This window comes from Thalassophryne amazonica, chromosome 7 (genome assembly GCF_902500255.1).
Source record: "Thalassophryne amazonica chromosome 7, fThaAma1.1, whole genome shotgun sequence".
In the NCBI taxonomy this organism is placed as follows: domain Eukaryota; kingdom Metazoa; phylum Chordata; class Actinopteri; order Batrachoidiformes; family Batrachoididae; genus Thalassophryne; species Thalassophryne amazonica.
In genome coordinates, this window is record NC_047109.1 from 51,380,055 (window position 1) to 51,442,040 (window position 61,986).

At 44.7% G+C, this 61,986-nt stretch overlaps 2 protein-coding genes across 3 annotated transcripts in view; both read left to right on the plus strand.

Moving 5' to 3' along the window:
• Positions 1-13,300, plus strand: part of vsig10l (V-set and immunoglobulin domain containing 10 like) — a 24,346-nt gene extending 11,046 nt beyond the window's left edge. The window contains exons 7-12 of the mRNA XM_034174139.1: positions 4,118-4,210; positions 11,674-11,898; positions 11,986-12,105; positions 12,190-12,230; positions 12,430-12,513; positions 12,878-13,300. Coding sequence (XP_034030030.1) covers positions 4,118-4,210; positions 11,674-11,898; positions 11,986-12,105; positions 12,190-12,230; positions 12,430-12,513; positions 12,878-12,952 — 638 coding nt within the window. The 3' untranslated portion in view covers positions 12,953-13,300. The remainder of the gene's footprint in view (positions 1-4,117; positions 4,211-11,673; positions 11,899-11,985; positions 12,106-12,189; positions 12,231-12,429; positions 12,514-12,877) is intronic.
• A 23,838-nt stretch (positions 13,301-37,138) lies between these two features.
• Positions 37,139-60,306, plus strand: lim2.5 (lens intrinsic membrane protein 2.5). Of its 2 annotated transcripts, XM_034173532.1 has the most exons (5): positions 37,139-37,356; positions 42,408-42,619; positions 54,803-54,952; positions 55,165-55,299; positions 60,188-60,306. In XM_034173532.1, the coding sequence occupies exons 2-5, from the start codon at positions 42,442-42,444 to the stop codon at positions 60,247-60,249; spliced, it is 525 nt and encodes a 174-aa protein (XP_034029423.1). In that variant the 5' UTR covers positions 37,139-37,356; positions 42,408-42,441; the 3' UTR covers positions 60,250-60,306. The 2 variants fall into 2 exon arrangements, with proteins under 2 accessions (XP_034029423.1, XP_034029422.1); XM_034173531.1 differs by lacking the exon at positions 37,139-37,356 and having other exon boundaries at positions 42,325-42,619.
• Positions 60,307-61,986: the final 1,680 nt, after the last annotated feature.

Here is a 61,986-nt window from a genome sequence, read left to right on the forward strand (position 1 = left end):
CCTTCAGTTAATTCAAAATGCTGCAGCTAGAGTACTGACGGGGACTAGAAGGAGAGAGCATATTTCACCCATATTGGCCTCTCTTCATTGGCTTCCTGTTAATTCTAGAATAGAATTTAAAATTCTTCTTCTTACTTTTAAGGTTTTGAATAATCAGCTCCCATCTTATCTTAGGGACCTCATAGTACCATATCACCCCAATAGAGCGCTTCGCTCTCAGACTGCAGGCTTACTTGTAGTTCCTAGGGTTTTTAAGAGTAGAATGGGAGGCAGAGCCTTCAGCTTTCAGGCTCCTCTCCTGTGGAACCAGCTCCCAATTCGGATCAGGGAGACAGACACCCTCTCTACTTTTAAGATTAGGCTTAAAACTTTCCTTTTTGCTAAAGCTTATAGTTAGGGCTGGATCAGGTGACCCTGAACCATCCCTTAGTTATGCTGCTATAGACTTAGACTGCTGGGGGGTTCCCATGATGCACTGACTGTTTGTTTCTCTTTTTGCTCTGTATGCACCACTCTGCATTTAATCATTAGTGATTGATCTCTGCTGTCTTCCACAGCATGTCTTTTTCCTGATTCTCTCCCTCAGCCCCAACCAGTCCTAGCAGAAGACTGCCCCTCCCTGAGCCTGGTTCTGCTGGAGGTTTCTTCCTGTTAAAAGGGAGTTTTTCCTTCCCACTGTCGCCAAATGCTTGCTCACAGGGGGTCGTTTTGACCGTTGGGGTTTTTCTGTGATTATTGTATGGCTTTTGCCTTGCAATATAAAGTGCCTTGGGGCAACTGTTGTTGTGATTTGGCGCTATATAAATAAAATTGATTTGATTTGATTTAGTCTTGAAGGAATAATGTCAACTAAGGATTCTATGACCAGGGGCAGGTGCAACGTTTGCCTCAGCAACCAGGAACTAAGGAAGAAGACACAGGGTGAGTGAAAGGCACTCGTAACGCTGTCCTCAAAAACAGGCATAGATCAACACAGGCTTAACACAGGTTGCTTCAGGGGTCGGGAAATAAAGTTCTCCTCTTAAGAAATAAAGTTCACTGTTCAGCCATGGGGTGGTGATCAGGCCTGGTCCTCCTAGTATCTTTCTGAATCATGGAACAAGGCTCTGAAAGCTGGCGAGGCAAAAACAAGGAAAGCAAAGCAACAAACAGCAAACGAACAACAAGTCTCTGGCCAGGCTTTGAGAGCTAAAGCTGGGCAGACACTGTACGATAGTTTGAATCATTGTACTCAGCTCCAGCTCAAACTGTACGACAAAACCGCAGGGTGTAAAAGTTCAGAGAGCACGATTTATGTTCTCACACTATATGGCCCGATGCTCTGATGCAATCTGACTACTTAGATTGTACGTTCGAAAACCACGTCGGACTTGTGTTTCCGGAAGCAAAACGTAAACAGAAGCTTTTTTTTTCAAACTTTATTTACATTTCTTATTTTTACAAAAACTCTCGATGGGAGACATCAAATTTTTAACAACAACAACAAAAACAATACAAGACTTTACATGAGTTGAAGAATAGGTGGGGAAGAAACAGAAGCTGCTCTCCCAAAGAGGTGATCACTGTTCATGCTCTCTCCAATTCCGCATCGGTGTTTGCACATACGCAGTGCGAGAGGTTGGGATAAATCAGCTCATAGATGCTCATAGCGCTGCTTCAACTGCGCGATACCCTCACGAGGGCCGACCAGAATATCAAACGGGTTTGCTTTTCATCCAACCATACGATTGCCGATCGGGAGGTGGTCGTGAGAGGTTAAATGCAGCGCGTTACTCCATGTATGCTACACGATACAGGATGCACGATTAAGCTGAAACTCAGCGCCATCCAAAAAATTCTCGCATAAGTGAAAAATCAGCTCAAAAAGGGCCACAACTTGCACAGTGTAAACCCAGCTTTAGAGAAGCATCTGGATCTCATGGAAAGTCATCCAAGAATCCTTCAACTACTGAACAGAAAGTCAGGGTTTAAATAGTTTATCAACAATCAATCACTGTCTGATCCAGGTGTGGAAAATAACAGAGGGCGCCACTTGGTGGAGAAACTAACACATGACACAGGTTAAAAAACAGTTAAAACCAAGAACCAGGGGAAAGCCTGACAGATCACATGGATGGTACACTGCAGTGCTGCGTACCAGACGATGATGGAGGAGGAGATGATGGACTCAATGATGGCAGTGTAGAAGTTCACCATCATTGTTTATGGCAGGTTAAACTTCCTCAGCTGCTGCAAAATATGAAGAGCTCGCACTAGAAAACTATAAGCCTTTTGTCAGAAGAGAATAGCTCTTCTGGAATTCATCAGTCATTTCATCGTCTCATCGTCTTGATTCATTTAGCATTTTGCTGATGTTTTGCTGCCATCCACAGAAGAAATGGTGTGAAAGAATTCCACATGAGCATGGAAGAAAAAACTGTTTAGCTGTTGCTGACCCATTTGCACACAAGCAGTCCTCAAAGATGGTGTTGTCATGGGATTACAAAGTCTGGTGGCCACACCCTCTGTTTTTGATGTCAAAAACAGTGGCAGGTTTAATCGCGATTTTGGCTTTCTTTTACAGAATGTCTGAGGTGGTACGCAAAGGTCTTTCTAACGACCCCATTCATCTTAAAACATTACAAATCAAGCCTCTGGTTTTTACTAAGATGATTGCTTCATATGTGAGATACGGTGTTTTCAGATCTTTTTTTTTTTGAGGAAGGAATGAAACAGCATGCACAGTGTAGCCTTACAGGGAGTTACAAAAATCCACCCTGCAAATACCACTTTGTAAATGTTTGAACATTCATGGTTCAATAATGTCAGAAGCCATATGACCAGTTATGTGAATTGTTTTCTAATATACCCGATTATATCAACAGTCACCAGTGTTAGAAGTTTCCCGGTTTGTTTGCTTAACACAGATGCCACGGATGAATCTTAGGTTAATGTTATGAGTACCACTGTTGGGTAAATAGTCCTAATATAAATTTGAAAATATCACCAGCAGTATAACTTTAGACATTAATAACTACACTTTACAATTGGAACGTTGGGCAGAATTTCGTTTGAGTTCATTTGGAGCTCAAAGATGGCTGCTCTGTTCACTCTGAATCATTTCTGCCAAAACAAACTTGTGGAAATTTGTATTTTTCATATATGACACAATCGTAAAAGGAAAGTCGAGCATTCACAGACTGATTTGACTGTGGTGTTAATAAAAAGTGACCTTTCAACTTATGTCTTGAGAATGATACAAAGAGGTGTATGGGTTTAAAATGTGGGTCCTTATCTTGACCATCTATGTGGCACGGCCTATGATGGTGCACTGGTGCAAGTACATATGAGGTGTGTCCAACTCTACTTTGCTATTTAGGGCAAAGGCCACAGTCTGTTGCCTGGCATTGCAACCTATGTTGTTTTTCACAAAGTGTTTGATTCAGGGTGATTTCATTCGAAAGCAGAGGTGGGCCTGCAGGGTCAAGATGGTGTAGGTACCAGTAACCTCAGCAGGTGATTTCACAGATGATCAGGACATTGAGTGGAGGAGCTTCATCAGCAAAACCACCTGTCTAAGTGATCATTTGCAACAAAAACCTTCACCATTGTGGCTCTTTGTGTCACACTGTTGCCCAACCCTTTTCTAAAGCATCAAGATTTTGTAATTACAAATGAAAGGGAATCAAGGTTCAGGAGGTCATTTAACTTAATAAGCTGTCAACTGAAACCACCTGTTTTTGGAGTGTTGTTCATGTCGATTGGTGAAAATGCCAAGTGGGCGTGGTGACTACAACGGCATTTCTATTACAAGGAAACCAAACCTGAAATGGTCTTTTACTGGATTATTGTTTTACATTGTTTTAAATTTTTGCTTACATATAGGTTACAAATTCTTCTTGCACCCCTGCTGTTCCAGATGCATTAGGGATTAATCGTGGCACATTCAAATGCCGATGAATGTGTTGCCTTCACTTTCTAATTTGAAGTAGTAGCATTACACAAGACACAATGGTGCCTCAGAGAGCTCAGTAATACCTGATATTGCTCTTTACCCTGCAAACAAAGCTCCACAGTCTTCATGTATACCCACCCCCATCTCTTGATCTCTCCTCTCACAGTCCTACTCTCTCTTCAGGCCCATCGATCTCAGATTCCAGTTTGTTCTCTAATCCAGATGGAACCGTCATCACATTGACCTGGGAGGTCCCACCTACCTCAGTTGTTACAGGTAAAGCAGTGATTAATTTTGGCAAGAAAACTAAATTTGTACTGATTTCTTTCAATGGGAATATCATTTTAGCATCATGCAACAAACCCAGTCTGTTGGGAAAGTGTAGGTACACGGACCCACAACAGGGGGCGCAAATGAACGGACAATGGAGTAGGTCAAATAACAACACTTTACTGTTGTGAATGCGCACAACAAATACAACAGCTTACAACAATGGTCAAAAAGTCAATTCACAAAGATGTCATGTGGGCAGGCTCGAAGATAGGAGACGTCTGTCCAAAGCAGAACCGGAACCACACGATTTCCTCCGCCACCAGACCCCGGGAATACTGGAGCCGCCAAGTCCCGAACTCCCAGGTGGCCACTGCCTCCGCGTGTCGGACCTGGTACTGCTGGCGAGGAACAACAAACAATTAAATGTGGGCGCGTTTGCACCCAGCAATCCACACGGCAGGAAAACTACCTCCACCTCTCGTTGAAAAAGAAACAGATTATCTGCTGTCCAAACACACACAAGCAATAGATATTCCTGTCACAGTCAGCTGAGAACGTTACCTTACAGGTAGAAACGATATCTCGGCAAAGAGGTGGAGACGTCGTCCTGCTGATGTACTCCTGCCGATCAGATGATTGGTAACAGCTGTTGCAGGTGATGCGTGACAGCTGTCACCCTGGCTGCTCCTGTGAGGCGGCTGCGCCCTCTGGTGCCTGGAGCCCGCACTCCAGACAGGGCGCCCTCTGGTGGTGGGCCAGCAGTACCTCCTCTTCTGGCGGCCCACACAACAGGACCCCCCCCTCAACGGGTGCCTCCTGGCGCCCGACCAGGCTTGTCCGGGTGGCGGCGGTAGAAATCGGCCAGGAGGGCCGGGTCCAGGATGAAGCTCCTCTTCACCCAGGAGCGTTCTTCAGGTCCGTACCCCTCCCAGTCCAAATACTGGAAGCCCCGGCCCATCTTACAGACATCTAAGAGCCGGCGCACAGTCCAAGCCGGCTCGCCATCGATGATCCGGGCAGGAGGTGGTGCCGGACCGGGAGTACAGAGGGGTGAGGTGTGATGGGGCTTGATCCGGGACACATGAAAAACGGGATGGATCTGCAGTGAGGCCGGAAGCTGAAGCCTCACTGCGGCTGGACTGATGACCTTGATGATTTTGAACGGACCGATATACCGGTCCTGCAGTTTAGGGGAGTCCACTTGAAGGGGTATGTCCTTGGTAGACAACCACACTGCCTGCCCTGGCCGGTACGTAGGGGCCGGGGTCCGCCGACGGTCTGCATGGGCCTTCGTCCTCATCCGGGCCCTCAGCAAGGCAGAACGGGCGGCACGCCACACCCGACGGCACTTCCGTAGGTGGGCCTGGACCGAGGGCACACCGACCTCTCCCTCAACCACCGGAAACAAAGGAGGTTGGTACCCCAGACATATCTCGAAAGGGGAGAGGCCGGTGGCTGACGACACCTGGCTGTTATGGGCATACTCGATCCAGGCCAGATGGGTACTCCAGGCCGCCGGGTGCGCGGCTGTCACGCAACGCAGGGCCTGCTCCATCTCCTGATTGGCCCGTTCTGCTTGCCCGTTGGTCTGGGGATGATACCCGGATGAGAGACTCACAGTGGCCCCAGTTCCCGGCAGAAGCTCCTCCAGACGTGCGAGGAGAACTGGGGACCGCGATCGGAGACGATGTCTGTTGGGATCCCATGCAGCCGGACGACGTGGTGAACCAGGAGGTCCGCTGTCTCCTGGGCCGTCGGGAGCTTCGGGAGGGCCACGAAGTGGGCCGCCTTGGAGAATCGGTCCACTATCGTGAGAATGGTGGTGTTGCCCTGGGACGGCGGGAGGCCCGTGACAAAATCCAGGCCGATGTGGGACCAGGGGCGATGGGGCACGGGCAGCGGCTGGAGCAGTCCCGAAGCCCTGCGATGGTCAGCCTTGCCCCTGGCGCAGGTGGTGCAGGCCTGGATATAATCCCGGACGTCGGCCTCTAGGGACGCCCACCAGAAGCGCTGCCGGACAACTGCCACGGTTCTTCGCACCCCTGGATGACAGGAGAGCTTAGAGCCGTGACAGAAGTCCAGGACTGCAGCCCTAGCTTCTGGTGGGACATAGAGTCTGTTCTTCGGCCCAGTTCCGGGGTCCGGGCTTCGTGCCAGGGCCTCCCGGACGGTTCTCTCTACGTCCCAGGTGAGGGTGGCCACGATAGTGGACTCCGGGATGATGGGTTCCGGTGGATCCGACAACTCCGTTTTGACTTCATCTTCATGTACCCGGGACAAGGCATCCGATCTCTGGTTCTTGGTCCCGGGACGGTAGGTGATCCGGAAGTCAAAACGGCCGAAGAACAGTGACCAGCGGGCTTGCCTGGGGTTCAGCCGCTTGGCGGTCCTGATATACTCCAGGTTCCGGTGGTCAGTGAAAACCGTGAATGGCACGGACGTTCCCTCCAACAGATGTCTCCACTCTTCAAGAGCCTCTTTCACCGCAAGGAGTTCTCGATTGCCGACGTCATAATTCCGTTCGGCCGGGGTCAACCTGCGGGAAAAGTAGGCACACGGGTGAAGGACCTTATCGGTCTTCCCGCTCTGGGAAAGCACAGCTCCTATCCCTGAGTCCGAGGCGTCCACTTCAACCACTAACTGGCGACTAGGATCGGGCTGCACCAGAACGGGTGCAGACGAGAAGCGCCATTTCAACTCCTTGAACGCGGCATCGCAATGATCCGACCAGGTGAAGGGGACTTTTGGTGAGGTCAGGGCTGTCAGGGGGCTAACTACCTGACTGTAGCCCTTAATGAACCTCCTGTAGAAATTAGCAAAGCCGAGGAACTGTTGCAGCTTCCTACGGCTAGTGGGTTGGGGCCAGTCTCTCACCGCCGCAACCTTGGCCGGATCAGGAGCGACGGAGTTGGGGGAGATGATAAACCCCAGGAAGGACAAAGATGTGCGGTGGAATTCACACTTCTCGCCCTTAACAAACAGCTGGTTCTCCAACAACCGCTGCAGGACCTGACGTACATGCCGGACATGAGTATCAGGATCCGGAGAAAAGATGAGTATATCGTCTAGATATACGAAGACGAATCGGTGCAGGAAATCCCGCAAGACATCATTAACCAAAGCTTGGAACGTCGCGGGGGCGTTTGTGAGGCCGAACGGCATGACCAGGTACTCAAAGTGACCTAAGGGGGTGTTAAATGCTGTCTTCCACTCGTCTCCCTTCCGGATCCGAACCAGGTGATACGCATTTCTAAGATCTAGCTTAGTGAATATTCGGGCTCCATGCAGGGGCGTGAACACTGAATCGAGTAGGGGCAACGGGTATCGATTACGAACCGTGATTTCGTTCAGTCCCCTATAATCAATGCATGGACGAAGTCCGCCGTCTTTTTTACCCACAAAAAAGAAACCTGCACCCATCAGGGAGGTGGAATTCCGGATCAACCCGGCAGCTAATGAGTCCCAGATGTAGGTCTCCATTGATTCGCGCTCAGGTCGTGAGAGGTTGTACAGCCTACTGGACGGGAACTCAACGCCTGGAACCAAATCAATGGCACAATCGTACGGACGGTGGGGGGGAAGGGTGAGCGCCAGATCCTTACTGAACACATCTACAAGGTCATGGTACTCCACCGGCACCGTCCCCAGATTGGGCGGGACTCTGACCTCCTCCTTAGCCTGGGAACCGGGAGGAACCGAGGAACCTAAACATACCCGATGGCAGGTCTCGCTCCACTGAACCACTACCCCGGACGGCCAATCGATCCGGGGATTGTGTTTTAACATCCAGGGGAACCCTAAAATCACACGGGAGGTAGTAGGAGTCACAAAAAACTCGATCTCCTCCCGGTGATTTCCTGACACCACCAGAGTTACTGGTGGTGTCTTATGTGTGATTGGTGGGAGTAGGGAGCCATCTAGTGCCCGCACCTGCACAGGCGAGGTAAGCGACACCAGAGGGAGTCCTATCTCCCTGGCCCATCTGCTGTCTAACAGATTCCCTTCAGAGCCCGTGTCCACCAGTGCTGGGGCCTTCAGGGTTAAATCCTCATAAAGGATTGTCACTGGGAGTCGTGTGGCAATATGGGTATGTCCCACGTGAATGTTTTGGCCCACCCCTAACCCAGTATCTAGGGGCGGGCGTTGGTGTTTTAACCGCTCGGCGCAGTCCCTTACTTGATGCTCTATTGAGCCACAAACAAAGCACGCTCCACGGGCCAGCCTCCTCTGTCTATCTGGTGCCCTAAATTTGGCCCTGCTCGTGTCCGTAGCTTCATCAGCAGGGGGAGCTGTCACCACACGGAGCGTAGAGGCCGTGGAGCGTGGGGAGGGCGGAACTCGGTCGGAACCGGAAGGGAGAGGGACGGCGCGTGCCCCGCCACGCCCTTCGTCTCGTTCCCGACGGCGTTCTTCTAACCGATTGTCTAATCGTATAACGAGATCAATAAGCCCGTCTAAATCCCGCGGTTCGTCCTTGGCCACCAGGAGCTCCTTCAGGACCAACGACAGTCCGTTTACGAAGGTGGCGCAGAGGGCAGTGTTATTCCAGCCGGACCTCGCAGCCGCAATGCGGAAGTCGACTGCATAAACAGCTGCGCTCCGGCGCCCCTGTCTCATTGACAGCAGCACGGCTGAAGCGGTCTTTCCTCTATTTGGGTGATCGAACACTGTTCTGAACTCCCTCACAAACCCATCATATGTCAGAAGAAGCCGTGAATTTTGCTCCCAGAGCGCTGTAGCCCAAGCGCGTGCCTTGCCGCGAAGCAGATTAATTACATAAGCTATCTTACTAGCATCAGTCGCGTACATGACGGGACGTTGTGCGAAGACGAGCGAACACTGCATAAGAAAGTCCGCGCACGTCTCCACACAACCCCCGTACAGCTCTGGAGGGCTTATGTATGCTTCAGGGGAAGGTGGGAGGGGTCGTTGAACGACCTGTGGAACGTCACTGTTGCGCACAGGATCGACAGGAGGGAGAGCCGCAGCAGCGCCCTGAGGGCGCACCTCCACCTGCGCGGCGAGAGCCTCCACCCTGCGGTTAAGGAGGACGTTCTGCTCGGTCATTAGATCCAACCGAGCCGTAAAAGCGGTGAGGATTCGCTGCAACTCACCGACCATTCCTCCTGCAGACGCCTGTGCACCCTGCTCTTCCATTGGCCGTTCAACAGCCGGTTGACGCCCCTCGGGGTCCATGACGTTGGCCGAGATATCCTGTTGGGAAAGTGTAGGTACACGGACCCACAACAGGGGGCGCAAATGAACGGACAATGGAGTAGGTCAAATAACAACACTTTACTGTTGTGAATGCGCACAACAAATACAACAGCTTACAACAATGGTCAAAAAGTCAATTCACAAAGATGTCGTGTGGGCAGGCTCGAAGATAGGAGACGTCTGTCCAAAGCAGAACTGGAACCACACGATTTCCTCCGCCACCAGACCCCGGGAATACTGGAGCCGCCAAGTCCCGAACTCTCAGGTGGCCACTGCCTCCGCGTGTCGGACCTGGTACTGCTGGCGAGGAACAACAAACAATTAAATGTGGGCGCGTTTGCACCCAGCAATCCACACGGCAGGAAAACTACCTCCACCTCTCGTTGAAAAAAGAAACAGATTATCTGCTGTCCAAACACACACAAGCAATAGATATTCCTGTCACAGTCAGCTGAGAACGTTACCTTACAGGTAGAAACGATATCTCGGCAAAGAGGTGGAGACGTCGTCCTGCTGATGTACTCCTGCCGATCAGATGATTGGTAACAGCTGTTGCAGGTGATGCGTGACAGCTGTCACCCTGGCTGCTCCTGTGAGGCGGCTGCGCCCTCTGGTGCCTGGAGCCTGCACTCCAGACAGGGCGCCCTCTGGTGGTAGGCCAGCAGTACCTCCTCTTCTGGCGGCCCACACAACACAGTCTTCTTCTTTTGAATTTGTACATCTCAGCGAAAGCACCCAGGTAGTGTTAAACATCACTAAACACAGAGGATAGGGGTGTAAATAGAGTGATGTGTGAAACATTTAGTGGAGCCAGGCAATGTTGTGGGAAAAGATGGAACAGCTGTGGAAGGAAAATGTCAGTTTTGATGATCTCTTTTTGTTTACTGAAAACAGTCACAGTTTATAAACTTGGAGTATTCTTCAACCTGAAATCAATGACGTACAGCATCATAACCTTCTGCATGGTTACCTTTGTGGCGAGGAATACAATAGTCTAATCCAGGATCTAAAGTTAGAACCAAAACTAAATTTCTCCAAAATAGAACACAGATAATTCCATTCCACCCTGTCAAATGCCTTTTCGGTATCCAATGAAATTATAGCCTTTGTGGAAGTAGAAGAGTTATATAGCAGAAGCAGTTATATACTACATTGAACACCCGCCTCAGGTTAGAGAAGGATTGCATCCCCTGAATATAGCCTGTTTGGCCCATTGAAATAATAGATGGGAGTGCGTTTTCCAATCGTCATGCCGGTAATTTAGATAATATTTTAAAGTCTGCATTAAGTTAGACTTATTGGTCGGTATGAACTGCAGAGTACTGGATATTTACCCTTTTTTAACAGCAAGTATATACAGGCCTGGAACAAAGTTTGTGGAAGGGAACCACAATCAAAAGATTCTGTAAAAACCTCTAATAATAGTGGTGCTATGTCTTCCAAAAATACTGTTTTGTAATGACATCACTGCTGCACTTACGTTCAGCTATTGTAATTGGTTTCTCCAATTCTTGATGGTTGCCTTTGGACTTTTTTTGTGGTACCATAATATCTGAGTTGGTTGACCTTTAGGGTTAGGATATGATATACTTTAAAAGTATAAAGGCCCCTTGCTTGATGATATGTATAGAATATGATCTAAAGCACACAACTCAAGTGCATTTGGGGTGTTTCCAACTGTGCTTTACTATTTAAATGGGGCATAATCTGTGGTCATAGCAAGGTGCAGTGTGTAAAGGGGTTGCATTTAGTCTCTTAATTAATCATGGCTGTATTTTGGGTGCAGCATGAACCACACAATCAGCTTGTTGTTATTACCTTCAAGTCGTGCACTTGAATCTGGTGCATTCTTATTTAGATAGTGGACTCGGGTGACATGTGAGAGGTTTTCTGGTGTGGGATCAGTTCTGCACAAGCACGCAAAATCCACCACAGGTCCATGATTTGTAGCAGCTGAGTGCCTCTTTCCTGCAACACCTCCTCCCACTCCATCTCCTTTATATCTCAGACATTTGAAGCATCATATTGTGTGGCATTATGTATGGCCAAATCTGATAAACCCCAGAACAAAGAGTAGCCCAATGTAAGAATGGTTTTGTTGAGAATGTTGGACTGATGTAATCATGATGATTTTTTTTTTTTTTAATCAACCTTTAAAAGTCCTTTAGAGTGGAGCAAGGGGTGTGTGTGAGGGGTGGGGGGATCAAATACAATGAAATTCCATAATAATTGCTTGTGCTTTTACAAAGGTTTTGACATCCAAATGAAGGGACCGAAACTCCTGAGTGAGGAACGTAATGACAACCCAACAAAACGCAGTTCAGATGGGTTTCGCTCCATCCAGCAGAGACCCGGCTCTGATCGGAGCACAGACATATTTACCCTTGATCCCAAATCAACATACATGTTTAGAATTTTCCCAAGAGCTGGTGTGATTGAAGGAGAACCGTCAAGAATTCAAAGAACTGGTCCAGGTACGGTCAGGTATTTCCTATGTGTGTTTTATTTCACAGGATAGTACAGGGGATAAATTGTTGGATCTTCTCTGACTGTGTAATTAGGTGAAGGACTGAACGGTCCAGCCATTCCTGGTATTGCAGCTGGAATTCCCTGCAGCCTTCTATTCCTGCTCCTGCTCTGTGGCACCATCTTCCTCTGTGCTTCTGCCTCTAAAAAAAAGTGTAAGCAACATAATAATTTGTTTCTTAACATTAACATTACTCCAGAGTTAATATTTTGGATTTCTTTTTAAATTTGTGTTGTAGATCGACAGACACAATATCCAAGGTCCAGACCAGTTGAGAAGGTTGGAATATTTTTTTCTGACTTTTGGAGTATTTTCAAGAAGTCTTTGCTAACTAATGACTAGTTACATCTGATAAGATACTAACTAGTTCAGTGTAACATAACAGTATACATATGGTGCACAAACATCCATCAACTGTAATTCTTTTGCAGTTCAGAAAATAGATTTTTCTTTTTTTTTTTTGTGCTTTCTTTCACAGACATCAACACAGACTGATATAACTCCTCATAAATTACTGTCAGGAGGTCTGAACTCTATTCCAGATTACAACAGATTACATCAGGTAACTGTTAAATACATAAATCATTATTACCAGATTACTGGTAGGATAGGTTCTCTCTCATCAAGATGTACCAGATGCTCATTTATTTTGATTTCAGTTTCCACGTAGCATAGTGATGCCAAAAATCAAAAAATAAATCAGAAATAATGTGAAATAAATCATGAGCCTGGTGAGGTATGTTAAAATTAAACACATTCTGTCTTTCAAATTTCAAAAATATATGTATGTTGTATTTAAAATTTAGGCAAACCTGATAAGCTTCAGAGTTGATGAATACTTTTTCGTCTACTGTGTGGCTGTATTACTGGATGGTTATTTTTGTCATAGATATTGAAGATCTCAAACACCTTGTGTTTTCTTACAGACTCCATCGGAAAGATCGATGCCTCTTCCTATGTTTGTCCCTCCACCACCCGTCAGAGTTGCCACACGTGTATAATTACTATATGACACACTTTCATGTATATATCAGTGTATCATATTTTTAATGATAGCCTCAGTCATGCCAGATACCAACTTCATCTGTTCAAACTGTAGGCGAGACTACCGTTCCAGAATAGGCCTGCACAGTCACAACAAAAAGTGTAGGGTCCATAGAGAACCAACAAATTCAGTGACTGAACCCATCGTCTTTTAGGATGGAGGGACGCCGATGATGATATTTTTAATATTCTTCTTGTCACGGTATCTGATTTCAGTGGATACCTGTGCCATTCTCATCATGTGTAATCTCTAATTATTACATCTGCATCCATTCATACAAATATTGATTGATAAATAATGAATCAAAGTTCATGATTTGTTTGTGGTGTTTTGGTCTAAACCAGTGGTTCCAAAACTGTTTTCTTATGTCTCAGAAAGGCTAAGCCTCCACACATCCCAACATGCATAGAATAAAAAAAAACTAACATCAGTTAGAACTTCATGCCACCCCCCCTCATTTTTTTCTCTTGTTGGTTCGTCCAGAAAAACATTATCTAAACATTATCTCTTAATTTGTACTAATGGTACAGTAAGCGCATTATTATGATTTTATTTTAATGTGTACTTCTACTTTTGATTACCTCAGAGCTGAGAAAACTTTGCACACCTGTTGTGTTCTTGGGCATAACTGAGGGGTGCTCGGACCTCAGTTTGGGAACCATTATAGCTACATTATAAATGTTTTTGTCTTTCAGTGTGAGGGTCTTATAAACTCACAGGTTTTGCCTGAAGGCGCAGGAGAGACTGGTTAAGATTACATACCATGAAGTCCATCTAGTATATTTTTATCTTCAACCTCTTCCTCCAATTAAGGGTCATGGGGGGCTAGAGCCTATCCCAGCAGTCATAGGGCATGAGGCAGGGTACACTCTGGACAGGACGCCAGTCTGTCACAGGGCCACATATAGACAAACAAACACATTTACACCCGCACACACAGCTATGGACAATTTAACATTTCCAGTTCTCACAGTGCTGCGTTTACATAATCAATCAATCAATCAATCAATTTTTTTATATAGCGCCAAATCACAACAAACAGTTGCCCCAAGGCGCTTTATATTGTAAGGCAAGCCCATACAATAATTATGTAAAACCCCAACGGTCAAAACGACCCCCTGTGAGCAAGCACTTGGCTACAGTGGGAAGGAAAAACTCCCTTTTAACAGGAAGAAACCTCCAGCAGAACCAGGCTCAGGGAGGGGCAGTCTTCTGCTGGGACTGGTTGGGGCTGAGGGAGAGAACCAAGAAAAAGACATGCTGTGGAGGGGAGCAGAGATCGATCACTAATGATTAAATGCAGAGTGGTGCATACAGAGCAAAAAGAGAAAGAAACAGTGCATCATGGGAACCCCCCAGCAGTCTACGTCTATAGCAGCATAACTAAGGGATGGTTCAGGGTCACCTGATCCAGCCCTAACTATAAGCTTTAGCAAAAAGGAAAGTTTTAAGCCTAATCTTAAAAGTAGAGAGGGTGTCTGTCTCCCTGATCTGAATTGGGAGCTGGTTCCACAGGAGAGGAGCCTGAAAGCTGAAGGCTCTGCCTCCCATTCTACTCTTACAAACCCTAGGAACTACAAGTAAGCCTGCAGTCTGAGAGCGAAGCGCTCTATTGGGGTGATATGGTACTACGAGGTCCCTAAGATAAGATGGGACCTGATTATTCAAAACCTTATAAGTAAGAAGAAGAATTTTAAATTCTATTCTAGAATTAACAGGAAGCCAATGAAGAGAGGCCAATATGGGTGAGATATGCTCTCTCCTTCTAGTCCCCGTCAGTACTCTAGCTGCAGCATTTTGAATTAACTGAAGGCTTTTTAGGGAACTTTTAGGACAACCTGATAATAATGAATTACAATAGTCCAGCCTAGAGGAAATAAATGCATGAATTAGTTTTTCAGCATCACTCTGAGACAAGACCTTTCTGATTTTAGAGATATTGCGTAAATGCAAAAAAGCAGTCCTACATATTTGTTTAATATGCGCTTTGAATGACATATCCTGATCAAAAATGACTCCAAGATTTCTCACAGTATTACTAGAGGTCAGGGTAATGCCATCCAGAGTAAGGATCTGGTTAGACACCATGTTTCTAAGATTTGTGGGGCCAAGTACAATAACTTCAGTTTTATCTGAGTTTAAAAGCAGGAAATTAGAGGTCATCCATGTCTTTATGTCTGTAAGACAATCCTGCAGTTTAGCTAATTGGTGTGTGTCCTCTGGCTTCATGGATAGATAAAGCTGGGTATCATCTGCGTAACAATGAAAATTTAAGCAATACCGTCTAATAATACTGCCTAAGGGAAGCATGTATAAAGTAAATAAAATTGGTCCTAGCACAGAACCTTGTGGAACTCCATAATTAACTTTAGTCTGTGAAGAAGATTCCCCATTTACATGAACAAATTGTAATCTATTAGACAAATACGATTCAAACCACCGCAGCGCAGTGCCTTTAATACCTATGGCATGCTCTAATCTCTGTAATAAAATTTTATGGTCAACAGTATCAAAAGCAGCACTGAGGTCTAACAGAACAAGCACAGAGATGAGTCCACTGTCCGAGGCCATAAGAAGATCATTTGTAACCTTCACTAATGCTGTTTCTGTACTATGATGAATTCTAAAACCTGACTGAAACTCTTCAAATAGACCATTCCTCTGCAGATGATCAGTTAGCTGTTTTACAACTACCCTTTCAAGAATTTTTGAGAGAAAAGGAAGGTTGGAGATTGGCCTATAATTAGCTAAGATAGCTGGGTCAAGTGATAGCTTTTTAAGTAATGGTTTAATTACTGCCACCTTAAAAGCCTGTGGTACATAGCCAACTAACAAAGATAGATTGATCATATTTAAGATCGAAGCATTAAATAATGGTAGGGCTTCCTTGAGCAGCCTGGTAGGAATGGGGTCTAATAAACATGTTGATGGTTTGGATGAAGTAACTAATGAGAATAACTCAGACAGAACAATCGGAGAGAAAGAGTCTAACCAAATACCGGCATCACTGAAAGCAGCCAAAGATAACGATACGTCTTTGGGATGGTTATGAGTAATTTTTTCTCTAATAGTTAAAATTTTGTTAGCAAAGAAAGTCATGAAGTCATTACTAGTTAAAGTTAATGGAATACTCAGCTCAATAGAGCTCTGACTCTTTGTCAGCCTGGCTACAGTGCTGAAAAGAAACCTGGGGTTGTTCTTATTTTCTTCAATTAGTGATGAGTAGAAAGATGTCCTAGCTTTACGGAGGGCTTTTTTATAGAGCAACAGACTCTTTTTCCAGGCTAAGTGAAGATCTTCTAAATTAGTGAGACGCCATTTCCTCTCCAACTTACGGGTTATCTGCTTTAAGCTACGAGTTTGTGAGTTATACCACGGAGTCAGACACTTCTGATTTAAAGCTCTCTTTTTCAGAGGAGCTACAGCATCCAAAGTTGTCTTCAATGAGGATGTAAAACTATTGACGAGATACTCTATCTCCCTTACAGAGTTTAGGTAGCTACTCTGCACTGTGTTGGTATATGGCATTAGAGAACATAAAGAAGGAATCATATCCTTAAACCTAGTTACAGCGCTTTCTGAAAGACTTCTAGTGTAATGAAACTTATTCCCCACTGCTGGGTAGTCCATCAGAGTAAATGTAAATGTTATTAAGAAATGATCAGACAGAAGGGAGTTTTCAGGGAATACTGTTAAGTCTTCTATTTCCATACCATAAGTCAGAACAAGATCTAAGATATGATTAAAGTGGTGGGTGGACTCATTTACTTTTTGAGCAAAGCCAATAGAGTCTAATAATAGATTAAATGCAGTGTTGAGGCTGTCATTCTCAGCATCTGTGTGGATGTTAAAATCGCCCACTATAATTATCTTATCTGAGCTAAGCACTAAGTCAGACAAAAGGTCTGAAAATTCACAGAGAAACTCACAGTAACGACCAGGTGGACGATAGATAATAACAAATAAAACTGGTTTTTGGGACTTCCAATTTGGATGGACAAGACTAAGAGACAAGCTTTCAAATGAATTAAAGCTCTGTCTGGGTTTTGGATTAATTAATAAGCTGGAATGGAAGATTGCTGCTAATCCTCCACCCCGGCCCGTGCTACGAGCATTCTGACAGTTAGTGTGACTCGGGGGTGTTGACTCATTTAAACTAACATATTCATCCTGCTGTAACCAGGTTTCTGTTAGGCAGAATAAATCAATATGTTGATCAATTATTATATCATTTACCAACAGGGACTTAGAAGAGAGAGACCTAATGTTTAATAGACCACATTTAACTGTTTTAGTCTGTGGTGCAGTTGAAGGTGCTATATTATTTTTTCTTTTTGAATTTTTATGCTTAAATAGATTTTTGCTGGTTATTGGTAGTCTGGGAGCAGGCACCGTCTCTACGGGGATGGGGTAATGAGGGGATGGCAGGGGGAGAGAAGCTGCAGAGAGGTGTGTAAGACTACAACTCTGCTTCCTGGTCCCAACCCTGGATAGTCACGGTTTGGAGGATTTAAGAAAATTGGCCAGATTTCTAGAAATGAGAGCTGCTCCATCCAAAGTGGGATGGATGCCATCTCTCCTAACAAGACCAGGTTTTCCCCAGAAGCTTTGCCAATTATCTATGAAGCCCACCTCATTTTTTGGACACCACTCAGACAGCCAGCAATTCAAGGAGAACATGCGGCTAAACATGTCACTCCCGGTCCGATTGGGGAGGGGCCCAGAGAAAACTACAGAGTCCGACATTGTTTTTGCAAAGTTACACACCGATTTAATGTTAATTTTAGTGACCTCCGATTGGCGTAACCGGATGTCATTACTGCCGACGTGAATTACAATCTTACCAAATTTACGCTTAGCCTTAGCCAGCAGTTTCAAATTTCCTTCAATGTCGCGTGCTCTGGCCCCCGGAAGACAATTGACTATGGTTGCTGGTGTCGCTAACTTCACATTTCTCAAAACAGAGTCGCCAATAACCAGAGTTTGATCCTCGGCGGGTGTGTCGTCGAGTGGGAAAAAATGGTTAGAGATGTGAACGGGTTGGCGGTGTACACGGGGCTTCTGTTTAGGGCTACGCTTCCTCCTCACAGTCACCCAGTCAGCCTGCTTTCCCGGCTGCACGGGGTCTGCCAGGGGGGAACTAACGGCGGCTAAGCTACCTTGGTCCGCACCGACTACAGGGGCCTGGCTAGCTGTAGAATTTTCCAAGGTGCGGAGCCGAGTCTCCAATTCGCCCAGCCTGGCCTCCAAAGCTACGAATAAGCTACACTTATTACAAGTACCATTACTGCTAAAGGAGGCCGAGGAATAACTAAACATTTCACACCCAGAGCAGAAAAGTGCGGGAGAGACAGGAGAAGCCGCCATGCTAAATCGGCTAAGAGCTAGTAGCTACGCTAAGCGAGCGGATTCCTAAAAACACGCAAAGTGAATAATGTGTAAATAATTTAGAGGTGATTCAGCAGAAGGAGTGCTTTAGTTAAGGCACGTAAAGATTACACTGGGAAACAAATCGTAATCTAGATAACTAGATCAATCTAACTGCGCAGATTAAACAGCTAACAGATACAGAAAAACACCGCTGTGCTCCGGAACAGGAAGTGATACAATACCGCAGTGAGAGCCAACCACCAGTAGAGGCCAAGTCACGAATACCACAAAGTATACATTCTTGGCCACTGATCACAAATGTGATGAATAGAGGCAGAGGCGTCAGGTGTCCTCAGGAACTGCTGAAACCTGTTACCACGCATTATGATTAATGGCACGTATTGCTGGCGAATTATCAGGAACCATTACGCACGGTCAAGAATAATGTTCCGCGCTATTGCGCATTACAGTGCATTGTTCCGTTCTGTCACATTGTGAATGAAGCGAAATGTCTCCACACACACACTCATATTCATCCTACCATCAGCTGCTGAACAATTCAGATCGCTCCAGTTTGCTCCTCAAAATCTAGATTAATCTACAGCAGAAGAACTTTGTGATTGCATGATTAGTTGGGCTCTGTGCCATGGAGTGGCGCAGAGAGGAGGAGGAGATGGAGAGAGCCAGATGTGTGGCTTCACGTGGCTCTCTTCTTACTCATTTTCCCAAACATCAGGCGCAGCAGCAGCAGGTGGAACACCTACAGGAGCGCGCTGATGAGCATTGGAACAAAACTTTTAGCTGACTTGGCATCACTGTCCTTCTTCAGCATACTACAGCAATAAAACTGAATGCAGTGCAGCAGGGTTTATTTGTGCACACATCAGAGAAGAACGCTGTCATGCTCTATTAAGGATCATCACTAATCAAGACAGATCAACACGCTCAGTTGCGACCTCCATGACATGAGGCGAAATGAGGGTGGGGTGTGACATTCGTGGAAGATTTTTTGACAGCCGAAAACATGCTTCATGAAAATCACAAATATCATGCACCAACATGCACTACGGGGTCTGTCCGAAAAGTAACGGACCTTTTTATTTTTTCAAAAACTATATGGATTTGAATCACGTGTGATTGCATCAGCCAAGCTTGAACCTTTGAGCGCATGCGTGAGTTTTTTCACGCCTGTCGGTTGCGTCATTCGCCTGTGGGCAGGCTTTGAGTGAGCACTGGTCCAGCCCCCTCGTCGGATTTTCATTGTCAGGGAAATGGCTGAGAGACTGCCGCTTTGATCCATGAAAATTTTTTCAGAAACTGTGTGAGACAGCCAGGTGGAAACCATTCGGAAAATTCAGATGGCTTTCAGTGAAGATTCTATCGGCGTCACACAGATTAAGGAGAATTACAACCGGATTAAAGACGGCGGAGAGCGCGCTGCGCTTCGAGCGGCCATCGACAGGCTGAAACGACCAGATCATTTCCAAATTGAAGGCTGTGTTGATCCGGGACGTCGTGTGACTACCAGAGAAATTACTGAAGAGTTGGACATCAGCACTTTTGCGGCACATTCCACTGTTACAGGAGATTTTGTAATGAAAGACGTGCAGAGGAATTCGCGCGTCAGGACGGAGCCGCTCATGGCGCGCAACAAAAAACACCATGTTGTGGCATGCCCAGCTGTTACACAATTTCTCTGATACTCACTCGACTGAAAAGCCACCGAAAGCCGTCTGAATCTTCCGAATGGTTTCCAACACGGAGGTGTTTTTTGTTGCGCGCCACGACGCGCGAATTCCTCCGCACGTCTTTCATTACAAAATCTCCTGTAACAGTGGAATGTGCTGCAAAAGTGCTGATATCCACATTTTCTGCGATTTCTCTGGTAGTCACACGACGTCCTGGATCAACACAGCCTTCACTTTGGAAATGATCTGGTCGTTTCAGCCTGTCGATGGCCGCTCGAAGCGCAGCGCGCTCTCCGCCGCTATGTGCCGTCTTTAATCCGGTTGTAATCCTCCGTAATCTGTGTGACGCTGATAGAATCTTCACCGAAAGCCATCTGAATTTTCCAAATGGTTTCCACCTGGCTGTCTCACAGAGTTTCTGAAAAAATTTTCATGGAGCAAAGCGGCAGTCACTCAGCCATTTCCCTGACAATGAAAATCCGACGAGGGGGCTGGACCAGTGCTCACTCAAAGCCTGCCCACAGGCGAATGACGCAACCGACAGGCGTGAAAAAACTCACGCATGCGCATGAAGGTTCAAGCTTGGCTGATGCAAGCGCACATGATTCAAATCCATATGGTTTTTGAAAAAAATAAAAAGGTCCGTTACTTTTCGGACAGACCTCGTATTAAGAAACCTATTCAGATGTGTTAAGTCACGTTAAGAATGTCAGGAATGTGCCAAGAATGACGCAAATATGACATTCGTAGCGCGTCTTGCCTATGTGTAAACGCAGTATAATGTGCATGTCTTTGGATGTGGGATGAAGCCGGAGCACCCGGAGGGAACCCACACAAACATGGGGAGAACACGCAAACTCCACACAGAAAGACCACAGGTGGGAATCAATCCCATGACCTACTTGCTGTGAGGCAACAGTGCTAACCACTAAGCCACCATGCTGCCCAGCATAACAGTTGAATGTAAATAAGCCAACGCTGAAACCACAGTCCCCCACCACAGGCTAATTTTCTTACTGCTTCAGAATTTACAGTGATACACTGTGTATGTATGTGCTGCTTTATTTTACTGTTTGGTGATCTACTATGTACAGCACTGAGTATATTTTCTACCTGAAAGTGCTATATAAATAAGTTCTTATTAGTTTGTGCTGCATCTTGTCTGATTACTGCTTTCTGCAGCCACCACGAAGCAGGGCTGGACTGGGGAAATTTTTCAGGCCAGGCATTTTTAACCAAGACCAGGCCACCACCAGGTATCGAAGGGGAAAAAAAAAATTAAGCCTGCTGTGACAGTGTGTGTTTTTTTTTTTTTTGGTCCCTTAACCGATCAATGTGCACCAGGAGACACATTTTAACACTATAAGAAGCATTATGAAAAGTTCTCCCGAAATACAGTTATCATAGGCTTATCAAAAGTACGATCTATTGACAGTAGGTCACATTACTTTTTAGACATAATAAGCCGTCATTTCATTCAGCCTTGTTACTTAAATTTAGAAATAGAAATTACATAAAAACATTTGTTATAGAAATACTGTAGGCTATACTATAAATAATATATCATTACTTGTGTGATACAATTCATCATATAAAGCAAGAAATGACTGGATGACTGAACCAATGACTGGATACAAAGGTTGAACTTTTGAAACTGCAATACACAAAAAGGCCACAAGATGGAGTTGTCTATCTCACTACAAGCTACAAGTAACATCAAGGATTTCTTTTATTACCAATTTGTGTTACTAATCAACTTAGAGAATGACTCTCAATTTAAAGTAAAATGTTAGGTATGTGAAATTATGCCAGGACTTGGGAAAATACATTTCGGACAGGGACGCTGTTATACCACGCCACCGCACCACAGACTGTGCAAAACAGCATACTTCGTATGACCGACGCACGACCGTCACACAAATAGAATAAAGAAACAACCTGGCGGCGACAGCATGGTAGCTAGCCATGCACACCATTTGCACAGGATACATTGCTAGACTAGGTTACGTGACTGGCAGAGTTAGCACGAACGAAAATAATATCCAACCTTAATTCATATCTGAGTGACCCAGTTAGACAGCACTTTACTTCGGACCGGAAGATCAGAATGTCTCTCTCACACACAGATGTCTGATTTATGAACAAGTTAGGTTGCTGTTCATCCATTAATAGCTGAAGTTAACCACCTTGTCAAAATTATTATTATTTTAAGTAGTATTAGTAGTTGTAGTAAAAAAGGCTTCAAAACTGTACCTTTTAATCTAGGGGTGTTGTGAGGGGGGGACATCCTTGCCCCACGCCCCCATTCCATCTGGATTCGCCCCTGCTTTGGCGTTTGAGCACAAAGAATGGATAACATTTATTTATGCAGAAAACATGACCAGATTTACAGGTAAGAAAGTTTTATTGTGTTTTCACATCATGTGGTCCTCAGAAAGAGAGTTTAGGTGCATTTGAGAGGAAAATAGTGTTAGTTGTTGACGCGTCGCGGAGGATCAGCTGTTTTAACGTGCAGATACGGAGCGGCTCAGCTCTAAATAAAGGAGGAAAAAAAACATAAAAATGTCTTTGTAAAGCTCAGTGCAGGTGTGCTGTTTTCACCGCGCTTTAAGAGGTGAGGACGAGTCGTAGCTGCTACAAAAAAAAAAAAGCGGATGAAAAGCTCACAGCTCGCTTTACTTCGTAAAAAAAAAAAAAAATCCGCAGGCCATCAGGCCAGCGGGCAAATGCCCGGTGTGCAATACTATCAGTCCAGCGGTGCCACGAAGGGGCAGAGCCCACGCTTTCAAACATTTCAAAGTAGTTCTGAAGAGACCTGACTAATTAATTAAACTCAGCAGTTCAGTAGTTTACATAGTCAGGAAGGTCGATAAGTAGCTGGACAGTGGGGTGTGTGTGTGTGTGTGTGATTTTTGCCTCTGTACATCACCACAGTGGAGCTGAAATGATACACGTGATGCTTCACTATATCCAACTCTGGTTAGTACTAGTGATGGGTCCAGCAACACCAATGCGTCGAGCTCATGGAGCGAAACACAGTTGGTGCGCATATCGCTTTGCGAAAGTCACGTGACCGATACAGGAACTGACACTGACACTAGAGGTGAGCGATACTGGGAATTTTGGTATTGATCCGATACCAAGTAAATACAGGCCTAGTATCGCCGATACCGATACTTTTTCATAATTAAGCTTCATAGATCCAAAGGATCCAAAAGACTTAGGATACAATTTCACCAAACATTGTACGTGACAACAAAATACTTTATTATCACAATCAACATTTTTGTTTGAAAAATATCACTCAATACAACTTAAAACAAAATCTCCTGAGTTAGAGGGCTGACAAACCACAATACAACAAAATTAACACACCACAACAAATACTGTAAACAGTTTCAAACTTATTCTGTTTTTCAAGTCGAACAATACAATAAAATAATACAAAAATAAGGAATTTCTTCCCTTTAGTGCACTTCTCTACATTGTTTCTTAAATAGAGTGTAAAAAAAATAGAACTTAAAGCAAATTAAAACAATCTTCTGAGGTTAGAGAGCTGACAAACCACAATAGAGAAAAACTAACACACCACAACAAATATTGTAAACAGTTTCAAACTTGTTCTTTTTTTTTTTCCAAGTTGAACAATACAAGAAAATAATACAAAGAATAAGGAATTTCCTCCCTTCAGTGCACTTCTGGCTTTAAACAAAATAAAAACATTAAGTGAAAATTAAATAAAGTATAAATAAAGAAAGAGCACTGCTCTTACAGAGTAGACTTTGATGAATCTGCGTGCAGGAGAGAAAAAAGTTGAGTATCGATCTTTTTACACGAGGATCATTCAATATCAATACCAGCGTTGGTATCGATATTATCGATATTAGGATCGATCCGCCCACCTCTAACTGACACGCCAAAGTGGCCAAACTGTGTGTATAAGGAAGCGTATCTGTCAACGGGATGCATCTGCCAAAAGAATCTCGGATCTTTTGCTGTGTATCATCACATTCACCAAAAATCATGGAGCAGCAGCAAACAAAAAGGAAAGTGTCTGCTGTGTGGGATCATTTTGATGATTTTCATATCAGAAAATAAGGTATGTTTTAATTTCCTTGTTTCATCCAGCTCCTGTCTGTTGTGTGGGCCGCTGAAGAGGAGGTACTGCTGGCCCACCACCACCAGATGGCGCCCTGCTTGAAGTGCGGGCTTCAAGCAGGAGAGGGCGTCATAGCAACCGGGAGTGACAGCTGTCACTTGTCATCAGCACCAGCTGTCACTCATCCACATCACCACCACCTTAAAAGCCGGACTGCAACTCCACTTCCCCGCCGAGAAATCAGCTACCTTGGAGGTAATTTCTCTGCTGTATTTAACGCTGACTAATAGTCTGAACTTCTTTGCAGCCGTTTTCCTGTGGTGTTGCCTTATCTGTGGGATTGGCGTTTGGTGTGATCAGCGACGGCTTCGCTTCACACCCCAACCAGATAAGTGGTTAGACAGGAGCTGCATGAGTGTGTGACTGGAGGTGGAGGTGCTCCCTCCCAAAAGAACACCGACTGTACTCACACTCACCTGTGCTGTTTCTGTTCTCTGCCAGCAGTACCAGGTCTGACAGCTGGAGACGGTGACCACCTGGGGACCCAGGACTTGGCGGCTCTGGTGTTCTTCAGATCCGTTGGCGGTGAGGGCCGTGTGGGATCCGGCTCGGTTCTGGACGGTCGTCTCCTATCCTCAAGCCTGCCCACACATCACCCAACGTGTAATTGACTGTAGTTCCAAAGTGATTGTTGTCTGTATCCCGTTGTGCACAATTTACAACATTAAATTGTTACTTTTGGCTTATCCGTTGTCCGTTCATTAACGCCCCCTGTTGTGGGTCTGTGTACCTACACTTTCACAACACTGTCAGAGTTTCCACTTGATCTATCGGAGTTTGCATTAATTCCAAAGTGACTCTTAGTTTGCTATTCAAATTATTTCCTGAAGGTTAAATGTCACATTTGTGCAGTACAACTTTCCTATTTAAACAAGAGCAACTCCTCAATGCTGAGACATCATAGGGCTAGGCATGAGAATGAAGTACCAGATACACCCAGGATGAACTCAGGTATACAGCCAGTCTAAAACTTACTCACAGTTAATTTATTGATAATTAATTCCTATTAATATATTCCTTACCTCATTTTTAACCATCAAGCTTCCAGGAAGCAGATGCTGGATGAGGCTCTGCTGAGTTTCATCCTGAAGGACTGCCAGCCCCTCAACACTGTGGAGAGTGAAGGGTTCACATCCTTCAGCCCTCATATGTTTTGCCAACCAGAAAGGTTTGTGTGGAAATTATCTAAGGTAGTAGTTGATATATTCAAATTATTTAATGCTTAATTTAAATATATACATTTGCTTTTAGTTTGTCTTGGTGTAATTTTCAGACCATCAAACAAATTGGTGGCCAAGAAGTATGAGGAGGAATGGGAACGAGTGAAAAAGGAAGTACAGCAAGCTGTGGCAGTGAGTATAACAGCTGAGATGTGGACATCTGGGAACATGGAGGCTTACTTGGCACTTACCTGTCACTACATTAATGAACATTTGCAGTTGTGTACATCTGTGTTGGGTGTGCAGTACCTTCCACAAAGTCACACTGCTGACAATCTGGCCCAAGTCAAAAGGGACATGATGGAGGACTGGGCCATAACCAACAAAGTCAGGTGTCTTGTGACCAAACGCAGCACCAAACATGATTGCATCTACTAGACAGCTTCAAATTCGACACTCAATTTGCATTGCACATGCTCTCAGTTTATTAGTTAGAAAATCATGTGTTCAGATCCCCACACTTACATCCATCAGACACAAAGCTCGGCACATTGTCATACATTTCAGATCAAGCACTACAGCCAAGGAGAAGCTTGCTCAAGTGCAGCAACAGATGGGACGACCAACCCTGAAACTTATCAGTGAGGTGGCAACACGCTGGAACAGCACATATGAAATGCTTTCAAGGCTACATGATGAGAGGGAACCAGTGTGGGTCTCTCTGGCCTCTCTAAGAACAGATTTGACTCCACTTACACCTGATGAGTACAGTATCATAGAAGAAACACTTCTTGTGCTTGCTCCTTTCCATCAAGCTACAGTGGAGTTGTCTGAAGAGAGGCGAGTGTCAGGGTCAAAGGTCATCCTGATGATGAAAATGCTCTATCTTGCACTAGAGCGCAATGCTTCAACCTTGCACACACAGGCAACCACACACCTACATGAACACCCGACGCGTCGAGTCACAGACACTGATTCCATTCTGGAGTCATTAAGTATGTTGACCCTAGCAACACTTCTAGACCCCAGATTTAAATCACTTGGGTTCTGCAGTTCCTCCAAGGGGAATGAGGCCATCAATAGACTGCGTTCAGAATGTGCGTCTGTAATTGGATGCACAACTGAGCCCCAGCCAGGACCGTCTGCACAACAGCCATCTGCACCCACTTTAGGCATGTTATTCAGCATTATTTGTTTGTTGTTGTTTGGAAATCATGTACTGAAATGCCACATTGTTGTTTTTAGATGACCTTTGGCAACATCTTGACATCGAAGTGGGCAGGCAGACCAAAGGTGCCACAGTTGATGCCATCCAGGAGGTGCAGAGGTACCTGGCAGAGGCCAATATTGCCAGGTCCCAGGATCCTCTGCAATACTGGTACAACCACAAGACATGATATCCAAACCTCTTCCAGCTCTCATTACAATTTCTCTGCACTCCAGCCTCATCAGTGCCCTGTGAGCGGGTGTTCTCTAAAGCTGGAGAGGTTGCATCAAACAAGCGTAACAGACTCAAATTCAAGACATTGGAACAACTGAATAACTGTTAGAATGGCCTAAGCAGCGGGTCACCCCTCTGAGTCTGGTCTGCTTGAGGTTTCTTCCTCAATATCATCAAATTGAGTTTTTCCTTGTCACTGTCGCCTGTATGTTTGCTCTCGGGGTTGGTAAGGTTAGACCTTACCTGTGTGAAGCCCCTCAAGGCAGCTTTGTTGTAATTTGGCGGTATATAAAATTAAATAAATTGAAATTGAATTCAAACATGACATTTCAGCTGCAGTTTGCCAGAAAGTACATGGGAGACTGGAGTGTTGATTTGATTTGGTTTTTTTGTATGTAATTCCTTCACTGTTCCACTGACCATGCACAAAGTTGTGGCGCAAACCTCCCACTGTTTGAAATATTACAGTTCTTAAGATAAAAGAATAGCAGGCAGTTGTCCAGGTACCTTTGGTCTCTTAAAATTGGGAACCAGAGGTTTTTTTCTCCCATTTCTACACTATTCACCTGATTAAAATGTAATTACCTGAAAACTAAAACTAGCAGTCTAACTATGAGCTACTATTTACAAAATCACACAAAAGATTCTTTGTCAGTGTCCAAATATTTCTGGTCTGACTGTAGCAGTAACTGAACATGCCTGTGCAGTAGGTGGTGCTATTTTATGTTAAACTTTCAAAGACTTTGAACAGCTGTAAATACCAGAGAAGTATGAAATAGTTGAACCATTAACTCCCACATTTTATGCTTTGGCATGTGTCCATTTTTCTTTTGGTGCCTGCTGTTTTAAACTAACATAAATCCTCATTTTTAAATGGAAACCCATCTGCAATCCAAATGTAAATATGTTGTATAATCTAAATGAATCTGCAGGTAATAGGATACAGAAAATAAGAGGAGATGAGTGATTTTCTGGTGAAGATTATTTTTTATTTTTTTTATTTTTTAGTCACGCAGTGCATCCAGAAAGTATTCACAGCGCTGCACTTTTTCCACATTTCTTTAAGTTGCAGGCTTATTCTAAAATGGATGAAATTCATTTTTTTCCCCTCAAAATTGTATCAATCCACCAATAAGGTCTGTATGATAGAGTGGCCAGATGGAAGCCACTCATTCATAAAAGCACATGGCAGCCCACCTGGAGATGGCCAAAAGGCACCTGAAGGACTCTCAGACCATCAGAAACAAAATTCTTTGATCTAATAAGACCAAGATTGAACATCCTGGATGAAAACCTGCTCCAGAGCGCTCTTGACCTCAGACTGGGGTAACGGTTCCTCTTTCAGCAGGACAATGACCTTAAGCACACAGCCAAGATATCAAAGGAGTGGTTTCAGGACAACTCTGTGAATGTCCTTGAGTGGCCCAGCCAGAGCCAAGACCTGAATCTGATTTAACATCTCTGGAGAGATCTGCAAATGGCTGTGCACCGACACTCCCCATCCAACAAGATGGAGCTTAAGAGGTGCTGCAAAGAGGAATGGGCAAAACTGCCCAAATATAGCTGCACCAAGCTTGTGGCATCATATTCAAGAAGACTTGAGGCTGTAATTGCTGCCAAAGGTGCATCAACAAAGTATTGAGCAAAGGCTGTGAATACTTGTGTACATGTGATTTTTTTTTTTTTAATTTGCAAATAAATAAATATGTTTTTTGATGTTGTCATTATGGAGTGTTGCAAGTAGAATTCTGAGGGAGAAAAATGATTTTACTCCAACATAAAATGTGGAAAAAGTGAACCGCTGTGAATACTTTCCACACGTACTATACATGGCTTTAGTTTTTAAATTCTGATCAGATAGCACAGTGGCTTTGTGGTCAGCACTGTTGCCTCACAGCAAGAAGTTCATGGGATCCCTTCCCACCTGTGGCCTTTGTGTGAAGTTTACATGTTCTCCCCATGTTCACATGCGTTCCCTCCGGGTACTCCAGCTTCCTCACACATCCAAAGACATGCAGGTTAGGTGAACTGGTGACTTTAAATTGACCGTAGGTGTGCATGTGGATGTGTTTCCTGTGTATATGTGGCTTTTCGGTAGACTGGCATCCTGTCCAGATTGTATGCCACTTCTCACCCTGTGACTGCCCCCCCCCCCCTCCCCCCCCATGAACCTTGACTGGAACAAGCAGGTATAGAGAATGAATGATTTAGACTACATTCAGCATTTTAAAAACAAGCTGCACTTTCACAGTGGAACATGAATGACAGAAGGAGGGCTTTGCCTCCACACTGGCTAGTAGTAAGATCACAATTGGGCTCTGCTGTCAGATGCACACAGAGTTTGTGTAATGACGCCCAGGGTCTACTCACGGCCTACTGTAGGTTATAGGTTCAGAATGAGAAACAAAAATGCCAGTTGAGTTGTTTTCATAGAAATAAAAGAAAAAAAAATATTTCTATTGTTTCAAATCTCTGTTTCTGTGGATTCTAATCATGGAGACTCCGCTCAATTTAGGAATGAAATCCACTCCATGAAACTCCACGGATAAATCTGTCATTTTAAGGGACATTAAATTGACAGCAAATGCTGCGTAGACAATAAAACATAGCTTACAGTGGGGGAAATAAGTATTTGATCCACTGTCCATTTTGCAAGTTTTCCCACCTATAAAGAATGGAGAGGTCTGTATTTTTTTTTATCATAGGTACACTTCAACTGTGAAAGACAGAATCTAAAAAAAAAACAAACAAACAAACAAACAAAAAAAAAATCCAGAAAATCACATTGTATGATTTTTAAATAATTAATTTGCATTTTATTCCATGAATTAAGTATTTGATCACCTACCAACCAGCAAGAATTCTGGCTCACACAGACCTGTTAATTTTTCTTTAAGAAGCCCTCTTATTCTGCACTCTTTACCTGTATTAATTGCACCTGTTTGAACTTGTTACCTGTATAAAATGTTGTGTGGGCCGCTGAAGAGGAGGTACTGCTGGCCCACCACCACCAGAGGGCGCCCTGCCTGGAGTGCGGGCTCCAGGCACCAGAGGGCGCTGCCGCCGACGAAGGCTGTCAGGATGACAGCTGTCACCCATTACTGGACACAGCTGACTGCACTCAGGACGGAGTATATCAGCAGGACAGCGTCTCCACCTCAGTGCCGAGATATCGCCTTGAGCCTAAGGTAATCTTCTCTGCAGCTTATTTAAGTAAAATACTATAATACGTGTTAAACCTTTCAGGACAGCTGACTACCGAAAGCCGAGTGATCGGATAAGTACTCACCTTCCTGCTTATTGTGACAAGAGGTGGAGGCGGCTTGCCCCTCTCATCTACTGGGTGCGGTCGCATCCCAACCTGTGTGTTTGTGTTCTTTCCCGCCAGCAGTACCGGATCCGACGAGCGAAGGCAGTGGCCACCTGGGAATTCGGGACTTGGCGGTTCCAGTACTTCTGGGTTTCGGTGGCAGAGGAAATCTGGGTGGTTCCGGTTCGACTAGGACGGACGTCTCCTACCTTCGGGCCTGCCCACAGGACACCAGCAGATTTCGGCTTACACCTCCAAATTGTGAATTATTGTATCAGTTGTGCTGATTTCACAACAGTAAAACTTGTTATTTACCTTTCTCCATTGTCCGTTCATTGCGCCCCCTGTTGTGGGTCCGTGTACCTACACTTTCACAACAGGATATCTCGGCCAGCGTCATGGATCCCGAGGGGCGTCAACCGGCTGTTGAACGGCCAATGGAAGAACAGGGCGCAGCGGCGGCTTCGGGAGGGGTAGTCGGTGAGTTGCAGCGGATCCTCACCGCTTTCACCACTCGGATCGATTTCATGACCGAGCAGCACGTTCTCCTAAACCGCAGGGTGGAGGCTCTCGCCGCACAAGTGGAAGCGCGCCCTCCGGGCGCCGCTGCGGCTCTCCCTCCCGAGGACCCTGCGTGTGAGAATGACGTTCCACTGGTCGTTCAACGGTCCCTTCCTCCGTCCCCTGAAGCATACATAAGCCCTCCAGAACCGTACGACGGCTGTGTGGAGACGTGCGCGGACTTCCTTATGCAATGTTCGCTCGTCTTCGCTCAGCGTCCCGTGATGTACGCAGCTGATGCTAGCAGGGTAGCTTATGTGATAAATCTGCTTCGCGGGGAGGCACGCGCTTGGGCTACAGCGCTCTGGGAACAGAGCTCACGGCTCCTTCAGTCATACGACGGGTTTGTACGGGAGCTCAGAACGGTGTTCGATCATCCCAACAGAGGAGAGTCCGCTTCAACCGCATTACTGTCCATACGACAGGGACGTCGGAGCGCAGCTGCCTATGCAGTCGCCTTCCGCATCGCGGCAGCGAGATCCGGCTGGAATAGCACTGCCCTCCGCGCTGCCTTTGTAAATGGATTGTCTCTGGTCCTAAAAGAGCACCTGGTGGCTAAAGACGAACCGCGGGATTTAGATGGGCTCATTGATCTGGTCATACGGCTTGACAACCGGTTAGAAGAACGTCGCCGGGAGCGAGGCGAAGGGCATGGCCAGGCACGGGTCGTCCCTCTCCCTTCCGGGTCCGGTCGAGTTCCGCCGTCCCCACGCTCCTCTGTTCCGGCGCTCCGTGCGCTTACGGCTCCCCCTGCTGACGAAGCTATGGACACGAGCAGGGCAACATTTAGGGCACCTGAAGCACAAAGGAGGCGGGCCCACGGAGCTTGTTATGTTTGTGGCTCGAGTGAGCATATGGCAAACGACTGCCCCGAGCGGTTAAACTCCAACGCCCGCCCCTAGAGACTGGGCCAGGGGTGGGCCAAAACATTCACGTGGGACACACCCACATTGCTACACGACTCCCAGTCACGATCCTGTATGAGGATTCAACCCTGAAGGCCCCAGCACTGGTGGACACGGGCTCTGAGGGGAATCTGCTTGACAGCAGATGGGCCAGGGAGATAGGGCTCCCTCTGGTGGCTCTTACCTCGCCTGTGCAGGTTCGGGCACTAGACGGCTCCCTACTCCCACCAATCACGCACAAGACACCTCCAGTAACTCTGGTGGTGTCAGGTAACCACCGGGAGGTGATCGAGTTCTTCGTGACTCAGGCCACCTCCCGTGTGGTTTTAGGGTTTCCATGGATGCTGAAGCACAATCCCCGGATTGATTGGCCGTCCGGGGTAGTGGTACAGTGGAGCGAAACCTGCCATCGGGAGTGTCTCGGTTCCTCGGTTCCTCCTGGCTCCCAAGCTAAGGAGGAGGTCCGAGTCCCGCCCAATCTGAAGGCGGTGCCAGCGGAGTACCATGACCTCGCTGACGTGTTCAGCAAGGATCTGGCCCTCACGCTACCACCCCACCGCCCGTATGATTGTGCCATTGATTTGGTTCCAGGCAGTGAGTTTCCGTCCAGTAGGCTGTACAACCTCTCACGGCCGGAACGCGAATCCATGGAGACCTACATCCGGGACTCATTAGCTGCCGGGTTGATCCGGAATTCCACCTCACCGATGGGCGCAGGTTTCTTTTTTGTGGGTAAAAAGGATGGCGGGCTTCGTCCATGCATTGATTATAGGGGGTTGAACGAGATCACGGTTCGCAATCGATACCCGTTGCCCTTGTTAGATTCGGTGTTCACCCCCCTGCATGGAGCCAAGATGTTCACCAAGCTGGATCTTAGGAATGCGTATCATTTGGTTCGGATTCGGAAGGGAGACGAATGGAAGACGGCATTCAACACCCCCTTAGGTCATTTTGAGTACCTGGTCATGCCGTTCGGTCTCACTAATGCTCCCGCGACCTTCCAAGCGTTGGTAAACGATGTCTTGCGGGACTTCCTGCACCGGTTTGTCTTCGTATATCTAGACGATATACTCATCTTTTCCCCGGATCCTGAGACTCATGTCCGGCATGTCCGTCAGGTCCTGCAGCGGTTGTTGGAGAACCGTCTGTTTGTGAAGGGCGAGAAGTGTGAGTTCCACCGCACTTCTTTGTCCTTCCTGGGGTTTATCATCTCCTCTAACTCCGTCGCCCCGGATCCGGCCAAGGTTGCGGCGGTGAGAGATTGGCCCCAACCCACTAGCCGTAGGAAGCTGCAACAGTTCCTCGGCTTCGCTAATTTCTACAGGAGGTTCATTAAGGGCTACAGTCAGGTAGTTAGCCCCCTGACAGCCCTGACCTCTCCAAAAGTTCCCTTCACCTGGTCGGACCGGTGCGAGGCCGCGTTCAAGGAGTTGAAACGGCGCTTCTCGTCTGCACCAGTTCTGGTGCAGCCCGATCCTAGCCGCCAGTTAGTGGTTGAAGTGGATGCCTCGGACTCAGGGATAGGAGCGGTGCTCTCCCAGAGCGGGAAGACCGATAAGGTCCTTCACCCGTGTGCCTATTTTTCTCGCAGGTTGACCCCCGCTGAACGGAATTATGACGTCGGCAATCGGGAACTCCTTGCTGTGAAAGAGGCCCTCGAAGAGTGGAGACATCTGTTGGAGGGAACAGCCGTGCCATTCACGGTTTTCACTGACCATCGGAACCTGGAGTACATCAGGACCGCTAAGCGTCTGAACCCCAGGCAAGCCCGCTGGTCATTGTTCTTTGGCCGTTTTGACTTCCGGATTACCTACCGCCCCGGGACCAAGAACCAGCGATCGGATGCATTGTCCCGGGTGCACGAAGAGGAGGTCAGAACGGAACCGTCGGATCCCCCGGATCCCATCATCCCGGAGTCCGCTATCGTGGCCGCCCTCACCTGGGACGTGGAGAAGACCGTCCGGGAGGCCCTGACCCGTGTCCCGGACCCCGGAAACGGACCAAAGAACAAACTATACGTCCCACCAGAGGCCAGGGCCGCAGTCCTAGACTTCTGTCACGGTTCTAAGCTCTCCTGTCACCCAGGGGTGCGAAGGACCGTGGCAGTCGTCCGGCAACGCTTCTGGTGGGCATCCCTGGAGACCGACGTCCGGGACTACGTCCAGGCTTGTACCACCTGCGCCAGGGGCAAGGCCAATCACCAGAAGACCTCAGGGCAGCTACAGCCACTGCCCGTGCCTCATCGCCCCTGGTCCCACATCGGCCTGGACTTCGTCACGGGTCTCCCGCCGTCCCAGGGAAACACCGTCGTCTTCACGATAGTGGACCGTTTCTCCAAGGCGGCCCACTTCGTGGCCCTCCCGAAGCTCCCTACGGCCCAGGAGACAGCGGACCTCCTGGTCCACCACGTCGTCCGTCTGCATGGCATACCATCAGACATCGTCTCCGATCGCGGTCCCCAGTTCACCTCACATGTCTGGAGGAGCTTCTGCCGGGAACTGGGGGCCTCGGTCAGCCTGTCGTCCGGGTACCACCCCCAGACCAACGGGCAAGCAGAGCGGGCCAACCAAGAATTGGAGCAGACACTACGCTGTGTGACAGCCGCGCACCCGACGGCCTGGAGTACCCACCTGGCCTGGATCGAGTACGCCCACAACAGCCAAGTGTCGTCAGCCACCGGCCTCTCCCCGTTTGAGGTGTGCTTGGGGTATCAGCCCCCCTTGTTTCCGGTGGTCGAGGGAGAGGTCGGTGTGCCCTCGGTCCAGGCCCACCTACGGAAGTGCCGTCGGGTGTGGCGTGCTGCCCGCTCTGCTTTGTTGAAGGCCCGGACGAGGGCGAAGACACATGCAGACCGGCGGCGGGCCCCGGCTCCCACGTACCGTCCTGGGCAGGAAGTGTGGTTGTCCACCAAGGACATTCCCCTTCAAGTGGACTCCCCCAAGCTCCAAGAACGATACATCGGTCCCTTCAAGGTCGTCAAAGTCATCAATCCCGCCGCAGTGAGGCTTCAGCTTCCGGCCTCACTGCGGATTCACCCAGTGTTTCACGTCTCCCGGATAAAACCCCATCACACCTCACCCCTCTGCACCCCGGGTCCGGCGCCACCTCCTGCCCGGATCATCGACGGGGAACCGGCTTGGACCGTGCGCCGGCTCCTCGATGTCCGTCGAATGGGCCGGGGTTTTCAGTACCTGGTGGACTGGGAGGGGTACGGCCCCGAGGAGCGCTCCTGGGTGAAGAAGGGCTTCATCCTGGACCCGGCCCTCCTGGCCGACTTCTACCGACGCCATCCGGACAAGCCCGGTCGTGCGCCAGGAGGCGCCCGTTGAGGGGGGGGTCCTGTTGTGTGGGCCGCTGAAGAGGAGGTACTGCTGGCCCACCACCACCAGAGGGCGCCCTGCCTGGAGTGCGGGCTCCAGGCACCAGAGGGCGCTGCCGCCGACGAAGGCTGTCAGGATGACAGCTGTCACCCATTACTGGACACAGCTGACTGCACTCAGGACGGAGTATATCAGCAGGACAGCGTCTCCACCTCAGTGCCGAGATATCGCCTTGAGCCTAAGGTAATCTTCTCTGCAGCTTATTTAAGTAAAATACTATAATACGTGTTAAACCTTTCAGGACAGCTGACTACCGAAAGCCGAGTGATCGGATAAGTACTCACCTTCCTGCTTATTGTGACAAGAGGTGGAGGCGGCTTGCCCCTCTCATCTACTGGGTGCGGTCGCATCCCAACCTGTGTGTTTGTGTTCTTTCCCGCCAGCAGTACCGGATCCGACGAGCGAAGGCAGTGGCCACCTGGGAATTCGGGACTTGGCGGTTCCAGTACTTCTGGGTTTCGGTGGCAGAGGAAATCTGGGTGGTTCCGGTTCGACTAGGACGGACGTCTCCTACCTTCGGGCCTGCCCACAGGACACCAGCAGATTTCGGCTTACACCTCCAAATTGTGAATTATTGTATCAGTTGTGCTGATTTCACAACAGTAAAACTTGTTATTTACCTTTCTCCATTGTCCGTTCATTGCGCCCCCTGTTGTGGGTCCGTGTACCTACACTTTCACAACATAAAAGACACCTGTTCACACACTCAATCAATCACACTCCAACCTGTCCACCATAGCCAAGACCAAAGAGCTCAGTCCGGGATTCCATGCAAGATCTCACTTTGCGGGGTAAGGATGATTCTGAGAAAGCTCAGAACTACACAGGAGGACCTGGTCAATGACCTGAAGAGAGCTGGGACCACAGTCACTAAGATTACATGAGTAACACATGATGCTGTCATGGTTTAAAATCCTGCAGCACAGCAAGGTCCCCCTGCTCAAGCCAGCACATGTCCAGGCCCGTTTGAAATTCATCAGTGACCATCTGATGATCTAGAGGAGGCATGGGAGAAGGTCATGTGGTCAGATGAGACCAAAATAGAGCTTTTTGGAATCAACTCCACTTGCCATGTTTAGAGGATGAGAACAACCCCAAGAAAACCATCCCAACTGTGAAGCATGGGGGTGGAAACATCATTTTTGGGGGGTACTCTTCTGCAAAGGGGGCAGGACGACTGCACTGTACTGAAGGGATGATGGACGGGGTCATGTATTGCAAGATTTTGGCAAACAACCTCCTTCCCTCAGTAAGAGCATTGACGATGGGTCATGGCTGGGTCTTCCAGCATGACAGTGACCCCAAACACACAGCCAGGGCAACTAAGGAGGGGCTTCGTAAGAAGCATTTCAAGGTCCTGGAGTGGCCTGGCCAGTCTCCAGACCTGAACTCAATAGAAAATCTTTGGAGGGAGCTGAAACTCCAAACCTGAAAGATCTAGAGAAGATCTGTATGGAGGAGTGGACCAAAATCCCTGCTGCAGTGTGTGCAAATTGGGTCAAGAACTACAGGAAACATTTGACCTCTATAATGGCAAACAAAGGTTTCTGTACCAAATGTTAAGGTCTGTTTTTCTAGTGGATGCTTCTTTCATGTAATAAAATGCAAATGAGTTATTTAAAAATCATAAAATGTGATTTAGTTGATTTTGTTTTTAGATTCTGTCTCTAAACAGTTGAAGTGTACCTACAATAAAAATTGACAGTGGATCAAATACTTATTTCCCCCACTGTAAACTTTCAAACTGAACACAGTTTATGACATTAGTGCTGTAGATTTTCAAAGTATGGGGCCCTTGGAGTCTGTTGGAATATGTTACCAGCTTAGCACAGCATCATTCCAGCGTGAGTGGGAACATTCATGGTGCCTTTTGCATGCAGTGTGTCATTTAATTTAGCAGCTGTTTGGTCATGTGGCCGCTGTAAATGTGTTATGTGTCTTTATGACCACGTCCAGCCACACTGAAAGAAAGTGTGCGCTTCAGCATGTTCCTTTGACCTCAGCAGTACTGCAAGCCTTTGCACATCCACAGTTTCCAGAATGTGTAATAGAACAACAGACAAGAACTGCTATGCACTGGCCTCGCATCCCTGATCCACTACCCCCACCCACACCCCCAGCCCCCTCACCCCTCCCCACCCCATGACCTCCGAAATACTGCCATGTTCAGACTGAACGTGCTCCATGCCCTGCTGCTCGACAGCTTGAGTGCATTTGTTCCATGGTGATTGTTTTAAAGGATTTTGCCTCCATCAACAGAAACGTGGAGGGGATAACCTTTTGGAATTCAGCCTAGGGCTTCCTCTTTGACGTTTCGCTCGCTCCCGGCGTGCACTCTGAGGAAAGCTTAATACTTAATAGGGTTGATTTATCCTGAGGAATTCAGGTAAGGTGACTTTGGGTCTCTTGCTGGCGACTGATGTGGTGGGATAGCTGCTGAAAACAGAAGGCCTGCACATGACATATCAAGAAATTAAGGACTTTGTATTGTTTGGAAAAAAAAAAGATTTAATTGAATGTTTCAAAAAATATATATCTATAGTATGACAACCTTGTTATGATTTCAATTTTATGAAATATATATTTTTTCTTTTTTTTTATAAGAAATAACATTTTTAGGATCCACTGCATAGAACAACTGTGCTTAAAGTGGACATTTTTTTGTGTGCATGCTTTTGAGATTTTATTTTCAAAACTTTTTTAGGATTACTCATAAATTGATTATAGATTTATCATTAGGTTTTACTGAAATTCAAGATTTCCTTCAAATTTACAGATTAATGCATAACATTAATGAAAACCTAAAATGTCAGATTTGGTTTAAGGATTTGATCCTTTTCAAAATGAGTGTACTTTGTAAAAGAATTACAATATTTATGTGTTAATTACGGTATTCTTTTTGTTAGAAAATTTTTGCTTCAGAGTCAGATAGCAGCAATTTTTTTAAAGCATTTTTTTGATGGTGTGCCAGTGTTTTATTGGTGTGTCCAGTGTTATTTGACTTGGGTGTCCATAAGGGGGCTTTGGGTGACATGAGTTACAGTAGCGCACACACAAATGCACGTACATCACATTAGCTTTCAATGATTAAAAACAAAATTTCACATTCAGGTTTAATGTTTATGATCTGCACGTTTTCATCAGCATATTAATAAAATCAGCCTTTTTCTGAATAGTCTAAGAGTAATTGCCAAAATTATGCAATAGCGACTGCGGCTCTACGGAGGTAATTGATAAGTTTCTCATCAAAGAGCTCAAGTTAAGACCCACCTCTCATGGGTGACTGTGAATCACCTCTGAGGTGATTCACATACACTCAACAAAAATATAAACACAACACTTTTGGTTTTGCTCCCATTTTGTATGAGATGAACTCAGAGATCTAAAACCTTTTCCACATACACAATATCACCATTTCCCTCAAATATTAGACATAGACATAGACAACTTTATTCATCCCACCAGGGGCAATTGGTTTCAGCAGCCTGCATACCGGCACATTAACATACAACAACAACAACAAAACAAAAAACAGAATAAGATAAAAAAAAAAAATATATATATATATATATACAACATCCATACATCCTCATACCTATACATCTACACCTCACAAAGAATTTATATTGTTCACAAACCAGTCTAAATCTGTGATAGTGAGCACTTCTCCTTTGCTGAGATAATCCATCCCACCTCACAGGTGTGCCATATCAAGATGCTGATTAGACACCATGATTAGTGCACAGGTGTGCCTTAGACTGCCAACAATAAAAGGCCACTCTGAAAGGTGCAGTTTTATCACACAGCACAATGCCACAGATGTCGCAAGATTTGAGGGAGCGTGCAATTGGCATACTGACAGCAGGAATGTCAACCAGAGCTGTTGCTCGCGTATTGAATGTTCATTTCTCTACCATAAGCCGTCTCCAAAGGCGTTTCAGAGAATTTGGCAGTACATCCAACCAGCCTCACAACCGCAGACCACGTGTAACCACACCAGCCCAGGACCTCCACATCCAGCATGTTCACCTCCAAGATCGTCTGAGACCAGCCACTCAGACAGCTGCTGAAACAATCGGTTTGCATAACCAAAGAATTTCTGCACAAACTGTCAGAAACTGTCTCAGGGAAGCTCATCTGCATGCTCGTCGTCCTCATCGGGGTCTCGACCTGACTCCAGTTCGTCGTTGTAACCGACTTGAGTGGGTAAATGCTCACATTCGCTGGTGTTTGGCACGTTGGAGAGGTGTTCTCTTCACGGATGAATCCCAGTTCACACTGTCCAGGGCAGATGGCAGACAGTGTGTGTGGCGTCATGTGGGTGAGCGGTTTTCTGATGTCAATGTTGTGGATCGAGTGGCTCATGGTGGTGGGGGGGTTATGGTATGGGCAGGCGTCTGTTATGGATGAAGAACACAGGTGCATTTTATTGATGGCATTTTGAATGCACAGAGATACCGTGACGAGATCCTGAGGCCCATTGTTGTGCCATACATCCAAGAACATCACCTCATGTTGCAGCAGGATAATGCACGGCCCCATGTTGCAAGGATCTGTACACAATTCTTGGAAGCTGAAAATGTCCCAGTTCTTGCATGGCCGGCATACTCACCGGACACGTCACCCATTGAGCATGTTTGGGATGCTCTGGACCGGCGTATACGACAGTGTGTACCAGTTCCTGCCAATATCCAGCAACTTCGCACAGCCATTGAAGAGGAGTGGACCAACATTCCACAGGCCACAACTGACAACCTGATCAACTCTATGCAAAGGAGATGAGATGTGTTGCACTGCATGAGGCAAATGGTGGTCACACCAGATACTGACTGGTATCCCCCCCCCAATAAAACAAAACTGCACCTTTCAGAGTGGCCTTTTATTGTGGACAGTCTAAGGCACACCTGTGCACTAATCATGGTGTCTAATCAGCGTCTTGGTATGGCACACCTGGAGGAGAAGTGCTCACTATCACAGATTTAGACTGGTTTGTGAACAATATTTGAGGGAAATGGTGATATTGTGTATGTGGAAAAAGTTTTAGATCTTTGAGTTCATCTCATACAAAATGGGAGCAAAACCAAAAGTGTTGCATTTATATTTTTGTTGAGTGTATCTTATGAGACATTAGTAAGATAACTAATGATACCAGACAGTTTACTGAAACAATTAATTGAACTTTGGTACCCTCAAGCAGTTTGGAGGCTTGGCAGTGGTGCTGCTGAACGAGTTATGCTAGATTAGTGAGACAATACCATGGTATTAAAGATAAAAATAAAACACCTCGTTCCAGAGCATCCGAAAGTCATGGACAGATAATGACATTATTGGCCCACCTTTCATCATTCACAACTATTAGCGTCCATACAAACTAATTCTAACCTTTAGCGAACGTCCTAGTAAGAGATCATAATGATTATTCGCTATTTTGCAGTTGTGAATCTCATGCAGTCTCACGGCCCGTGATTCACGCGAGAGGCCGGTTTCAGCAGAATTCCGTTGTTGCAGACCGAACGGTCCCCCCCTAAAAATCACCCTGCCTTCACTGTGCATGCATCATTTGGGACCACAGCAGCCCACCTGAGTCTGACTTTCTGAGTCTGACTCTCTTCACCCAAAGCCATCAAAGCGATGGTTAATAATGTGATTATTAACCATCAGATGACAAAGTAAAACCTCAAATCATTCTAAAGTCAGTTTTAAGCAGAAATGAGGTGATAATTGGCGAGTCGTTACTGACGTTCTGAAATCACGTAGGCACTGCAGTGGCTGCTGTGGTGCTCTAATCGATCCTCCATCTTTTATAAAGCTGAATTTATGTGGAAATGATTGTTGTACAAAAGCTTCAGATATCTGTTGCTGATAGATGATGACTCGAGTGCAGTTTGAAGCAGAAATGAGGTGATAATCGGTGAATCGCTGGTGACGCTTAGAAATGACACTGCTAAACTCCGAAATGACACATGCACAGTGAAGGCAGGGCAGACCAATTTTTATGGGGGACCAACTTTTAGGGGGGACCGTTCGGTCAGTGGCACCAGTTCAGGGCACAGTGTAAACACACCTTGTGAAGTATGGACGATAAGACAGCATCCGGGCACGGCAGATGTCCATCCCAGGTCTTACACCTCCTGTAGATAACCCTCTCAACTTGGGAGAGAGTATAATCATCATAATCACCCGTGAACTCGCTAAATCGATGCCATCCACATCCTCGCTTGCCATTGTTTACATGCGCTGTGAAACACTGGAACTCTGGTTCATGGTAAATGTTAATTTACCGAATATAACGGCTGAGAGATCCTTGTCATTTGATTGGTGCTTTGTATGTCACATGACATGGATTATTCGTCCCATTTGTGTTGCGTTGTATTTAGCATGTAAATATGGTTCCATTTACAGTGTACATTTGGTTCCATACATTTTGTACCATTGCGTGTTGCAAACCCCGCCCACGCATGCACTAGTGGGGGCAGCATTTAGCTAAACATGGCGGAGTTTCTTTTGCTGACAGATGACGATTTGAATGAGTTAATTGATAGTGCTCTTCTAACACACGCACACACACACACACACACACACACACACACACACACACACACACACACACACACACACACACACACACACACAAACATCCACTACTCCATAAGCCGTCTGGAGGCATGAAAAGCTGTTATGATGAAAACCTGGACAAATTTCTGATTGGATTTTTAGCTGGACTGAGGAAGTACACAAAATCTTTTTGCCAGTATCACAGACTACATCTGTTTTTCCAAGTTGACTGAGACCAATTTTGGACTACTATTTAAAGTTTGTGTTAGATTGCTGATATCAAAGCACCAGTGACAAACACCAAAATGTAAGTCCCTTTTCTGTTGTTTGTAAATTAATATAATATCAAATGACAAGGATCTATTTTAGCCGTTATACAAAACAAATAATGAATGTTTTTACATTCTTTCAATGGAACACATATTTAATTTGGTGAAAGATGGAACATAGTATTCATCTTGGCTTTGCCGTGTTGAATATGTTCCATCTTTCACCTCATGAAATATTTGTACCACTTAACTCATAAACATTCATTATTTGTACACTATTAATGATTTGTTGGGCTTCACTTGTGAATGTAACATGCACAAACACATGCTGCTGTATGCTGGTTTTATTATTTATTTATTTATTATTATTATTTATTTTTTTATTTTATTTATTTATTTATTTATGTGCTCCATACAGACTTTTACAGTTATTGGTTTAAATCCATAGATAGCATTGCAATAACATCCATTGCAGCCCCCATAAATGAGGGAACGCTTGCCTTAAGGCCAAACAGGCCCAATCCTTCCAATATGAACATTAAAGCTAAACCAGATAACTTAATCTGTTCCAGCTAAACAGCACCAGTGACTCCTTTGTTTGCTTTCTTCACAGTGCATAAAGCCTTACTGCTGTCATAGTGTCATTCATGATGTACAGCTTCATGGGAGGGGGTCTATTCTGTGCCATTGTGGGGAACATCCTCTTGGTGGTCTCCACAGCTACAGACTACTGGATGCAGTACCGTCTTTCAGGCAGCTTTGCCCACCAGGGCCTGTGGAGGTACTGCATGTCTGGCAAGTGCTACATGCAGACTGACAGCATTGGTAAGTTCAAATTAAAAGACCAATGGCCAACAAAAATGTTACCTTTGATTACGAGGCAGAGATCCTCACACTTGCCTTCTCCACTTGCCACAGTCCTCAACGCTTTGGTACATGTACCAAGGATCATGCTTATAGTATACAAATGATGGGTATATATGGTCATGATGTCATACCTGATGTTTCCACAAAATGTAAGTGATATTCCTTATTTACCCAAGGATCCTGTGGCGAGACCTTGTCAGCTTTGGTCATGACTAAGGTCTTCCAAGGCTTCTCTCCATCTCAAAGGCCAAAATGCCAGAGACACAACTGTTATACACTTCTGATGACTGAATACAGGAAAGCTGGGATCTTAGTCTTGATAGCCTTGAGTCAGGACAATCACAAACCCACACATTATGACACTTCACTGAGCTTCTCAAGTGAAAACAAACAATGCGTGTTTGAACACTTGGAGGCCATGAACTGACTGTGGCCCTTAGATATCAATTTTACAATTTGACATTGATGTACATTCCTGATGCATCCAACAGGTGATGGTATTCAGTGTTCAGCATGTCTTCCTTTGAAATAGACTCCTGAACAATGTGATGTGATGTGGAGATGTGGGCGTTAGGTTTTAAATAAATGTTGTGAAAAATTACCAGTGTGTTGTATGGCTGGGGGGGCCTGGCTGCCGGTTTGTTTGTCATTTGGTTTCCTCACAGGTGGCGTGCATTTGGGACTGAGTGGCTGTGTTGCTGAGGCTGTTAGGACTTCACCCTGATCACCTGCGACTCGTCAGGACTCACAGCTGAGGTGCATCTGGAGGGATTGGAGTATGTTGGCATTTAAGACTGAAGTGCACAGTGTGCATTTGCCAGAGACTCGACCTTGTGACCAGACGGGTGAGATTGTCGTCTTGGGAGCCATCTCATCAGCAGCGGACGCTGAGAATGTCCAGGTTTGATGCACGGTCTGTGAAAGAGGAGGGGGTGAGGTCTCACGCTCGTCAGCACACTTCCTGAGGTACGTTGGATTTTGTGACTAACAGTTATACAGTCAGTAAATGTGGTGTCCCTCACACCTTATTGTATTGAGCTGTATGTTAGTCATGTATCAGCTTCCACTGCGGTGGTGATTTGTGAACGGGATGTTCCATGCCTGCAGGTTGGAAGCTGATCAGTAATCAAGCCAGGAAGTGTTTGCTGTTTGTACACCTTTAAGTGTTCTGTGTGTAGAGTGTGGACTCACATAATGGTTCCTTCTTTCACAGACTCGGTTGTTGCGGCCACCTGGGGGGTGTCGGCGGGGTCCTTGGGTCCGAAACAGCTTCTGGCTCCGGACCATTAGCGCTGCTGGGAGCGCACCACGCCAGACCGCACCTTTTATTATTATTATGATCACTGTTATGTATTAAATTCAGTTAGCCTTTGAACCGTGCTCTGCTTATTTCATACTGGGTCCTTCAAACGCTGGTCGGTTCTCCGAGCTGCGTCCGACACATAACACAGTGAAAAGGTTTTTGGTATCATCCCTAGCCATATGTTCTACAGTAAAACTCCTGTTCTACTGTATTCAATATTTCATAACATAAAGTGTTAGGGGAGGGGGTGGGTGAGGGAGATTCCTGAATGCAGGCGCGACACGTTCAGTGCGCAGCGAGCGCGGAGCAGAGAGGATTTTAACCCAAGTGAACGTTAAAACGGAAACGTGAAGCTGCCTTTACTTCTCTCTGAACTTTCTCTAAAGGTGTGATTCTGCTGTTACCGTCCTGTTCACACCATGTGCGCGTCGTATGCTGAATTTATGAGATCATGAGATGAAATAAATAGTCATATATCTTTAAAAACATATTTAAAAAATGAGAATATATGAATGAACTGAGCCACACAAAAAAAACAATGTTCAAACGCACAGATCACAAAAAGCAGGTGAGAACTCTGAACTTTAACAGCTGTTATTTTCCAAAGGTATTTATTTGTTCAGTCTTGAGCTTAATGCAGTGTTTAAGCACAAAATGTGACTGATGAGGAGAAACAATTTCAGAAATGCAACAGAAACAACCACAAATCAGAAAAAGTTGGGACTGTATGTAAAATGAAGATAAAAATAAAAATGTTGCACCATTCCCAGTTTCTCCACTCACAGAAGCCAAACGTTCTTCCAGAGTTGTGTAATTATACTACAATAGTAGAATATAAAGAAGGGGAAAAAAAGAAAAAAAAATAGACAATATATTCGTCAATCGCAATTATTTGACAATCGTCTCCAGAAATTCCTAATCGTGACAGCCCTACTTGAGATAAGAGCGCAAAATGCTTGAGGATTTTCGAAATGTGGTGTTTTCTGTATCGATTTTCTATTAATAATAATAATAATGATATTTGGGTTTTGCGCAAAACCAGAGGTAATAGCATTATAATATTATTTTGGTTGGTGGTGTGCCGCAGGATTTTGTAAATATAAAAAGGGTGCCGCGGCTCAAAAAAGGTTGAAAATCACTGGTCTAATGATTTCATCCTCATTATGTGTTCTTATAACTCAGTGAGCTAAAACATGATAGTGTTTATTGTTTTTAAGTTACTGCTTCGGCTAGTATCTCACTGGGCTGCGACAGCCTGTGAAGAGTATCCACAAAGGAATTCTTTACTTCTAACAGAAGTATTTTTTTTCCCTTTTCTTTTTTTATTGTTGTTGTTATGCACTAATAACACCGGATCAAATTCCCTCTATGTGAGAACTTACTTGGTAATAAATTTGATTCTGATTTATTTACTTATTTATTTTTCTGGAGAAAAAAGTGGAAATTAAGTTTAATGCTCCCGGTCGGCACACACTCGACATACATGCACGTTTTTATTTTATTTATTTATTTATTATTAGCAGTGGTGGGCACAGCTAACCACAAAGCTAGCTTTGATAACCGCTAATCTGCTAACTGAAAAGTTAACTTTTATAATGCTAAAAAGTTAGCAGAAGTTACAGCTAACTGCTAACTTTTAGTATTGACTCCGGTAGACTGGTAGCTACTGACAAGCCAGTTTTGAGTTTAAGCACCACCGACGCTTCTCAGTAAAATCAAAAGCGATCACAAACCCAACATGACCAACGTGTCATTGTGCGCCCTGCCTACTGCTGTAAGGAAATGCCATTTACTTTCAACATGGAATAGCACAGATGTGTGGTAGAAGACATCAAAACCAAGGCAGTTTTCACTTATGGTTTGATTTGTAAACAAGTTTATCGACATTAACGTCAACTCTGTCATTTTTACAAAGTGAAAATATTGCACATATCTTTTAGCTTTAAAGTAATGCACTAATTCTGAAGGTATGAGCATTAAATACACACAAATGCCAAAAGGCATTATTTGAAAATGAGCCTCTCTCATCACTGGTTGGTTTGTTGGTTGGTTTATTTATACGAGTATGTAAAAACACACAAGTTACTATAACGTGTGTGTTGGTTTTTACAAATTGTGTATTTGTAAATGTCATTTTTTTCATTTAAAAAAAGGCATTTGTAAAACTGAAAATTCTGTTTAAGTGTGATTCAGCGCAACAAATAGCGACCATGTGATCGTTGGCCACTATTCACACTCACATCCAGTAGATGGCAGTGTTCTATGCAATTTGACTCAGTGTTTCATCCATTTTGACCCAAAATGCGTTGAACATTTTGTAAAAATGACAGAGTTGACATTAATGTCGATTAACTGCCCAGAATTAGTCTTGTTTATAAATCAAACCATAAGTGAGAACTACCTTGTTTTTGGCATCTTCTGACACGTTTAGGGCACTGTATGTTGAATGTAAATTACTTTTTTCTGTAGCATCCTGACAGCCAGGCTCCTTCTGCTGGGGTAGCGTTGAGCTCGGCTCCTCACAGCTGCCTGACTGTGGCAAAACATGTACCAGACAGGAACTAACCAGTGCTTAATTTGTAAAGTGGGAGGTCCCGGAGCCCAGAGGATGGGTGGCTCCGGTGCAGAAAAAAAAAGAAGGGCGGGGGAGGCTTGTGAACAAGGCTGTGCGCCACAGCAAAAATAAACTGGGCATGTATTGTAGGCCTAATAACACTAGTCACACCAAATCCGGATAGAGTACAAATTCCTGTTTAATGATGTACAGTGGTCCCTCGTTTATCGTGGGAGTTATGTTCTCCGCGTTCACACCGGGCGCGACGCGAGTGACTGCAGCCACAGGGTGCCATCGCGTTTTGGCGCCAAACCGCGCAGCGCGATGCGAGTGAAGCGACGCGAGCGAAGCGATTTTGAGCGTTTTGCGCGTTTGTGGCGCGATATTGCGTCGCGTCACGTCGTGTTGCCCTCCTCCCCAGGTTGAAAAATCTGAACTTTTTCATCTCGTTGCGCCGCGATGACCAATCAGGGACTGAATATGTAGTGACGTGAAGATGTCTGGAGTTTGATTGAAGATGTGAACATGTCCTGTCTCTGGTAGCAGCCTGTGAGCAGGACTTATGTCTCTTTTGTCCTTTATTTCACAATCATGACAGAGTTTTTGGAGCGAGCAGCAGCCCCACAGCAGCGGGGAGGGGAGTTTCTTTTTTTTTTTACGTGCGCGCGCGAGGGAGTCATCCATGGAGATTATTTTACTTATTAACTACACAGATGTATAATAAAGCAAATGGTGACTGGTTTCTAAAGACAATTATGACAGAGGTTTTTTTTTGGGAAAGAGTGAGGAGCAGCCTCACAGCAAGCCACGGAGTTTCGTTCTTTCTTTTTTATTTTTTTTACGTGCGCACGTGAGCGAATCGTCTGTGTGGAGAATATTTTATTAATTAACTACACAGATGTATAATAAAACAAATGGTGACTGGTTTCTAAACACAATTATGACAGAGTTTTTTGGGGGAGGAGCGAGCTGCAGCAAGCAGCGGAGTTTTTTTTGTTAATTGTTTACATGTGCGCGCGTGAACGGGACAGTTGGTCCTCAAACTGGGTCCCGCAGAGGCGGAAGGACCGCTGAAAGCGGACGTCATCCAGACGCAGCTCCTGCAGCAAATAATGATACTCTCTGTATTGGGAACTTTTCACAACAACTCGCTCCGTGTGATCAAGGTCCGTCATGATGACTTGACGCCGAGCGGAATGGAAGCTCCTCCTATTTGATGACTCACCGGGGCGAATTTTCACAGCGAAAGTCCACCCAAGCAGAGCGACACACCGGGCGAAGGAGGCGCGTCTGTCGCCACGCGACCCCCGCGAATTTGTAGCATCTGATCGTGCCCGGTGTGAACGCGGTGGAAATCCGCGAAGTAGTGCTATGATTTAAATAAGGCTGTAAAACCCCTCACTACACACTTTTCTCAAACAGGCATTAACATTTTCTCACTTTTCTCTCTTGTGTAAACACTCTCTTTTTTCTTCTGTGCGAGAAGATTATAAACAGACACACGCAGAACACAATGCGCAGCTCTCCCTTCACTCACTGCCTCCGGGGGTATGGATGCGGGACCCGCAAAGAATCCAAGTCCTCTCTCGGTGGCCACGGAGCTCTGCGGCTACGGTCAACATCCGAATCAAAACAATGAGCGTAGCCTCTGGACCTGTTGCCAGATTTGGCGCAATTCCGCACAGCAGACAGGAGGGCGGCGGTGTGATTGGCAGTGAGAGCAATCGCGGTGATCTTTTTTTTTTTCTATTTTGTTAGTCAAGAGAGGTGGTGGATCACGGATCCAGTATAAATAGCTGGCGGAGCCAACGTCAGAGGTTCCGGAGTGCACTCCGGCTTGCTGCCCTTCAAATTAAGCCCTGGAACTAACATGTATAATGTTAGGGTTTACAAATGTTTTTGACCATTTGGCTTTACTAACTATTCCAGCAAAAAATCGTTAGTGGACTGAAAGTTAGCGGAACTAAATTTAGTGGAAGCTAATTGCTCCACTAATGGTTTTTGAAGTTAACTGAAAAGCTAATCTGCTAACAAAAAAGTTTGCTTCACTAATTAGTGGTTAGCGGAACTGTGCCCACCACTGATTATTCTGAGGACAGACGTGGATTTAAGTTTAATGCTTCTGGTTGGCGCATACCCAATGTGTGTGCGTGGACAGCATGCTAGACATTACCTGTGAGTTGAATGGGGACTACCCCAGCACTCCGCCTTTATTTTTTATTTTATTTTTATTGGCGTGCTTCCAGAGGATCACACAGCTCATGCACGCATGGAGCAGTGCTTCAAGCAGTGCTTCGAGTGCATTATGGTGCTCAGCCTGTAGAGAATTGTATGGTCATTTGCGGGAGGAGAGGACATTCACCAGCTGGGACAATAATATTGATGTGTAGCACTTCCTGGACATCTTCTGCAAGTCCGTGAGTGGCTTTCCACATATTCTTTGTGTTTTAAATTGTTGTTTATTATTATATTATTGCTCAGGGGTGGTGGCCAAGTGAGAGTGCCGTGCAGCAATTGTGCACAAATCCTTGTGCATGCAAAGGATGTGTCAGTGCCTCACAACTTTCGCAGGTGTGTCGTACCCTGTGTCAATGTACCTCACATGGTATGTGTGCGGACTGCTTGAGATTTGTGGCTGTATTTTTGCAGCCACTCCAGATGGTATTCAGTGGACAATCGTCATGCGCACACTAGGCATGTGAATCTCATCACTGACAACAATTTGATACACATCTCGATACACTACCAGCGATACGATACATATAGCGAGCGATACATGAGGTTACGATGTGATACAATTCACCCCTGTTCACGATTTGATGCAGTTGAATTCCTCACAATGTGATACGATGCACTTTGTTGCGATACGATTAATGATGGGTATTGATAAGATTTTATCAATATCGATGCCATTATCGATTCCGCTTATTGATCCGATTCTTTATCAATTCCCTTGTCAATACCTCTTGTGAATTTTATGTGTACTAAAAGTAGGCTTTACAGGTTTTCTATGTCAACATTTTATTCAGTCTTAAAGTAAAGAAAAATTAAATTGGTCACTGGATCCTTGATCTCTGGATATAAATAAAAATCAATAAAATCTGTAGTTTTTGTCAAAAGCATTTCCTTTCAGATATTAATGACACAAATGAAACCCCACAGACTGAGCTGAGCTCTTCAGCCAGCTGCTGCACGTCAAGAATAATGTTTCATAAAGAACGGAGGACGTCTCATTTTGGGGGGGGGAAACGGGTTTGGTTGTTGTAGTTTATTGTTTGTTTTATAATGTTTGGAAAGAGGTGTCAATTGATTTAAAACGGTGATTCGCTCTGAAGTTATTATTTCTGACCAAAATCTGCACAGCTCTTTGGAGCTGTGCACTTAGTCCCACAAAACAGAGGATGATATTATTATTATTATTATTATTATTATTATTATTATTATTATTATTATTATTATTATTATTATTATTTTCTTTACCTGATGGACAACTTCAGTTTACACATGGATGGTGCTCATGGCAGAGAACCATCGCATAAAACTCTGGTGTGGAACGTTGGATGTTTCTTGCCCACAACAGTTCAAGAGTTCCAGTTCGTGACTTAATACACACAAAGGTGACTCACAATTGACATCTTTAAATGGCTTTGAGAGGGGTTCATGAAGACATTGTGGACTTGCCGCTTCTGAAAACCAGAGAAGCAGAGAACCAGTAAACAGTGGGTTGAAGTGCTGCTTTGTTGCTTCAAGCTTCAAACAGACCCACCGCAGTCTGTAATCAACATAGAGAAATGATCATTTCCCGATAAACACCCTCAAAACAACGGCCGCTCCAGTGTCCCGAACTGAAAGGAAATCGTTAAGCTTTCTGGCTTCCGTCCGTGGTGCATTCAGTGTGCATCGGAAAAAAATCAGTGCAAGCAGGCAGCGAGCGATGCAACACGATTTAACCCATCAAATGAATCGATGCACACTGAATAAATCAATGCACTCGGATCATGCATGTTTGTGTCTAGATACCGATTCGTATCAATTAATATCCACATGCCTAGCGCACACGTGTTGGGTGGACCAATTCAGTGAGATTCCACATGAGAAAGTTTCATTTTCATTTTTCATTTTCATTTATATAGCTCCAAATCACAACAAGGTTGCCTCAAGGCGCTTCACACAAGTAAGGTCTAACCTTATCAACTCCCAGAGCAACAATGGTAAGGAAAAACTCCCTCTGAGGAAGAAACCTCAAGCAGACCAGACTCAAAGGGGTGACCCTCTGCTTGGGCCATGCTACAGACACAAATTACAAAAAATTCACAAAACGAATATACAGGAAATGTTGCCGGTGCACAGGACAGTTTCCGGAACAGATACCACACCCATCTCTGGATGGAGCTGCACCTTAAACAGAGAAAATAAAAAGCAGAATCAAGCAGCACATAAACAAATACAGTGTAATTTGTCAGCATTAAGCAACAAGAAAAACAGAAGAAATACTAAGGTGATCACCGGCCATTAGCCCTAAACTTCACTAAAAGACCCAGAATTTAGATAAAGTTGAGGCCGCTAAGTCTGAACTTGAAAGTCCCTATAGAATCTGACTGTTTTATTGACACAGATCATTCCACAGAACAGGGGCACGATGAGAGAAAGCTCTATGACCCGCAAAATTTTATTCACCTTAGGGACCCTAACTGCGCAAAGCCCGAGCTGGTACATAGGGTTTAATTAGGTCGGCTAGGTAGGGAGGTGCTAGTCCGTGAAGAGTTTTATAGGTTAGTAGCAGAACCTTAAAATCTGATCTCACTGGCACAGGAAGCCAGTGAAGAGATGCCAAAATGAGTGTAATGTGGTCAAACGTTCTGCTTTGTGTCAAAACTCTAACAGCAGCATTTTGAACCAATTGGAGACCCCTAATGCTGGACTGTGGTAAACCAGAAAATAGAATATTGCAGTAGTCCAATCTAGAAGAGGCAAACGCATGAATCAGTCTCAGCTTCAGCCATAGACAGGATGGGACTAGGGCTGCAGCTATCGAATATTTTTGGAATCGAGTATTCTATCGATTATTTTATCGATTAATTGAGTAATCGGATAAAAAAGTACTTTTGTATTTTTAAACAATATCAGTAGTGGCAGGGCTCTCCCTAAGCAATGGCACAGTGTCGCTGTGCCATCATGCAGATTTTTACGTTTAGGATGTTCCCTCTGTCTGTTTTCCCAGGTAATTATTTATTTTTTCACACTGAGTTTTGGAGCTTTGCCAAACCATAAGCCCAGGCGCTCTGTGAAATCTTCAGTCTGCGGACAGGACATTCTTTTTTTTTCCTTATTGCACATTTCATTTGCACTTGTTATTGTTGTGATTTAGTCAGTGTTTAGTGTATATTTCTACATGCCGTACAGAGCAGCTTAAACCGAAGTCAAATTCCTTGTTTTCTGTGGATACTTGGTGAATAACAAAGCCTTTGAAAAAACGGCTGTGGAGTGCAACATTTCCACAACAGCTGCACTGATAAATTGACTCTACAGCCTGTTGATAAAAACTCTTATCAAATCTGAAAAAAGCATTTTTTTTAATAGTTAAACATGATTAATTTAAAGTGCGCTTCCTTTTGCTTCATCTGCGGAGGTGGACAGCAGCCAGTGGAGCAAACCACGTTTAAAAAAAAAAAAAAAAAAAAAAAAATATATATATATATATATATATATATATATATATATATATATAAACACACTGCTTCACTTTAAATGCATAATAAGTCCGTTTCAGACGATCAGCACAGACCCTTTCTCTTAAAAGGCTTTATTTTACTCAGCATGTGGCTTTGTAAACTTGTAGCATCGCCTGCTACATTGATTAGCACTTACATTAGTTATGGGCATACTCTACGGTCTTCTTCTCCATTTTTTGTGGGAGCGTTACAGTGCCACCTACAGGCCTGGCATATGTACTACAGCTTTAAACGAAGCTTCGAGACAAAGAATTTGCCTCGAACATTTTTTGTAATCGAATTATTCGAATTACTCGATTAATCGTTTCAGCCCTAGATGACTTTGTCAGTGTGATGTATGACACATGAGCCTAGGCGAAGTGTTAACTGGTCAAATTGATGCCGATGTCTCACTGGCCCAAGAACCATCATTTCAGTCTTATCAGAGTTTAAAAGTAGGAAGTTGCTAGACATCCAGCTTCTCACTGATGCAAGGCAATCTTCTAAGGATTTTATGTGGATGAGATTACCAGCAGTTAATGGCATGTATAACTGAGTATCATCAGCATAGCAGTGAAAGGTAACCCCAAAATGGCACAATATGTGCCCAAGGGGTGCTATATAAAGGGTGAGAAGCAGGGGGCCTAAGACGGACGCCTGTGGAACCCCAAATTTCATGTCACTAAGTTTAGAGGTAGTGTTATTGTACAAAACACAGTGAGAATGACTGGTCATGTATGACATCAACCATGCAAGGGCACTGCCAGTAATCCCAAAATGATTCTCCAGCCTATCGAGTAGAATATGATGATCCACGGTATCGAATGCAGCACTGAGATCTAACAGCACCAGAACTGTAGTGGTGTCTGAATCCATTGTAAGCAGAAGATCATTCACCACTTTAGTGAGAGCAGTCTCTGTGGAATGATATTTTCTAAAAGCAGACTGCAGTGGCTCAAAAAGATTATTGTCAGTAAGGTGGTCCACAAGCTGCCGTGAAACCACTTTTTCCAAAATTTTAGAGCAAAATGATAGATTTGATATTGGCCTATAGTTTTTCACTACACTACGGTCAAGATTACATTTCTTAAGTAATGGTTTAATCACTGCAGATTTCGCCAAAGTTATCGCCTGTTCACTCGATTTTGTGTCTCTGCGTCCTCTCCACTAGTCATGCGTCAGTGAGATACTTGCCTTACACAAGCTGGATGGAATGGCTGAACTCACTCATTCACCTGCAGATTTGTTGTACAAGCCCTTCGGTGTTACCAGGCAGAGAAGAAGTGAGCCCTATATAGTTGTGCTCAAATGTTTACATATCCTGACAGTTTTGGTTTTTTTTGGCCAGGATATGAATGATAACACAAACCTTTTTTTCAACTCATTGTTAGTGCTTGGGTGAAGCCATTTATGCTCAGACAACAGTGTTTCCTCTTTTTAAATCACAATGACAACAGAAACTAACCAAATGACCCTGATCCAAGTTTACATACCCCTGTTCTTAATACAGTGTTTTCCCCCTTTAACATCAATGACAGCTTGTAGTCTTTCGTGGTAGTTTTTGGATGAGGCTCTCTGATGGTAAAACTGCCACTGAATATGTGTTGGACTTTATTTACATCAGTTATGAAGAAATACAAACAGTATGGCATTCTATGGTAAATCTGTATGGAGTAGACAGTTCTCAAAAACTGAGTGATAAATAAAATAATAAAATAATAAATAATAAAATAAAATAATAACAATAAAATAAAGAGTAACAACATGTGTCCAGTGCAAACCAGGTACCTCAGTGGTGTAGGCATCGGACTATATGTTGGACTACCAGTAGCAGTATTGTAGTGCTGGGTTTTATTCCTGGTCATGTTAACTGTCTGTGTCCTTGGCCAAGATGCTTCAAAGATTCAAAGATTCAAAGCTTTTACTGTCATATGCACAGTAAAGAAACATGTTTTCCTGTGCAATGAAATTCTTACTTTGCTGCCCACACTGGATGCCCAAATATATATATATAAATAAATAAGTATAAAATATCTAAATATAAGTGTGTGTGTGTGGGGGGGGGGGAAATAAAATAAGCATGCTGGTAAGAACAATAGAATATAACAAGCAATGTAATAAAAATGTAATAATGTAATAAAAAGAAATATACACTGTAAGAAGGGAAATATAAAAATATGCATCGCATTCATCTGCATTGCTCCAGTCCACCCAGCTGTAAAATGCTTCAAGCTTTGGTATCCAGGGATAAGCACTGGCACCAGAGCCTCCAGCCCTATGCAGTTGTGTTAAAAAGTTTACATACCCTGGAAGAAGGTTTTTTTTTGGGGGGGGGGGGGGCATTTTTCAGAGAATATGAATGAGAACACAAAAACTTTTTTTTTCACTCATGGTTAGTGGTTGGGTGAAGCAATTTATTGTCAAACAACTGTTTACTCTTTTTAAATAATGACAACATAATACTAATAATGACAACAGAAACTACTCAAATGACCCTGATCAAACTGGGTCAGATCTGTATTATTTTCCTACAAGAATGTTGATGGTGTGTTCTCCTGCCTCTGCTCTCCCAGCTTACTGGAATGCCACCCGTGCTTTCATGATCCTCTCTGCCATGTCATGCTTTGCTGGCATCATCGCAGGAATCCTGTCCTTTGCCCACTTCTCAGCATTTGAGAGGTTCAATCGCTCGTTTGCTGCTGGGATCATGTTCTTTGTTTCAAGTAAGTCACAAAAAAGGTAGGAAAATAGACACACAGATAATCAATAGCCAAGTAATGACAGTTGTTGATATGTCACGAATGTTGTTAGTGATAAATATTTATTTGCATATCATGTAAATCTTAGTCAAATACCACCAAACCTGCTGTACAAACTGAGGTCTGATATGCCTCACCTTACTAATTAATCTTTCTCTTTCTATCTGTTGTGACAGCTCTTTTCGTTCTGCTTGCGATGGCCATTTACACTGGTGTGACGGTGAACTTCTTAGGCAAGCGCTTTGGTGACTGGCGGTTCTCTTGGTCGTACATACTGGGCTGGGTGTCTCTGCTCATGACTTTCTTTGCAGGTGAATCATTCAGTGACCTAGTTTAACCAACCTGACAACACCCCCCCCCCCCCCCCCAAAAAAGACAAAAACAAAAAACAACAACCTAGAATATAGTGCTCTATATTTACTATAGCTTAAGATATTGTGCCATATCTAAAACTGATCATGCTATCTTTGGTGTTAAATTATTTAGAAGACAAAGTCATCTTTATATAATGAAACACTTTGAATTGAAATGTTAACACAGTATTCACCAAAAACACTGTATGGGGCTAAAGCATATACAGTAAAATTCCCCCAAACCGTCATTGTATAAAGCAAGTATTCACAGTCACCAGACAAAAGCAAAAGTGTCAATGCTTTTGTATAGTTTTCCATTGTAATAAACACAGTATATACTGGATTTTGTGTAATGGATTTTCACCCAAAACGTCCCATCTCATTGCAATGCATTTCCATTAAAAACCCTTCACATATAACAGACAGAGCAGTCTGGATGTACCCAGTCACAATGGAGGCATGAAATGAAGTTCAGCACTGACACCAGCCGATTCGAGGAAAGTGGGTACCGTATTTCCTTGATTAAAAGCCAGAGCGTTTATTTTTTTCAAACTGTGCTCAGACCCAGCCATTAAATGAGGCAGACCTCTATTCAAGGTCAGGTGTTTAATCAAGGAAATTCATAAGCCTAACTGGTGCTGGTGATTCCCTGTAGATCGTTTGGTGCCTCCTGACTGTAACTAATCCATTACATACATATAACGGATTTGGTCTGTTTTATAGGTATTGCAGATTTCGATTATAACGGACAAAATTCATTGGTCCACCTGAATCTATTATATGCGAGTTTTACTGTAGTGCAAGTGTTTTTGTTTTGTTTAGTTTTTTTGTTTTTTTTTTGGTGGGGGGATCTCTGCTTTGTTATTTAAACAGCAAATAATCTGAGATCAAAGTGTGACAAAGGGGGTAAAGGGGTTGTAAAAATCAGATAGTTATCACTAAGGGTGCAATTTAGAACTAGAAATTGGGGGGTCAAAGTGCAGGCCCGCAGGGCCAAAGCCCATAGGCCGGGGGGCTGGGGGCTGCTTTAGGGCCCCAGAAGCCAACGGTTTCTAGATAAGCTCAGATGAATTCTGAGCATCCAGCACAGTAATTTTAATGTTTTGAGAAGACCATAAAGTTGACACCATTTGACTTATGCAATTTGAAACTGTGGATATAAGTACTTTATTCTGAGAATAGCCAGCATTGATTTTATTAACATCCTGGTGTAAATAAGGTATCACCACATGTGTAGAACTCAAAAAGAATGATAGGTTGAGTTTTCATTAAAAAAAAACAACTGCAATGTGGTAAAATGTATTCATAAATATGAAAGAACAGGCTCTTAATAATTATTAACTATCGCATACTGTATTTTTTTTTTTCTCAAGATTTGTTTTTGCAAAAGTTTGAAAAAAACAATAGATCATAAGTTTAGGATAAATTACTTATCATGAATTTAATTTTTGAAGTAGCACTAATGACAACACTCATACTGAACATAATTTTGTTTGCATGGACTGATTTTGGAGATCAAGCAATAATTGCAGATGGGCTTTCTGAGGTCCCAGATAGCTTTTCTGATTTCCTTTTCTAACTTTCAGAATTTAGTAAATTAGCATATGGTCCATTGATACTTATGTGTAGACACTAGTCCCTAGAGGCAACTATTTTTGGTTTCGAATCTGGGCAAATGCAATCCTAGAAAATTCCGAATGTGACAAACAAGAAACGTGTTGTAAACAAGTCAATGCTGCTAAAAATACAAACTTGCAGAAAAAAAGATACTATTCTGACATGGTTTTGCACATAAGACTGACATGGTTTGCACATAAGACTGGCATAGCATGTTTCAAGTACACACATATATGTCAGAAGGTGGGAGGACATACCATATTCTGCCCCCCCGGTTGAAAAGGTGGTGGGGGGGACATGTCCCCCCTATCCCCCACCAAATTGCGCCCATGTTATCACTATGTTTTGGAACTAATTTGAAATAATCCAGTCTGATAGTCATGTGTCACCCTTTTACTACACAAGCACACCAGCCTCTGGCACTCTGCTATTTAGGTGGTGGACTCAGAAATCCCCCCCATTCTTGCAGTGCCTGAGCACTGCATCCAGCAGACAGAAGCATTTTATACCTTTTATCCCGATAAAACCACCCCTTTCTGCATTAAAACTGAAGCGAGTGAGCAGATTGGGACTTTAAGACACTCAGGGACATTCCACGTCCCAACAGCCAGGGGCTGTGAGCATGGACCGGGCCGCCGGGCCACCCGCCCTCAACCGCCACCCAATCCTCTCTGCACCCGACCCCCATGGCCCCCTCTGCGGGTGGTGAACCCACAGGAGGGCAGGCCCACGTTGCTCCTTCGGGCTGAGCCCGGCCAGGCCCCATGGGCTAAGGCCCAACCACCAGGCGCTCGCGCGCAAGCCCCAACCCCAGGCCTGGCTCCAGGGTTGGACCCCGGCTCCGCCATACCGGGCGACGTCTCGGTCCTTGATCTTTCACTGGTCATGGAGGTTCTGAGCTGCCCTTAGTCTGATCCATCACCTAGGACCTGTTTGCCTTGGGAGACCCTACAGGGAGCACAAAGCCCCCGACAACATAGCTCCTAGGATCATCCGGGTACGCAAACTCCCCCACCACAATAAGGTGGCAGCTAGAGGGGGAGCTAGAGGGGGAACTCCTCCACTTGCCTCAAGTGGAGGAGTTTAAATATCTCGGGGTCTTGTTCATGAGTGATGGATGGATGGAGCGTGAGATCGATAGACGGATCGGTGCAGCGTCTGCAGTGATGCGGTCGCTGTATTGGACCATCGTGGTGAAGAGAGAGCTGAGTAGGGGGGCAAAGCTCTCAATTTACCGATCGATCTACGTTCCGATCCTCACCTATGGTCATGAGATTTAGCTCATGACCGAAAGAACGAGATCGCGGGTACAAGCGGCCGAGATGAGTTTCCTCCGCAGGGTGGCTGGGTGCTCCCTTAGAGATAGGGTGAGGAGCTCGGTCACTCGGGAGGAGCTCGGAGTCGAGCCGCTGCTCCTCCACGTCGAAAGGAGTCAGTTGAGGTGGCTCGGGCATCTTTTCCGGATGCCCCCTGGACGCCTCGCTGGAGAGGTGTTCCGGGCATGTCCCATTGGGAGGAGGCCCTGGGGAAGACCCAGGACACGCTGGAGGGATTACATCTCTCGGCTGGCTTGGGAACGCCTTGGGGTTCCCCCGGAGGAGCTGGGGGAGGTGTGTGTGGATCGGGAGGTCTGGGCGGCTTTGCTTGAGCTGCTGCCCCCGCGACCCGACTCCGGATAAAGCGGAAGAAAATGGATGGATGGATGGACACTCAGGGACCCCAAGTTTCCATTTGAAACATTTAGACATTTTTTTTTCCTGAAAATGACCAGAAATCTTTGTACCTTTAACACTGATAAAACCACCCATTGCTGTCGAAAGAGAAAAATTTTATCTTAAATTACTTAGAGATGACAAGTTAGAAAAACATAATGCCCCCCCCCCCCCCCCCAAAAAAAAATAAACACATAGAAATGCCTATTATGGCTGTTTTGTGCCCTTGCTGTATTTCAGCAAAACTGTTCCATTGTTGAGCTGATCGTAAAATCATAGGGGAAACCGGGGCACAGTGAATCAGTAGCTATATCTGCAAAACTACATATATATTTGCCATATTGTTATGCCATATTTTTTAATGCATAAAGTGAAAAAAAATTAGTTTGTTTTTGGATACATTAAGGGTAAAACTAAGTGGCAAGTAAAGTCATTTTTTTTTTCCTATCAAAAGTAACTTTTGTGGATGTCAGTGTCTTTGTATTTATTTCTCACAACAGAGGAAAGGTGACCTAAAAAAAATTATTAGTTGGAAGATTACCCCGTCCAACTGATGAGCATGTGTTATGTCTTCTCCAGACTATCAGCTATTTGATAACATGACTCATGTGTGTCACATGCACCTGGGGCACAGTGAATCAGTCTAGAAAGTGATTTACTAAGCCCCGGCCGGTATCAAGTGGATGACAAATATTACTTATTGAAACTTATACATTTATTTTTCCATGAATTATTTGTATAATTTGTGTATATAAACAACTCTTTTCACGTTTGAACAGAAATTATGAGAGTTGTATTTATAATAGTTTCTAAAGGACTTATATCACTATATAAGACACTCACACATTACATAGCTGGTTTGCTGGATTATAGTTTGTATATGCATCAGCATATATTTAATAATTTTGAAGAAATCTTTATAATGTTGTGTTTTTTTCATTGTATTCTGTTGATTCACTGTGCCCCATGAATTAGTGCCCGGGGCACAGTGAATCAAAAATTTTGAAATCGATTTTAAACACCTGTAAATTACACTTGGGGAGACATAAATAACACAGCCTTATAAACAATAACTTGCTGTATTAAATCCACAACGGAATGACCTAAACCTATGCATAATGTGTTTATGCTGCCACAAAACAACATTTCGGATCCACCGTGCCCCGGTTTCCCCTACTGTATAAAGTATCACATTAGTGGCCAGTCTTTTTTCTTATGGTGATGTAATGTAGAAGGAAAATTGTTTGATTAGAAAGATTGTGAGATGGATGTATGATACAAATAATCACTGAAACATTGTCTTACTTTCAGTAAGCAATAAAAAAAAATGTAAAAATTACACTACGACTGTTACAGACTAAACTAATCATTCTCAAACCTTTAACAGCAATAATTTATATTTTTTGAAAACACATTCTTTTTCCCAACAGTTCGCAGCTGAACAGTGAGTGGAAAGGACAGTTAATGATAACAGAACTCCAAACGACTTTACATTTCCGTTATGTCTTGTTTTGCAGGTATATTCTACATGTGTGCCTACAGAATGCATGAGTGCAGAAGAGTGGCTGGCCCGCGTTAACATGAGCAAGAATCAATGTGCCATGGGTGCAAAGTGCATCAGTTCCTGTGCAAAAATCAAGAAATCACACTATAAACTAATAAAATTTGTTTGCACCCAGCTTGTCTTGTTATAAAATGCTCCAGAACAGAGCGGTGAGAGATAAAAAGCATTATACCTTTCTACAGGTTATTGAGATGTCTTATTTGGACAGTGACTGAGACCTGAGTGAGAAAATCTAAGCTTAAATCTCCTATGTGCCTTCAAGCAAACTGTAGCTGAGTCTTTTTAAGAAAATCCTTCTCATTGCCACTTCAACCATAAGTGAGATTCTCCAATCACAGAAGCCTATAATTATAATGTTTGTTGCATGGATGGAGACCCCATTGCAGAGAAGCAGGCAGGTTAGTGTAAAACACTGTCTTTATTCAGATCATGAAACAGACCAGGGTTTATTATATAGGTGTTCAGTTCAATAACAGCAGTGTGTGTGAGAGAATAGGCGGGTAGATTATCCAGGGAATCAATCAGCAGTACAAAGCAGAGTTGTCAAATACCACAAAGGGTTTGGACAAGGGACACGAGGGATAATTAAACACTATGAAATTGCAGTGTGAAGACATATTCAGGCAGGAAGTGAACCAAGCACACAGAGGGATGTAGAACATAGTCAGGAATTTTGGAAATGGGTGTATAGGAAGACAGGAGGAAGCAACCAAAAGCAGACAGGAAGATAACATAAGCATGTAGAAAACAAACTCAAAATCTAAACATTCAAAAACAGATACAGTGATAACACAAAGAAACTTCATGAAACAGAGGGACAATAAGAATAATAAAAACAAGATAAAACTAGAGCACCACACTCGTAGAGCTCAAACATCCGCCAACGCTAGTTTCCAATTCCACAAAATTTTACCTTGGAAAAAATTTCTAAGCTCAAAGTCCTCTTATAAATGGCTTTTCACAAGCTAAATTGCATGTGATCAAATGTCAGGAGTATGTATTTAGTTCATGCACGAAGTTTTTTTCTTTTTTTGAAGTGTAAGTTTTTTTTCCCCAACTTATTCAGTTTCTTAATTATTTTTCAGATACTTTTGACAGAACATTGGTTATCTCTGCTATGCACAATTTGCCATTGTTTTTTGGCACTTGGTTTCTGACTGATAATTGGAAGATCAACAAACAGGCATAAAATTGAAACCTCCATCCAATTTTGGTGGTGTAGGTCAATCCCTAACAGAAAAATGAAAGTGACTGAGGCACTTCGATTGAGATATAATGCAAAATGTACACCAAATGGGCTTTTCAATATTAAATTCAAATGGACACAAAATCCACAATCCGGATCAGATCCTAATCAAACTTTGTCAGGTGACAGTGAGTACCAGTCTGCACCTCACTTTCAAATATGAGAGTGATTGGGGCATGTTTGATTAAGATATAATGTAAAATATATACTCAACAAAAATATAAACGCAACACTTTTGGTTTTGCTCCCATTTTGTATGAGATATGCAGTTTTGTTTTATTGGGGGGGGGGGGGGGGGGGGGGGGGGGATACCAGTCAGTATCTAGTGTGACCACCATTTGCCTCATGCAGTGCAACACATCTCCTTCGCATCATCCGTGAAGAGAACACCTCTCCAACGTGCCAAACACCAGCGAATGTGATCATTTGCCCACTCAAGTCGGTTACGACGACGAACTGGAGTCAGGTCGAGACCCCGATGAGGACGACGAGCATGCAGATGAGCT

What these genes read in the sequence shown, in the direction of transcription:
- lim2.5 (XM_034173532.1), top strand. Translation starts at nt 42,442, where the DNA reads ATGATGTACAGCTTCATGGGAGGGGGTCTATTCTGTGCCATTGTGGGG. An exon ending in GATCATGTTCTTTGTTTCAA is followed by an intron (nt 54,953 to 55,164) that starts GTAAGTCACAAA and finishes CTGTTGTGACAG; the next exon opens with CTCTTTTCGTTCTGCTTGCG. An exon ending in GCTCATGACTTTCTTTGCAG is followed by an intron (nt 55,300 to 60,187) that starts GTGAATCATTCA and finishes CTTGTTTTGCAG; the next exon opens with GTATATTCTACATGTGTGCC.